Below are 72089 nucleotides of genomic sequence, written 5' to 3'. Positions count from 1 at the left end.
GTTTGGTTTTAGAAAGAAACTACTAATGTTGTTTGGATAGGGACAATCTGTACTTTTCTATAAATATGTCACATTTTCAAACTACAAGAGAGAAACAATAAAAAGATTCAATTTCTGGTCTATTGTTTCAAAGTTCATCCATTTTATAGATTTTTTTTGAAAGAAATGATTCCCTGTGTCAGTTGGGGTTGTGGTGACAACTGGATGGGTCCAGGTTTGTGTGTAAATCAATCTTCAGTTAGTATATAAACTCCAGCAGCTGCCCAATGTACTTGGCTCTCCGTCCTTAACAACTCTTTTTGTGACTGGTGGGTTAAATGATGAACACTCTGGAACCAAACATATCCCAATTCCCCATGCTACTTACTTTTAATAGCAGCCTCACATATAGCTGCACATATTTCCTCTAACCCCTTAGGGATAATAATTTCAGACACTCCTTTAGCATGCCTTCTTAAGTTCCCCTCACATTTGGTCACAAGTGGAGCCACTTGATTGCAAATCTCTTTTCAGGGTTGGAATAGCTTTGATCCCATCCAATTGTTCTCATCTCTAGTCTAATGTCTCCTTTCCTAAACCAGGTTCTTGTGGCTGCCTTCTTTTAATTGCTTTCCTTGCTTCTCATCTCATTTCAAAGTTGAAGAAGTGGTTAGAATGTCATCTCTAGATTCTTTTGGACTAACATTTGGAAGCATTTTTAAACTTCTGTGACAAAATAGGGGAATCACAAAATTCCCATGAGCCAATAAAAGTGAAATAACTATAGAAGGATGGCATATTATATGAAAATAAACAGATAAGGCAGGTGAGAAAAAGAAATTATTTCATGGTTTTTACCCCAATTCAATCTATACACAAGCTATCCAGTAGTTGCCACCAAGGTATCCAAACAAATTTGAACAAAATTTCATTTATCAAAGGAGAATCAGTGAGGAAATGTGACCCTTCATACACTTAGGATGGATTTTGATTTCAAAATCAGTGAATTCAAAATCATTTCAGAATCAGTGAAACAGAGTGCTGGGACCAACCTTAAGGTTACAGTGGCTAAACAGATGATTTTTAGTTCAATGGAAGATTTCCTGGTCCATGTAGCTTGAGGGATGGGGCTATATTGAAAAATGTCAATCATCAAACAAGCATGATAGGCCCACCTTGAGCATGTGGTTTCTAGTAATTACTAAGAACATAGAGAAGCTGTGGGGGAGATTTTCCTAGATCAAATTTGGAAATAGTGGACATCAGTAATTTTTACTTCCTCTACGTTGGGTGGTACTCACATAAGCTAAAACATCTGCTAATATAGAAGCTGAAACCTGTAAAGAAAAGAGAAACAAATAGCTATTTTTCTCCCAACTCAGTTCCATGTGCCTGTAACCACCCCCAGAGTTCTTTGCTAACATAAATCTCAGGTCTGATTTACTTCTTTGTCACCCAGTTAAGTTGAGAAATTAGAATAAAATGAAACACATTTTGGCAATTAACATATTGCATTATGGTTCTTTTTTAAAAAAAATTATTGTCCAAGTGATGTACAGAGGGCTTGCAGTTATATAAGTAAGGTAGTAATTACATTTCTTGTCTAACTTGTTACTCTGTTCCTCATTTTTCTCCCTCTTTCCCTTCCCCAAGTTGTACAGATCATAAATTGAATTTTTATAGTCTATTTAAAGTGATAAGAGTTATCACTTTGATTTGCTTTGTAAGGATCGTCACTTATCAAAGTTAATAAACTACATAATCGACCATTAAAGGTCTTTTGTAGAATATGGCTAAGTGGGCAGTACCAATATGCTGGACTGAATTTTTTTTCTTTTTAGTCACAGGGGTTCTGTCCTATGGACGGCAAGATGACTGACAGTATTCCTGCCACTTCTTGGCATTGTGATATGTCCCCCTGGGATGGAAGATCACTCCCAAATGAGAATCAGTCACAACCCTCCAGTAAACTCCATGAATGTAAGACGTGAGAATAGACAGAGGGAGACCTTTTATGGTCTGAACAAGGAAAATTATCCTCAGTTGGCCAAATAACTCCCTGTTGTATTTAATTAAGTTTAGGCATACAGGTCCCCAGACCCCAAAGTCAATGAGACAGCATCACCTTTCAACTAAAACAATAACAGCTAGAATAGTTGGTTGTCCAACAAAAATGAAATGTCCCTGCCTGCAATCAGTTTTATCACTCCTGCCGATAGAGCCCAACTCTAAGACACACTAAATTTTTTTTGGAGGGGGGGTCCGGTCATGAGGCCTGAACTCTGGGCCTGGGCGCTGCCCTTCAGCTCTTCAGCTCAAGGCTAGCGCTCTACCACTTGAGCCACAGCGCCACTTCCGGCTTTTTTCTTTTTTGCTTATGTGGTGCTGAGGAATTGAACTCAGGGTCTCATGCATGCAAGGCAAGCGCTCTACCACTGAGCTACCTTCCCAGCCCCGACACACTAAATTTTAAAAATCTTCTTCTTTGCAAATTTCTGAGCTCCTTAGAGAGTGGATTTACCCTGGAATGAAGACTGGTAACAGGGTTACTGGGCACAGCAGAATGTACCTTTCATAACCAGAACTCTCTGATTCCTTTTTTTTTTATTTTTTTAATGTTTTTTTATTGTGAAAATACTGTACAGAGGGGTTACAGTTACACGAGCAAGGTAATGAGTACATTTCTTATCAAGTTTTGTTGCCTCCTCCTTTGTTTGCATTATGGTTCTTTACCCCCCAACCCCCATTCAGTAAATTTAGTGGAAGCGTTCAGGTGTCGAATATCTGAATGATAAGTATTTCTCTCCATCACATCTGGGTAGGGCTCTATGATCTCAAACCCTTCTACCTAAAAGAAGACAAAAGAAAAATAGAAAGCCCTTCCCCACTCACTGTCAGATATATAATTGCAAGACAATTTTTCTTTAGAAAACTGATAGGAATTGGTCCATTTCAATAATGGAATCTTGGTGGAATGTACGTTTAAGAAGCAGGACATTTTAAATGCATTCACAGTACATATTCTCCTTTACATAGATTTTTGTGCTACTCTTGATCCTTCCTTGAGGTGTTTTAAATTTAAAGCACTTATTTTCCTAGTCCATATAAAAGGGGTTATTAGTGTATTTGCCTTTCTTGAGTACAACAGAACTTTTACAACTTGCTCTGTGCTAGTGCAGATTTAGTTTGCTATGATATTTTTTAGAGTCTACTACTTTTCTTCTGTTTTCTGTTTCTTCTTTTCTTCTGCTTTATTTTTCCAAGCAAGTTAATAGATTAAAAATACAATTCCTTTATAAACTAAATAGGCTTCAAGCTATATATTTCTAAGTTATTTCATGAACCATAACTATTTCTCAAGGGTCTTTCTCAGATGATTCCCAAGTCTGTCTTATTCCATTAAAGTTTTTAATTTTTCTTTCCCTTAGTGAAGGTTGTTTTGAGGTTGACAAAGCAAGCCCTTTGTTTAGTTGCTAAGAATTAATGAGTATTTTCCATTGTCTCTTTCATGTTTTATTTCATAATTCCTGGGGTTTAAAAGTAGTTATCTCTTTCAAGCTATGAATCCTCAAATTTCTGGACTTACCTTAATCCTGGAATTTTACTAAAAACTTGTTTATTCTTGCCTGAGGTACAATCTTCCTTACAATTACCTGCTATAAGTACAAGTGATAGACACTAACATCTCTCTTTTCAACTATTACCCCTAGAGCAAGTCTCACAGACACCTGGTCTGACTTCCAGATTGTTGAAGGCATTTCTCCACTTTTGAAAGGACTAATTGTTTCACCAGAACAAAACAGGGGTTTCCAACTTTCTAGCTGTCTACAACTTGAATGCTAAACTAAGACTGAGCACTTAGTTTTGTTCTGGTAGTCTACTTCAAACAGGTTAATGCAGGATTTAGAAAAGTGTTGGTGGTTATTAATTCTAAAAATTTATACACCTTAAATTTTTCTCTCTTTTATGTAAAAATCATGTCAATTAGATCTAAACTCTTGAAGGAGGCTTTGCTATACGTTGTCTTTAGTCTTGTGCTTAATATCAACTTCCAGCTTGCAGAAGAAGAAGAAGATCATGTTGATTTATACAAAGGTCTGCAAGTTGAATTGTCCCTTTTGCTATACTTTGTATCATGGTACTATCTACCTGGTTTCATTTCAAGAGAAGCCAGAGAAAGTAATCTGTTCATGGAGAAGAGAAATGAATGGTTTTGATGAACACAACCATCCTTCTTTGCTACAGTGTCTTAACCAGATAGATTTTTTTTTTCATGTCATAAAATGCCTCTATCTAGAAGGCCCAAGCTGGTTTACTAACCCTATGATGACAATGAAAGGACTGTGTTTTGTCTCCATATCCTGCCCTCACTTCACTTTAGAAAATAGTGCCCTCTTCTGAGAACAACTTAGCCAGATCTGAGTTTAATGACCATTGTTACAAAAGTGAGGGAAGTCCGAGGAATAGCTATTTTAACTAGGCCAATTTGTACTGTTTTTACAACCAGTTCAGTGAATAAGGGGAAAAAAAAGTAGATGTTGGGTAATCCTTCTGCCTTGTAGGAGAATAAGATTTAGTATTCTACAAGAAAGACCTTCCTTGATGCATACCTCCCTTTCTATCAGAAAGTAGCATAGCACTTGAAGTGTTTTTTCTTCTAAAACTTGTAAGAAATATTTGAAATAAATAAGTGCCTTACACAATGCCTAGAACAAAGTAACAAAAGAATCTATGGACTTATCTGTCTGTCTGCATTTGAAATAGCTAAATAAATAAACAAATGCACTGGTTTGCTTACATGAATGGAGGGTTCAGAAGGAAATGACTTTCTTACAACCTTAACTAACAAATGCATCGGCAGATTGAAATTGTTAAATTTTAATTTAACAATTGATCATTTCCCCTAATCTTTATTTGTAGGTAGTTTATGCCTTTATGGGCCTTAACAGTTTGCATTCAAGTGTTATTCCTAGAGGAAAAAAATAAAGAAACCTACAAAAAGAAGTCCCTCAAGAAGAAACAGGGAATAATAATCTGCCTTTAGAAGATAGGAGCTGTTTCATGTTCGTTTTCTTTTGTGTTGTTTTAGAAACCAGTAAAGTGCAAAGCTAAGTTTGGCTTTTTTTTGGCTGAAATAGATTGTGCCCACATTGATTATTAATATGCTTAGAAAACTGATTGTTAAAAGTAGTAGATGCATGACTACATGTCCACAAGTCACTCTCTTATACTTGCTCTGTCTGGTGATTATGTCAGCAAGGAAACGACACATGGGATACACAGGCTGTGTGCCACTGTTGCTGGTGCTGCCACTGCCAAAATGACGAGGCCAGGGCCACTTCCCTGAGTTCCTTCGGAAGCCACAAAGGACTTCCTGTGATGTCAGGCAGCCTACAATAGCTCAAATGGTTGCCCCAAAATTCTTGTCTCTGACATAAGCTGCCATTATCAAGCAATAATTATTTCTTCTTTTGAGGAGTCAGCTTGCCAATCACCCTGATGTGCTTTCAGTTTGTTTCAATGGTACTCGTTTCCTTTTGCATTTCTACGGGGGAGAGTCTTTGACAGATGAAGTGAAGTTACTTTCAGTGCCAGTCAATGCCTTGTTGGATGTCTGTCTGGCTATCCCTTTGCAAAACAGCTCAGTCCCTGGAGCAACAGAGTGAGAATAAAAATATCTTGACAAGCTCATCTCTCTTGTTGAGTTCCCTGGGCACTGGACACTAGTGTGCTCTGGATCCAGGATTGTGCTGGGAAAGCAGCGGGCGGATGGCCGTGGAATGTGCTGCTGGGGATGGAATGGCCTGGAGGTGGGGAATTTCAGCCAAGTTCTGGTACTGAAGGAGGTTTAGGCAAATTCTTTTCAGGTTTGTACATACAAATAGGTTTTCCCTAAAGTTAAAAACATCGTGAAATTTCTTGTAAGAAAACAGGAAAGCATTTTGACTTAGCTTATCAGGAAACATATAACTTATTCCAGGTGATTTCTTCTTGGAGACTCCTATTTTAAAAATATAACAGGAAAAAAATTAAGACTGATTTTTGCCACTTTAGCACAAGGTAGTAGAGACATTGTTTTGAGAACTGACCTTACTATGGGTTCTCTTGAATGCAAAAAGAAACACACATATGTACATCTAATATATATACATATATATGCATATACATTTATGCATCTATACATATGTATGTGGTATATATGTGTGCATATAACATATATATGTATATATAGTTTTTTTCATAGAAACTGGTATATCTCTGTTAAACGTTGTATTTATATTCTCATCCTTCTGTATATTCTCATCCTCCACAGATATAATTTAAAACTCTCTGTGCAGTTTTTCAAATGCTGATATAGCTGATATAGGCAGTGTTCACCCTCCAGAGGATTGGGTAGCTCTCATATTTCCTGAGTTTTTGAAGAAAGTAAAATGAAAATTGTAGGTGATGTGCATTTCAGCATACCTCCTATTAATTAGGCCTTTTTGCTTTGTGTTGTTTCTTATTAAAAGACAATATGATGTTATAAACCTGCTACTTGATCATGTTTTCCAGCTTCCTGAGAAAATTACCATGAAAAAAATGGAACCTGTACTCATACAATTGATGACACTGCCCACTGTTTTTATCTATGCAATTATGAAGACCAGTGGATCTTTATTTTTCCAATGTCTCTTTCATCTGCTCATTTCTTTCCATTCCTGTTACCATATTCTTGGTACAATTAATCTCTTACCTAAAGTGTCACAATAACCTCCTTTTAGCTGACCTGTGTGCACACTTAGTTCCTTCCACACATTCTCTGCCTTCCAGACCTTGTGGCCTTCTCCAAATAAATGTAAATCAAGGTTGTCATTTCCATGCCTGAATTCTCAGTGGCTTTGTCTAAAAACATGGAACAGAATTCTTTACATAATATAATTGTCCTTCAGGCTTTTATCTCTTCACAGAATTTTAGTGTCTTTCTTCAAGGTGCTCTGCTATTTCATGCCTCTGAATCTTGTTACTTGTTATTCTAGTTTTCAAATTTTCTTTCTCCTGTTATGCCCTGAGCTGAGTTCCACATATACTTTAGAAAAACATTCACGTACCTTTTCCTTAAGTTTGCCTTGCCAACTTAACTGGGTTAAAACTGCAATTATATGTCCTTTTCTGTCCATTCAGATAACACAGTTGTTGATAGTTCTCATCACAGCTGTAATTAGATAGCTGCTTGTCTTTTTATATGAGTAAAATCTGTCATTATCAAGTGAATGTATACTTGACAAGGGCTGAGACTGTCTTGGTCTTCCTTACCTTGTGTCCTGCACTGGAACATACATCCTTGAACACAACTTAACCAGTCAGTCTGTGTGGATGGAATAAACTTTGAAGAGAGTTAAAGTAGAATGTATCTGGCTGAGTCACCTAGATACAATCAGAATAGATTGGAGAACAGAATCCTACAGCAAATAGCTTGGAAAGCAAACCTTATTTTAAAAAATAGACTTCTTGAAATCAAACCAATGGGACTTGACCTCAAAAACAAAAAGCGACTATCAGGTTATAAAAATCTCTAGGCCTTTGTGCTGTTATGCAGGTATTCTGCAACTAACTGGCAATCCAATCTTTTGGATGAGTCCACAAACTTACTCTGATACCTTATTTTTTTTTAAAAAATCTTGCTTGGTACACAGGACCCATCTGCCCTGGCCTCGGTAACCAGAGCTTGTTATTCCAGCCGATGGTTCCTAATTGGAACATTCCAGCAATGAGTGTCAGTTTGGGGGACTGTGTAACGTGTCTGCTGGAGCTGAGTTTGTTTACACTTTGCTAGTGTCATCATTTACAAACTTCAAAAAACACATTGACAAATTCCCTAGCTGTTTTGGCAGTGCTTCCATCAATCACCCAACTAATAGCACCAACATTTCTCCTGGGCTATTATAGTCACTTCAATCGCTGCTGCTGCTGCGTCGTGAGAAGATAAATCAGAAGAGGTTCTTTCAGATGGTCTCAAGTACAACACCATTTTTTATTAAGCAGTGCTTCCCCTCCTTACGCTGCCCTTCCTCCAACCCCTCAGAAACAATTCTTAATGCTTTGCGCCATCTTCGATACCATTTGGATCTATGGCTTTCCTTTGAGATCCCTACACAACGTCCTTGGGTAACGGGCCCATTTATTATTTTGGGAATTTGCGTGTCCTCTTCAGTTACTCCATGCAGGCTTCTCAAATCAATAAGTGTATTATGTTTCTGCCGACAACAGGTGCCTGGCTTCCCAGGCCCAACACACCCTCTGAGAGCAGCTCACATGTCTAATGACCAAAGCACGAAAACCTGAAACCATTCTGCCTTTCAACCAGGTTCTTTGTGCTATACCGTCAGACAGCAGCTGTATCCTAAGACACAGTGGCTAGAGTATCCTTGCTCTTGCACTTCATGGATTTCCTCTATTGCCAAAGCCTCATGCACTTCGCTGCAAGGAATAGATACTGCAAAACAAATGCAACATCATCTATGCAGACACTATTTGTAGCAGCAGTTCCTGAAATTTTCTCATTTACAGCTTGCCTTTCTTTTTTCTTTCCAAGTGGACTTATCTTAAGGAAGAGCATGATTAAAAAAAAAAATAACAGCTACCATGAAAAATTCTACCTCTTCCAACATCTTCACTATTAAGAACCATGACCACATCTTCTTCCTTCCCTCCACACACATTCAGAATCTGGATGGTGAAAAGAGAGAGCCTGCCAAACTTGGCAGATCAGGTGAGGAGGGCTGGCTGGGGCTCTGCTGCCCAGCTGGAGTGTTTGCTGAGTGTGGTGCCAACTGGAGGGCCAAACAAACCCGAGAATGCATTGCAAGTTGCTGCCTGAGTGATGCCGTTAACTCCATCACTGAGGTCTCTATTCATCCTAAATGATCCATGGTCCTGGACAAAGAGCTAACTGCAGCCCGGTTGCAAATCTTGGCTCTGTACCTGACCAACCTATTAATCAGAATTTCAACTGGGCCTTGGAAGTGATTTTCTTTCATGTGTAAGTCAGAGAGCTGATGGCAGTAGGCCCTCCATGTAAATGATGCCATCAAGTTGATATATGGGGTATTAAAGGTCTGAATCTGTGTTCCCAGGGAGTATTATTTACCCTAAAAAAATAACCCTTCTCCTGGATGTTCAACTGCTTGAGACCGTCTTCATGACGAGCAGTATCTTTGATTGCCTGGTTCTGTCTTGGAGTTAAAATGACCAAATGACAGTCATCATTTTTATGTTTGAAAGGACTTTTCAGCTGACAGAGAAATGCCTTTGATTTCTAGTTTTTTTAAACAGGCACGAGAGCACATGCCTATAATCTCATGCTTAGGAAGCAAAGGTAAGCTGATCAAATTTGAGGCTAGTCTAGGCTACACAGTGAGACCTGTCTCAAAACGGGGGAAAAAAAGAAAGTTGTTTTTTTTTTCAAGTAGTCAGACTTGGAGCTGTTTATAGTTATTCAACAATAATAACTACTTGTATAAGTAAAAGCATTCATAAAGACAACTGGCTGATTACAATTCATTGACCTCATAAGGAAGAAATACTTTTGAACTCTGTTTTAGCTTCAGTAATATGAGAAAGGCTTAAGACACAGAAAGAACCAACATTTGTTCCTTGTGTATATTGATGATTTTATTTATATGAGATCTAAAAGTAGAATAATGAATGTACCTATTCTAATATATTTACAGTAGACTGTTTGGATGGATATTTTAAATAGTAAAATGTCAGGCTTAAATCTTATAATATTCCACTTAAAGGATACAATTCTTGTGACTTAAATGTTTACTTAAAATTTTAAGCTATCAACATCCCTTTTCTGAATAAACTTTTTTTCTACCACTACAAAAACACTCAGCAAATAAACAATGAAATAAAAGCAAACCACAATAATCAATAAAATATGAATTAAATTGATTAAATATGAATGATAGTATTTACTGCTATGACTGAACAGGCTGTTTGGAGTAGAACAATAATCCTGGTTTTGTGCCCTGGAACTTTCTACTGCTAATATGTGACGTGATTACTAGCCTACTTGTGGGCTGATGGTCTTGACAATCTGCCATTTTTTCTTGTCCTTTGGTTTATGATAATTAATGGCAAAATTGTGAGCCTTATTTGATCATGTGACATGCAAAAGTTGATTCTTAAATTCTGGACAAAAATTGGATAAGAAGCCGCATTTTCAATGTTCCAGACAACTTAGAACATGTTCACATTAAAAGAATGATCCTCATAGTGTCTTGTATATCTCATTGTTACAATGGATCATCCTGTATCCTTATTTCAGCATTTTGTTATTTCCCTTCCCCTCCTCAAATTAGGAAAATGTGTATACAAGATGCAGGGCACTGGAATCAAATGCAGTGAAAACAAGGGTTATAACATGGGGGAAGAAAACATACAAAGAAATAAAAAAAATTACATAGTACATTATAAGTACATTAAAAACAACAGCAAGAAAGATTAAATCTCTTGTGTCTCTATCCTGGGTTTCATTTTGCTTAGCATCAGGTTGTAATGTCATATGTACATAGCTTTCAACTTTTTCTGCTTGTCCTAGACATATACTAGTTATTGCAGATAAGGGAAACCATAGGACCTATGTTTCTTTGGGGTCTGGCTTACTTCACTTAATATAATTTTTTCCAAGTCTTTCCATTGCCTAATAAACAGGATGATGTCATTCTTTCTGATGGAGGCATAGAATTCCATTATATATATATATATATATATATATATATATATATATATATATATATAGCTTTAGTATGGCCTTGTTTGTGATTGTTTGGGTAAATGCCTAAAAGTGGGATTGCTGGGTCATAGAACTTTACAACTTTGTGGGTGGGGGGAGGGAGGAGTTGGGGAGGTTGGGAGGAAAGGGATGGTAGGGGAAAAATGAAGGAAAGGGTAACAATGGACTCATTACCTTGCTCATGTACCTGTAACCCCTCTGTACAGTATCTTTACTATAAAAGCATATATTTAAAAATTATTCCCAAGTGAAAACACAGAGTTTAAAAATATTTTAAAGACTTTTTTTTTGTTGATTGTGGAGCCTGAACTCTGGGCCTGGGTGTTGTCCCTCAGCTCTTCAGCTCAAGGCTAGTGCTCTACCACTTGAGCCATAGCACCACTTCCGGATTTTTTTTTTCTGCTTATGTGGTGCTGAGGAATCGAACCCAGGGCCTCATGCATGCAAGGCAAGCACTCCTACCACTGAGCTACCTTCCCAGCCCTAAAGACTTTTTTAATTTGGAAAACATATCATGCTGATACACATTGGTTTGAAAAAATATTAAATATCTAAGAATACTGCATTGTTCACTAATTAGCTAACCCAAAGTCAAATTTCACTGAGCTATTCACTGAATCTTCTCATACCACTTTTTGGAACATAAGATTAGGCCCAAATGATATAACGCAATTTAGCACCATATATTAGGTATCTAGTACATACCAGTCATGGAGCAAATAAGAGAACAGATCAGAAAAGAAAGAATTTTAAAAAACTAGTATAAAGTCAAGTAATTAATAATGAAAACCATCCAAGTCAAATATCTCTGGAAATTTTGATGCTTGATTATAAAGTTTAATATTGTCCCATATAGAATAATTTTGATAATATCATATATTTCATTTTTATGGACATGACACTATTGGTTTCAGCCAATAGCTTTTTAGGAATTTCCTTTGAAATAACTTGAGGAAAAAGCCTATACATTTTTAAAAGCAGTAAGCATTCCTTTTTCTATGACTGGACAGTAATTTTAAATTTTCATGTCATGATCCATTTGTATAAATTTAGCTTGACATGGCGGCAGCCATCTTGAGTTGTAACTGCCATGATTTCTCCAGAGTAATACCAATCAGTTTCTTCTGCAAAGTTTCTCAGGAAGCTATACAGAGACAAAACCATTAGAGAGGTATGTGCAGGTTTACAACCAGACCCTGGTGCCAGGAATGTGGTTGTCTCTTTGATATTAGCTTAAGATAAACCAGGTGCATTTTTTCCAGGATGAAGTCATTTGTGTCCTAACTCATATATATGCACCCCTCTTTTAACTAAAATTGTGGAGAACCAACATATCCTTGCAATTGTCCAAGAATACATTTCTGTCAGTAAATCTTTAATAAATTTTACTCTGTGCAGCATACATCTATCTGCCTTTCTGACAACATATTGGGACTGGTCCTCACATGTTAAGGCTGGTTCTTCCAGAATTCTGTTTCCCTTTATTAGTATTAATAAATTTTAGCACTGTCTTTTTTTGGGTTCCGTGATCTGTTTTATCTCTTATTCACTATAAAATGTGTATGGGTAAACTATGTATAAATATGCATGCATTATACTTTTATTAGTGGTGCAGCATTTAAAATTATAAATCGATTGAGCAATAGTGCAAGTGCCAGCTTCTGGGATGATGGTCAAATTATCTACTATGAAAAGCCATGTGTAGCCAGGTGCCAGTGGCTCACACCTGTAAGCTTAGTTACTCAGGAGCTAGGATCATAGTTTAAAGCCAGCCGGGGCAGGAAAGTTCATGAGACTGTCATCTCCAATTAGCTAAAAAAAAAATCTGGAAGATGAGCTGTGGCTCAAGTGGTAAAGTGCTAGCCTTAAGCAAAAAAAGCTCAAGCACAGTGCCCAGGCCCTGAGTTCAAGCTCCAAGGCCAGTACAAAAATTAATAAGTCTTTTGACCCACTGTAATAATGAGATATACAAAACACTATGTTGAAAACAAATTTTACAACTTTTGTAGGGGTGGGGAGGAGGGAGGAGTTGGAGAGGTTGGGAAAGAAGGGATGGTAGGAAAATAAACGGCGGGAGTAACAATGCTCAATAGGAAATGTACTCATTACCTTACTTATGTAACTGTAACCCCTCTGTACAGTATCTTTACAATAAAACATATATATTAAAAAAAAAAGAAGAAAAGTTTTTCTTCCTACAGTAACACCATAGAAATGCTAATAAGCAGAGAGAATTTAAAGTATAACTGCCAGAATTCTTTCACAGTCTGAGATCTCCAAATGGGTAACATATGATAGGAAATAAATTCAGTTAGGAATCATGAAAATATCAATACTGCCCAAAGCTATCTACAAATTCAATGCAATACCCATCAATATCCCAATAACATTCTTTAATAAATAGATGAAGCAATCCAAACTTTTATATGGAATAATAAAAGACCCCAAATAGCAAAAACAATCCTTAGCAAGAAAAACAGTGCTGGAAGAATATTAATACCAAACTTCAAAATCTATTATAAAGCTGTAGTTATAAAAACAGCTTGGTACTGGAATATGAACAGGCCTGAGAACTAATGGAATAAAACTGAAGATCCAGACATGATCCCACAGACCTATTATTACCTAATCTTTGGTAAGGGAGCCAAAATTATCACATGGAAGAAAGATAGCCTCTTCAACAAATGGTGCTGGAAAAAAAATGGCTATATACATGTAGAAAACGGAAGGTAGATTCTTATGTATAGCCCTGCACCAGAATCAACTCCAAAGGGATCAAAGACCTTGAGGTAAGAGCAGATGCCCTGAAAATATTACAGGAATGCATATAGGATTCTCTAGGGTTCTTTGGCACAGGTCATAATTCCTAAATAAAGATCCAGAAACACAACAAATTAAAGAAAGGCTGGATAAATGGGATTACATTAAACTGTAGAGCTTCTGCCTGGCAAAGGACATAGCTAGCAAGATATATAGAAAGATCTTCACTAGCTATACAACAAACAAGGGCCTCATATAAAAAATATACCTAGAGCTAAAAAAATTAAGCCCCCTAAACAAATCCTCAAAGAAACAACCACCCCATTTTTTTTTTTTTTTGGTCCAGTCGTGGGGCCTGAACTCTGGGCCTGGGCGCTGTCCCTCAGCTCTTCAGCTCAAGGCTAGCGCTCTACAACTTGAGCCACAGCGCCACTTCCAGCTTTTTTCTTTTTGCTTATGTGGTGCTGAGGAATTGAACCCAGGGCCTCGAGCATGCAAGGCAAGCGCTCTACCACTGAGCCACCTTCCCAGCCCCTCAACCACCCCATTAATAAGTAAGCTAAAGAATTAAAGAAACTTTTCTTGAGAAGAAATAAGAATGGGCAATATACATATGAAGAAAGGCTCAAAATCTCTGGCCATAAAGGAAAACACAAATCAAAACCACACCTCACTCAAGTTAGAATGGCCATTATCAAGAAAACAAATAATAACAGATGCTGGAGGAGATGTGGCCAAAAGGGAATGCTCTGTTGGTGGGAATGTAAACTTGTTCATCTCCTCTGGAAAGCAGTATGGAGGTTACTTAAAAGACTAAACATACAGCTTCCGTATGGTCCAGGAATCCCACTCTTGGGCATTTACACAGATGATCACAAACAAGGCCATGATAAGGCTACCAGAACATATATAATCATTGAAGCATTATTTACCATAGCTAAGATATGGAACCAATCCAGATGCCCCTCAGTAGATGAATGTATCAAAAAAAAAAAAGGTAGGGTATATACACAGTGGAATTCTATACTTCCATCAGAAACAATGACTTCTCTCCATTTGTAAGGAAATGGAAAGAGTTGGAAAAAATCATATTAAGTGAAGTAAACTAGACCCAAAGAAACATAGGCTCCATGTTTCTCTCACTTGTAATAATTAGTATAAGTATAGAATAATCCTAGCAAAGGATCACAATAGCTTAATAGCTATGTATGTATGACTATATAAAATGACGCTAATCAAAATAAACTCCAAGATATGGAAACAAGAGGGTTTTATTTGTTTGTTTTTCTTTAATGTACTGTGTGAAGTTATTTCTTTTTTCTTTCATTCTTTTCCTTTGTTTTATCTCTTGTTATCACTGTTTTTTTTCCATATATTTTTATTGTAAAAATACTGTGCAGAGAGGTTGCAGTTACACAAGTAGGGTAATGAGTCCATTTCCTATTGAGCATTGTTACCTCTCCCTGTGTTTTCTCCCTACCCTCCCTTCCCTCTCTACCTCCCCAATTGTTTTGATTTTGGTACCCTGTGCCTTGCATATGCATTTATCTGATTTGGGGAAGGGAAGGAGAATAACAAAATGGTGAGACAAAGGACAAAAGGTGAACTAACGCAACAGTGATATTTACGAGACAATAGGTTGGAAATGAACTGTACAACTTAGGGGGATGGGAGTGGGAAGGAGGGATGGTTGGAGAAAAATGAGGGGATAACAATATCCAACAAGAAATGTACCCATTACTTGTGTAACTGTAACCTCTCTGTACAACACCTTTACAGTAAAGTAAGATAAAAATTAAAAAATTCAGTTAGGATAGGCTAGCTTAACCTGGCTCACATTGCATGTGTAACACCACTGACAGAGGACTCTATCATTGAACTCATGTAGGGACCAAGATTATGGACCCTACCTTGACACATGTAATTGTCAAGGCAAGAAATATGGGGGTTGTGGTTCCTGAAGTCCAGCTTTTAAAACCTGTACAAGAAAATGACAAGTTATTTTTATATTCTATCACTTAGGCTCGCCTAAATTTAATGGGCACAGGTAAATATGGTTCATAGATGAGAAAAAAATGAAACTGGAATAATTGTGAACAGCACAACTAAATTAGAGACTAACAGTATAATCCACACAAAGAAGTTGAACTTTAGCAAGAGAGACTCATCAGACACACACCAAAAAAACAATAAAAAACAGCTAGGCAGACAAAGAACTGCCCTCTCCACTGAAAAAAAGTATTCAACTAATCATCCAAAATGCATAAATACATAGACAAAATAGGATAAGCAATCATAAAATAGGAAAAGAGGAAACTGAGATGCTCAAGAGAGAAAAAGGAAAAAGATAAAGCGAAAAGAATGAGCAAAAAACCAAATCATACTGGTAGATCTGAAGCATCATTCAGAATGCATCTTAGAGAGATAAACAGATGGAAGAGAGGAGGTAAACAGATGGGAGATAATCAAGAGCAGTAAAAAATCACAGAGGCTGTAATGAAATGGTCCAATAGAAGTTTAATAGGAATTATAAGACATAAGAACAAAGTGAATCAGACACATAGGCAAGAAATCATGGGAGAAATCATGGCTGAAAATGTCAATAGTTGAGAGATATGAAGACTTGGGTTTGTTTTTTTAATACGAAGAATATCTACTCAGGATAAATAAATCCTCATCTAGTTCTGTCTCAGTAAAATTGCAGAATGTGACATGCAAAGAAAATAATGAAAGCAAGCAGCGAAAAGACAACAGAATGAACATAGAGATTTTATCAATTCTACTGGATATTCCAACGTAATTTCAGGTGTTCAAACCTCCTATTCTGGGCCACTGACAAAAACATACTATGACAATTTCATGTACTGCAACGAGGACTTTAAGAAATTATAACAACAGCAGAGCAAACAAGTAGCTCCAGAAAATGTAATATTTTGTTTGTTGTTGTTGCAGTACTATGGTATGAGTTCAGAATTTTTTCTTCCACAGCAACTGCCCTACCACTTGTACCATACCTCCATGCTTCCATCCTGGTTATTTTTGAGATATAGCTTTTAATTTAGGTTTGCCCAGCCTGGAGGATGAGCCTCCTATTTTATGCTTCTTTCTGTAGTTGGGCTGGCTGATGTGTCCTTTTTCCTCTTGAGATGGGAGTCTTGATAATTTTTTTGCCTAGACTGGTCTCAAACTGCCATCCTTCTTTTTTTTTTGGGGGGGGGGGGGTTTGGTCGTGGGGCCTGAACTCTGGGCCTGGGCGCTGTCCCTCAGCTCTTCAGCTCAAGGCTAGCGCTCTACCACTTGAGCCACAGTGCCACTTCCGGCTTTTTTCTTTTTGCTTATGTGGTGCTGAGGAATCGAATCCAGGGCCTCAGGCATGCAAGACAAGCACTCTACCACTGAGCCACCTTCCCAGCCCCTCAAACTGCCATCCTTCTAAGCTCTACCTTCTGCCTAGTTAGGATTACAGCTGTGAGCCACTGGTGCCCTGCTGATGATACTTTCATGAAGTGAAAAAAAACCCATAAAAGTATTGTTTTATAACATCTTATGTCTTGAGATTCCTATAACTTAAAATTTAAGTTTTATGTAAAAAATTAATGGCACATTCTTAATTGTCTTCTGGAGGCAAGACAATAATTATTAGCAACGCTGATAATTTTCCAGGTTAAGCAACACTTGCAAGTCAGAAATGCTGGCAGGGGTGGGAGGAGGGGTGAGGAACTCAGGCACTCTATTTATGAAAAATATTTTATTATCTTTTAGTAGTTTTAGAAAGCAGTTTATGCATCTTGATTAGTGTCTGTCACTCCTTCAACGTTCTCACCCTCTTCAACCCACCCCTTCCCTTACTTTTCTTCATTTTGTGGTATATGAATTCTTGACTGCATTCTCCCTCCCTTGCCCTATTCTTCCGTCTATCCCTTTGCCTTTGCCCAGCCCTCTCCCCTGCCTTGCATGTTCTCATTATCCTGGTGGTGATTTTGTTGGGCTTTGACTTTGTCTTTCTAAAAGATTATATTATTTGGGCTCTCCATAGAATCTATACTTCAGTTAATTCATTAGTAATTACTTGCATACCGCCCAACGAGTTTAGGTGCTGTACTCCTTGATTTGTATTTTTTTAAATCAAGGTTTATTACAAGGCAAATATTTGGATTTTATGTTGGCAAATTATACCATATTGAAATGGAGTATTATTAAAACAGAAATTATCTGTCAGTTCCAAACACAGTTGCCTCAAAGCGTAACACTGGGTTTGCTACACTTCATCTTTTTTGTAGCAGTCATATTTGAATACAGATATTCTTTTAGGAAGGCAATATGCTTCTCCAAACATTGTGCAGATACTTTTTTTATTTTTAAAAAAGAGATGGTTTGGTTAAGAATATGCTTATCCAGACTTGTTCATATTAGTGGGAACTTCTGAGATGGTAAGTTCAATACTTAAGATAGAAACGCATAAACTGTCGAGATTGTTTTGTAAATAATGAAGTCTAAGCCAAGAGAGTGATACAACTGTCTTGGAGGTATTTGCCACAGATCACACAATTGCTTATACAGAATTGATTGGCAAACTATTAGAAATAAAGGAATCTCTGGATATTTTCTGAGATAATATGTTTAGGAAAAAAACACCTTTTTTCCACATTATCAATATAATGTGGACATTATCTGTTGTGGTATTGAACTCAGGGCCTTGAAATTGCCAGGCAAGCATTCTACTGCTCAAGCTACAGTTCTAGCTTTTTTGGTTTAGTTGCTTTTCAGGTAGAGTCTGGCTTTTTTTTTCCTGGGCTGCCTGCTTATGCCTTCTGCATGGCTGGCATCACAGATGGGATCCACCATCGGCAATTTTTATACCTTTTTCCCCAGGCTGGCTTCAAACTACCATCTTCACCTCCAAGTTGTTTAGATTACAGGCATAAACTATCACATTTGGAATACAGCAACTTTGAAGAACAAGACCATGCTACTAACATTATTTACCAAGTATTCTTAGCATCAACATGATTATTACTTCTCACATTAAGAGGCAGAGCCTGTTTCTCCCTCTTTTAGTCTAGGCTGCTTATCTCTACCAGGACTAGACCATGTTTAAATGTGTTCTATCTTTCAAGATTCTAACTCTCAAACCTGAGTCTGATGCCATAATGTTATGATAAAGTCAAGCGCTGACTGAAATGTGGAGACATGAAAACTCCTACATATCATTGCTGGGGTTAAAAAAATGGCATGATGTCTCAGGAAAAATTATATTCATATGTATGTGTGTGTATATATATATATATATATATATATATATATGTATATATTGCAGTGGTAGCTCTTGTACTAAGGCCTGGCACTGAGAATTTTTGCTCAAGGCAAGTGTTCTACCACTTCAAGCCATAGTACCACTTCTGGGTTTCTGGTCATTAACTGGAGATAGCGCTCTCACAGACTTTTCTGCCTTGGCTGGCTTTGAACCAGGATTCTCAGGTCCTCCTGAGTAGGTAAGATTACAGATGTGAGCCACCAGTGCCCAGCAAAATAATTTATTTTATGAAGATGACAGTGAGTATATCCCACTGGTTAGTGTGTCTGCAGGCATATCATTACAATAAGGAGACTGCCATTGAGGAAAACTTATGAATAGTCAGGACAGTGTAGGTGTTCCATTCATTTTCCTTATAATGCCACAAAACTTCTGCTTAAATTAAGCAGATTGTGTATCCTATTTGGCTTGTAAAGATCAATATAGATTTTTGTGATGATTTGCTTTTAGAATGTGATTTATACAAAACTAAGGCTAGAAATACATGTAGCAGACCACATAATGACTTAGTCAAAACTGACAATAATAACTTGAGGCCAGTTGAGAACTTCTTGGATTCCATTGAACTATGTAATGTACATGAAGAATTAATTTTTTTTTTTATGTTTTCTTTTTTTTTATTGTGAGAATACCGTACAGAGGAGATACAATTACATGGGCAAGATAAGGAGTACATTTCTTTTTTTTTTAATTTTTTTATTTTTTTAAAAATTTTATTTTATTTTATTTGAGAACATACTGTACAGAGGGGTTACAATTACATGGGCAGGATAATGCATACATTTCTTACCAAGCATTGCAGCCTCCTCCTTTGTTTACCCTTCACCTCCCTTCCCAGCCTCCCCCCCTCCCCCCCACCCAGTCATACCCCCCTCCCCCCCCCCCACACCGACATTGTAAAGCTGATTTCGACATGACAACTTGTACTTCTCATTGTTGCAACAGGTCCACCTGAATCCTTAAACGACTTGTTTGTCCCCATCTCCTCCACATGTTATACTAACATCAAATATAGTGAAAGCGGGGGTTACACTGTGGGGGAGGGACATACAAAGCAACAAAGAAATAACCTTATAAATGCATTAGAAACACATGCATGAAAGAAACAAAAACATTGAAATACATATTAAAGGGTTCGTTTTCCTAACATCACATTATCTGACCTTTTCCGCTTGACTCATACCTATACTAGATATTGCAAATAAGGAAAACCATGGGACCTATGTCTCTTTGGGCCTGGCTTACTTCACTTAATATAATTTTTTCCAAGCCTTTCCATTTCCTAACAAATGAGGAAATGTCATTCTTTCTGATGGAGGCATAGAATTCCATTGTGTATATATACCACATTTTTTTGATCCATTCATCTACTGAGGGGCATCTGGGTTGGTTCCATATCTTAGCTATGGTAAATAATGCTGCAATAAACATAGTTGTGCTGGTAGCTTTAGTGTGGTCTTTTTTGTAAACATTAGGGTAAATGCCCAAAAGTGGGATTGCTGGGTCATAGGGGAGTTTAAAATTTTTTGTTTTTGAAATCTCTTTTAAGTTTTGATTTATTGCTTTTTCCATGCGTGCTTATCAAAACTGAGTGCTATCAGTGCATGAATGAAGCAGAATTGCTGAATATAATCTACAGCTTAGAGAAATTATTATTATTATTATTTTTTTGGCCGGTTGTGGGGTCTGAACTCTGGGCCTGGACACTGTCCCTCAGCTCTTCAGCTCAAAGCTAATGCTCTACCACTTGAGCCATAGTACCACTTCCGGTTTATTTTTCTTTTTTGCTTATGTGGTGCTGAGGAATCGAACCCATGGCCTCATGCATGCAAGGCAAGCGCTCTACCACTGAGCCACCTTCCCAGCCCGAGAAATTATTATATATTAAATACTATAAGATTAGCAGACAGATAAGAATATTTAGTCTTTGTAAAATAGATACATGATTTGTACCATTTTCCTGTAGTAATGTTCTCAACTATAAGAAGCCTGTGAATTTTTAATATTTAAAGTAATCTAAAACTGCGCACCAGTACCTCAGGCCTGCAATCCTAGGTATTCAGGAGGCTGAGATATGAACATCTTGGTTTTAAGCCAATGAAGGTTAGAGACTTTTACTTCCATTTACCTAGCAAAATGCTGGAAGTGAAAGTATGACTCAAGTGGTAGAGTACCAGCCTGGAATGAAAAAGCTAAGCAAGTGTTTGAGGCCCTGAGTTCAAGCCTTAGTACTGGTAGACATAAAAATATGAGATATATATGATATCAAAATGAAGAAATTATTTTACTAAATGATTTGAAAATCAGGGAATTAGCCTAAGTTCAATTATGTCTGCAGTGGTTCTGTTTTTCTTAGTAATCATCTGCATCACCTTTTTTTTATTATACTTTATCAAATACAGTTTATATGTATTACCTTTGTTACCTCTTTGTTGTTTGTTGGCTTATACAGGCTTCTATTATTTACAACAAAAGTGTTCCTAGTGACACATGTGACATCTGGCTATTGTGTTCACAATTGGACATGAAGTTGTGGGTTTCAGTACTCAGATCTCATTGAAAACTATAAAGGTGAACTACAATGAATATGTACACTTAGTTTTGTGAGGCCATTTTACCGTGTTTCCCTAGTTAATGCTGAGGCCTGAACCACTTATTTATTTATTTATTTTACACAGAAGCCACTGTTTGAGAGGCAAGTAAGGCAATAACATAGGGAAAGTAACTGCTTTTCACAAAGTACTCACATTTGCTCCTGGTCTTTAGATGCCGATTACAAAAGTTCACTAAAGCTTTATTAACTTGTTTACCTTGGAAATATTTGAATTTGGTAATTTCAAGATCAACTCAGTAGAGTTTTAAGGAGACAAGGAATGAAAAAAATCTTCTTGGCTATCCAGGCAAATGGGAATATTTTTATTTAGCCATTTGGAGCCCTCATATCCTAACTCAACTTTAATAGTAGAGTAGGACATTATAACATATGTATTAGAGCCTTATACAAATCAGGTAAGTGGAATATAAGAATTTATAGTTGGTTCTCAATAGCTTGCAAAACTTAACTTTTGCCTATTGTAATGCTAGTTTAATACACTTATCATCATTCTCTGAAGGAAATTCTAAATTAAGTACCTTTACTGAGAATTGCAGTTCCTATCTGTCCCGCACTGCTCAGGGAATGATCATGAACTTATCCCACCCTCCTCTCAAGTCAACTCCATGTATTGCCTTAGTTGACCTTAGCAGGTAAGGCAATCTAGAATATGCCAGTGGGTAGATGCATATTTACTGCCCTAAAACGGTTCCCAACACACTCTTGGCTATTATAGTGCATAATAAGCTAAACCTTCCCCCTCTACCCCCATAATTTATTTATCTTCTATGCATAGGTTTCTATAGGAATTCTTCAGAACCCCTTAGTTGGGGTCCTTGTCTGTCTTTCTAGTACTTTCTTCCTAAATAAGTCTTGTTGCTTCAGGGAATATGGAATATATTTCAATACAAATGACTTGACTTCTTCTGGCAGCAAGACGGTCCTTCCTACCTGAGTATGCATTCACCTTTATCAGAAGCTAATGTCCACTGCTAACCATGAGGTGTACCCTGCAGATATTTTTCCTACTCAAAGTCATTGCTGGAGGGTTGGATTGCTTATGATTTGAAAAGCTGCATATGATATATAGCTATCAGTTTGAACCTTAGCTTCGGCCTTTTTATACTGCTACTCTCTCTGTTGATCCGTTGTTGTTGTCAGTGGGTTTGATTTCTACTGCTTCTTATTCCAAGACCATGCTATAAGTCTGTCATATCCAGGCTTTGAAGTTAGTAAAAGGTAAATTTGGAAAAAATGCTTGAGAAATTCAGTACTCCTTTGATAATTCGTACTTTACTTACAAAATACAAAAGTAAAATTGAAATCTGTCCTCTGTTCTTGAGACTAACACAGTTAAATCAAAGAAGCTGACTCTTAGCTCTCCAAGTATGTAATACTTGTACTTCATAGTATATATTTATTGAAAAAAAAGACAAAGGAAAAGATTAGCCCTCTGGAGCTATGTAATTTTTGTTTTGGTTCCAAAAATGGCAAGTAGTATTGATTGATGTCATCATGTCTTAAAGAAAAATCCTTCCCTAAACAAATGTTTAAATAGGGATACAGGTGGACCCATTACAACAATGAGATGTACAAGTCATTATGTTGAAAAACGAACTTTACAACTTTGGCGAGGAGGGCGGTGGAGGAGGATAGGTGGGAGATGGGAAGGGGAAACAAAGGATGAGGCTACAATGCTTGATAAGAAATGTACTCATTACCTTGCCCATGTAATTGTAACCCCTCTGTACAGTATTTTCACAATAACAATTTAAAAAAACCCTTCCCTAGCTGGGCACCAGTGGCTTACGCCTGTAATCCTAGCTACTCTGGAGGCTGAGATCTGAGGATCACGGTTCAAAGCCAGCCAGGGCAGGAAAGTCCGTGAGACCCTTATCTCCAATAAACCACTATAAAACTGGAAGTGGTGCTGTGGCTCAAGTGGTAGAGCACTTGCCTTGAACTGAAGAGCACAGGGACAGCGCCCATCCCCAGAGTTCAAGCCCCTTGACCGACCAAAACAAACAAATAAACAAACAAAATCCTTCCCTAGATTTGGAAGTATAACGGTGCTTAGCTCCAAACTTTGATCTTTCTTAGAAACATTTTCTTGACTTTTCAAAACTATGTTCCAATTTGTGGAAGATGTAAATCATTATATCTCACTATTGGTTGGCCCTCCAATTTTGTTGAGGTATTTGACCTTGGAGCAATTAACCAAAACAATTCTAAGACCCTGATTTCTTTTCCTCATGAATAATTGACTATAGGAACATAATTGTTTATCAAAGCACAAAGAGACAAAGGGTTTGTTGTGTTATCTAGGAACTTAAGAATTCTTTGTCTTAGCCAATGGTGCAACTCCTTTGAACAACTAACTTACAATACAGCAAAATGAACCAGGAGAATATGTTGTGGGGGGAGTGGAGACTGGCATGAATGCAGAAAGGAAGAATGGGTGAATGTCCTCATAATATTTAATGTATATATGAGAAAATGGAATTGGTAACTTGTGGTGATGGGTGAGGTTGGGGGAATAATGATAAGGATGACATTGATTAAAATGCATTGTCCTTGTAAACAGACCTGTTGAATTTGTACAACTACCTAAACAAAATTTCAAAAAGAAAGGAATTATTTGGCTTAACTTTCACAATCCATACTAATCATAATCTGTTTCTGACATTAAAAACCAAACAACCACTTCTCGCTTGGTGCTGGTAGTTCCCACTCACAATTCTAACTATTCAGAAGGCTGAGATCTGAAGATCATGGTTCAAAGCCAGCACAGCCAGCAAAGTCCATGAGACTTTTATCTCCAGTTAAGCACCAAAAAGCCAAAAGTGGAGCTGTGGCTCAAAGTGGCAGCATGCTAGCCTTGTGTGAAAAAGCTCAAGGACAGTGCCCAGGCCCCGAGTTCAAGCCTTGGGACTAGCACACATACCCAAATATGAAATCTGAAATTTGAAAAAAATAAATTGTCTAGGGAATTTTAAACATCTTAGTGGAAGGTAGGAAATGTAAGCACAGGTGAGACCCTCTGGTTCTAATCAATCTTATTGACCTTCTTGGATTTCAACATACAGCAAGGGTCCAAACAGTTAGCTGACTGTGTTGATTAGAAGGAGCCCAGTGCAGGAGGCCTGGTCTAGATTCTTGCTCTGAGGCTCAGTCTTTTGAGCACAGAGATTACAGGTCTTCGCCATCATGCCTGGCTTATTTTCCTTAAATGGATTGCTATGCCAGTATGAATTCATTCAGCTGTAAACAATATCAAGGCAGTTTACAGTAGATTGACAGAATTGGGGTTTATGTTTATTCTGTAACAAGATGTCTGGAAATAGATGGCTATTGGCTTTGATTTAGTGCTTTAATTTGAAAAAGCTAGAATTGGTTAATTTTTTCTTATAGTTGACACTTTTAGTCATAATAAGGGTCCTGCAACTCCATATCCAGAGAAGTAAGGAAAAAAGAGGAGGAGGATGAAACAGATAGTGCTGTTTGATCTTGAATTATATCCTTTATAAAAGAATAAGTATAAGTAGTCCTCAGAACACAGGACGATCATCATGATTTAATATCAATTTATTACTATCCAGCACATAGCTGGAAAATCCACAAAACCTTGCCTCTCAGCTAGAAACAAAGTTTGAATAAATGATAAAGCTAAAAACAATAAGGCATACTGTTTTTTTAAAAAAAGAATCCATTTTCCTGTAAGAAGAGCCCAATACTATCTTGGTTGATAATGCACATTTACTTTGCAAGATAATTTCAGAGGCTACGCTTAAAATGTCTGAAGTACTTTTAGTTGAGATATTCTGTGTCAAACATCTGCTGCTACATTTGCAATTCTGTTACACTTGCAACAGACTTTGCTCTTCATGATAAATTCTGATGGGGCGCCTTCCTGTCATTTCTGCTTAATGAATCTGTGAAAAGAAAGTATATTTGCCTTCACAGATAGACACAGTATTTCTTTCCTTAACTTTCACACACTTTATCAGAATAATGGCTAATATTTAATCAACACTTACCATATGCTGGGTACAGTATTAACTCATTTTACATTCACAATGTGTGGCAGGCATTTTGATGATCATTTTGTAGTTGAGGTAGCTAAGGCACAGAGAGGTTTAGTAGCTAAGTAACTTTCTCAATTTGTATGGACAGTTGAAGATAGAGATGGAATTAAAATCTGGACAGTAGTTCTACTATCCAAGACCTGAACCATCTTCAAACCTTCTAGAAGTATTCTCCCCTTCCCTTCCTTTCCCTTCCCTTCCCTTCCCTTCCCTTCCCTTTCCTTTCCTTTCCTTCTCTTCCCTTCCCTTGCTTTCCCTCACCTTTCCCTTCCCTAACCCTTCCCTTCTCTCATCCTTCCCTTCCTTCACTCTTCCCTTCCCTCTCCTTTCCCTTCCCCTTCCCCTTTTTTTCTTTCCCTTTCCCTTTTACCTTCTTCTCCCTCTTTCCCTCCCTCCCTCCCTCCCTCCCTCCCTCCCTCCCTTCCCTCCCTCCCTCCCTCCCTTCCTTCCTTCCTTCCTTCCTTCCTTCCTTCCTTCCTTCCTTCCTTCCTTCCTTCCTTCCTTCCTTCCTTCCTTCCTCCCTCCCTCCCTCCCTCCCTCCCTCCCTTCCTTCCTTCCTTCCTTCCTTCCTTCCTTCCTTCCTTCCTTCCTTCCGGCTAAGAGGCATACTTTGAATCATGTAGAATGTTGCTTTATTCTGCTAATTAGTCTACAAGCTGCAAGGGTATTTGGTATTCATCTCTAAGAGTCATAATATTTAAGCATCCCCCAAAAATCTGTTTTTTTTTTTACCAAACTTGTAGAAGCAATTGGCTAGAAATGGGAATATTTATGTATTTAATACTTTTTTATTTGATATAATTGTTCACCATGTATCCCATTGTTTAGAACAGCCACATGATTACAGCAAGGAATTTGAACATCTAGCTCCTTTGGGAATGACCAGATACTGTGCTAAATTTTAAGTGTTTTATTATAGGAAGGGAAAAAAGGAAAAGCAGCTGGTTAAAGGTCTTTGCCACAAGACTTACATTATAATTTTCTCTTGTGGATTATATGGACTGTAGAAATATATATACTACTTTCTTCTTCAGAAATTGTATTTTAGATGTTAATTATTTGTTTTCTTAATAAAGTATTGGTTTATTACTCCTTTATTATCATACTCAGTATTAGGCCTTATCTATTACTAGAAGGCACAGTACTGATGCCTGAGTGACATAGAAATACGATTTGGAGGCTGGACATGAGTTTACTTTCTACTACCTTCACATAACCCCGAAGACTGAAGTTTAAGGTATACTACAGCTTTACAAAGAAGCACTTTTTAAAGCATTTCAGAAAACTCAGATCCCATGCAAATTTTACACATTAAAATTGGCCTGAAGTGGCCCTTACCTTCTCAAATCAGAACTTCTTTTGGTTTGTATGGCACATTTGGGGTGCTGAATTCTGAATATAAAAGAATGAAATAAAAATTTAGAAGTCTTAAATGAGCTCACAGATTCTGTAGTTATGAGGTTACAAATGGTATCTATTAGACAATTCAAAATATAGGACTAAAACTAGGTATGAAGGTATGTAACTACATGCCCATAAGTATAAAGGATTAATTCATCTATCTGCTGAGATATCTGTTAACATTTCATTCCCAAATTCTAAATAAATCAATTATAGCAGCTAGTTTCTTATAAAATATTTCCAGTTGTCCTCAGGTACACTGTAAAACTATAAAATGAGAGCTATTCACACCTATATGTAAATGCACTCACATATGTCTCAGAAGTGATGACCAAAACACAAGTGTGTTTCATTAAATTTAGGGCTTGGATTTTGAAAGAATGTAATACATTTTTGGCAAGCTTGTTATGTATTTTTTCCATTTTTAAGGATTTTTTCATCTTATTAGTATTTATTATTTATACAAAGTGGTTCCATTATTGCATTAATATCTGTACATACATAATTTAAAAAATTTTATTGTAAAGATGCTGTACAGAGGGGTTACAGTTACATGAGTAAGGTACATTTCTTGTTGAACATTGTTACCCGCTCCAATCTTGTTTTCCCACTATCCCTTCCCTTCCCCTACTCCCCCCTCCCAGTTGTAAAGTTCATTTAGGGCCACAGTGTCTTGTGAGTATCACTGATGCAATGGGTTTGCCTTTGTACTTCTTTCAGCATTTTGTAATTTCCCTTCCCTTCCTCAAATCAGATAAATGTATATACAAAATGGAGGGTACCAGAATCAAAGACAGAGATTGCCACGGATAAACCAATCAAAAAAGAAAAATGAAATAAAAAAAGAAAAATTAAATAAAAAAAATTGAATAAAATAAGAAGAAAGAACTAGATACAGTACATTGGCAACATCAAGATTGACAACTGAAAAAAAGACCTGTTGTTTCCAAATGAAATCCTGTTGGAGTTCATTTCAATTAGCATCATTTTGTATTGTCATATGTACTAGCTCTTGAGGTATTATGAGTCTCTGCGAGGACTATCCTAGGCATAAATTAATTATTACAAATGAGGGGAACCATAGAGCCTATGTTTCTTTGGGTCTGGCTTACTTCACTTATTATGATTTTTTCCCCCAAAGTCTTTCCATTTCCTTATGAAAGGGGCAATGTCATTTTTTCTGATAGAAGCATAAAATTCAATTGTGTATATATACCACAATTTCTTGATCCATTCATCTACTGAGGGGCATCTGGGTTGGTTCCATATCTTAGCTATGGTAAATAATGCTGCAATGAACATAGTTGTGCTAGTAGCTTTAGTGTGACCTATTTGAGATCATTTGAATAATTCTTGCCAAAGACATGGATGTATTAGAGACTTAAAAGGAATAAGGCCTTTTAAGAAAATATGATGTATTATTAAATGCATACTTTCATTAAACTGTTGTGTTATTTTTTCTTTAAAAATGTGAAAGAAGACATAAAGGTTGTAGGAGAGTATCTTTGCAAAAATAACTGGGGAGAAAGCAGCAATGGAGAAGAAAGTATGCACACTTTGGTTTTAAGTCGACTAGCACTTGAAGTTCAGTTACTTAGTATGAAGTCTTAAATAGTTTTGATATATTCCCTCTGAGGCTCAGTTTCTTTTTGCCTATATATAAGCTTGCAGCTAAACTATTATGTGTTCAATTGTTTTGAGGAAAAAAGAGTGGTACACACATCATATACCTGCTTCTGCTATCAATTTTTCATATAAGAATCCAGTCCAGATTTTAGTAGCTTAAAGAAACAGCAGCATTTACTTAGGTTTACAGTTTTGAGAATGTTCCCTGGAGATCTCTTTTCCCTATTCCTCCAAGCATCAAAGGGATGGTGGGAATCTTTTCCAGGAGAATGCTTTCACCTACTGGAGGGAAGTGCTGTCTGTCCAGCTGCTGAGGTTCTGATGCAGCTCCTCAACTAGCCTGAGCCTTTGGACAACATAATGACTTTTTTCAAAGATGAGACTTCTAGAAGAGAAGAAAAAGAGAGGCAGGCAGAAGCTGTGTTATCAAGATAGCCTGGAAAGTGATGCATGATCACTTTTGCCTCCCTGTTGTTAGGAAAGCTGATTTCAAGGAGAGAAATAGACCCAACTTCTTGATTAGAGGATCATCAAACTCGTGGACGTGTTTGAAAACCATCGTAATGACACGTTTCAAGTGTTTATGGTTCATCTTAACCCACCCCCCATTTAAGCATTTCTTGCATATTCATTTTTGCTTAGAATAATTTATTCAATCTCTTAAGTTCCTTGCATTATTAGGTATTGAGTACTTACTGGTGAAATAGACAAAGTTTTATGCCATCATGGGAATAAATTCAAATAAAATGATACACATTTATTCATGTATTCCTAAACATTTATATAAAACATCTACTTTGGGAAAGGTCATTTGCTTATGTTTTGAAAAATACAGTTGTAGGGTCATGACTTCTTCTAGACTTGGAGGGGTATGATAGGACCTGCACAGTAACAATTAGACCAAGTAGACCGTGATAGGTATTTTGAATGAAGATCAGGAAGGATTTATGAGTATTTTACATGTCTATATAAGAAAAAACTCTATAATCTTTGTTATTTCCTTTATGGAATATACAAGTGGTCAAAACTGACTCAAGAAGAGGTAGAAAAACTGAATATATCAATAGAGAGAGAAAAATGAAATGCAGTTAATGCTACATACTTAGAACAATGTCAGGCATAAGTAGTTGTAGATGATTGCAATGAATTTATTACAGAAAAAGAATCTTCAAATAATATTGTTTCAGAGTATTGAAAAAGAAAGAAAACATCACAACTCATAAATTTAATGTCTCTCTTACTGAATCTATGAAGAGTAATAATAAAAACCTATAGATTTATTTATGAATAAATAAAAACACTAAATAAAATATAACTCAATCAAATTCAGTAACATCTTAAGAGAATAATACATCATGCTGAAGTAAGTTTTAATGAGCATAAATGCTCAATAAATATTGACCAGAAATGCAAGAATAGTTCAACATTAGAAAAATCTATGAATGTAATTTATTAAAGAGTTAAATGCCATTATTACAAAACCAAGAATTATTGGTAACATTTAAAACTTTTTCTCCTCACCTTAAAAGCTCAGTGCTCTGTCAGAAAAACAAAAACAATTCCAAGTATTTCATGCAGGATTTTAACTTAGGAAACTGGTTATTTTCAAAACTGAAATATACATTATCCTATTTCTTTTCCCAATGAATATTTAAAAACACATTAATTGACTTTAGAAAGCTCACCATCAGATTTCAAGACTATCATGGTTTCCAGGAAATAAGGAAGTTCTTACTAACATCTTACTTTGGACCTGAAGGAGAGTGAGCTTCTGGTATCTGTTGACTGCTGGGTTGAGTTGGTAGACTCAGGAGAAAAGCCAGGGTTTGCTGAGGAACTTCATATCTCCCAAAATTCAAGAATCTACCTACTATTGAGAAAGGGCTAGGAATGGCTCCTTGTTTCCTTTTAATGTTTAGGTATCACAAAAGTACTTCTCATTGGTGGACTTTAACCAGAAACGTGGAGGGAAAGGATTTTAGAAATGTTATTTCAAGGCTTCCAGTCACTATACCATGCAGAAAATTTCAAAAGGAGTTGAAATTATATTCCTATGGAAACAACATTCACAAACTTTACAACAATCCTTATAATGAGTGATGACATAATTAGAATGTACTTGTTGAAATTAGAAACATAAGGAAGATGGCCGCTGGAGTCACTGCCTTTTTAAATGGAAATTTAGGAAATTAGATGAAATAACAAAGAATTAGATGATTATACTCTTAATGCAGAATAGATTCAGTACTATAATATGCTTATTAAACTGAATGAATATTATAAATTATATAATATAATATAAACAATGATGTATGATGAGAAAAGTGAACAATAAAATGGTCACACCTCATGAACAATGGAAGAGTCCATATAAAAATCAAAGAGCTCATCTGGGCTGAGGATCATAGCTTGGTAGATTGCTATCCTAGCATGCACACGGCTTGGGTTCAATCCCTAGCCCCATAGAAAACATAAAAAAAAAGAAAGTATATGTAAAAAGAAGTTTTTTAAATTGATTATAAAAGGACCAAAATCCAAATAAAAAACAAGTGTATAATATAAAATAAATCATAGGAAAAATTTAAAAATGGATAAAGAACATTTGTTGTCAAGAAATTAAAAGTATAAATCAAAAAAGAGACTCATTTTTTATGTTAAGATGAAATATATTGATAATAAGTTTAGTGTTTATCTCTTAGGATTTATTATGTGCAAAGGAACACATATTGTCACACTTGTGATGGTGTTGTTTCTAACATTTTCGAAGAGAAATTTGTGTCTATGAAAGCATATGTATGTAGTCAGTATTTATCCTAGGTCAAATCAATAGGAAATTTACTCATGCAAAAATATGCACATAAAAGGACAATAATTGAACAAGCGTTTCCACCAAATGGAAAATTTCAAAGAATCTATGAGTAGAGTGATATTTAAATTAACAGTGACTAAAGTATATTACAAAATATTATTCAATCATTAAAAAGAATGTGAACCAATTTACACATATTCTGATTGTATATTGTTGATTGAAGGGAATAAGATTCAGAGCAGTCCCTAAAATGTGATTTTCTATATGTTAAAAAACATATATTTGTCCATATATTAGGAAATGATTGGACAAAAAGTGGTATGTGAGCTCTTTTAAACTGTTCAAATTCATTGCCCTTGGGAAGGAGCGTGAGATAGGAGGACAAAATGAGCCTTTCCAGCTGTGTGCTGGTGGTTAACCCCTGTAATCCTAACTACTCAGATAGCTGAGATCTGAGGATCACGGTTCAAAGCTAGCTTAGGCAGGAAAGTCTGAGACTCTGATCTCCAATTAACCACCAGAAAACCAGAAGTGGGGCTGTGGCTCAAAGTTGTAGAGTGCTAGCCTTGAGCTCAGGGACAGAACCCAGACCTGAGTTCAGGCCCCATGACCAAACCAATGAAATAAAAAGAAGTCATTCCTTTTTATTCTTTAAAATTTTGTTTGAAATTTCACAATTAAGAAGGCAATATCTATGTAATTGTTAAAAAGTAGAAACAGTCAATTTCCCCAGTTCTTTCATGCTGTTTTCATTGTATGACTTGTATAGCTTTTAGAAACGTGTTATTTTTATTTTTTTTAACAATTATATATGTTTAAGGTATATACCATGATACTTATTACACAATTATTACTACAGCTATTAAATTAGCATATTTGTTACTTTATATTGTTAACTTTAGAAGACTATTTATGGACAGAACACGAGATCTACAAAATTCAGTTATGTATAATGAATAAGTTGTGAAGATACAATACACAATATAATGTCTATAATTTAAAAATACTGTATTATTCTCAAGCCTGTGAAATTGACCTGACATTTTCATAGAATCTTTTTTTTATTGTGAAAATACTGTACAGAGGAGTTACAATTACATGGGCAAGATAATGAATACATTTCTTATCAAGCATTGTAGCCTCCTCCTTTGTTTCCCCTTCCCATCCCTTTCCATCCTCCCTCCGCCCCCCCCCACCCAACATAGAATCTTTTTATAAAGAAACTCCTTTAAATATAAATATACACATAATAAACACATTAAACCATGTTGTGTTTGATTGAATCCTAAAATAATTTCATATTAATATTTTATGGTTTCTTAATATGTACTTATGAAAGCATTTATTTACATATGTAAAGCTAGTCATTAGAACTAATCACATAAGAATGAAGTAAGAAGACACAACAGAAAATGAAAGATAGAAGCAAGTAGAAAGAATAATCACTGTAGCAATAGTCCTGCAAAAATATGTACTCTTAGTAACATTGTTATTGTTTCCTTGAAAATACAAACTTACACAGAATGTAAGATTTTTCAAGGCAGATATAATAATTTATTTAAATTTAAACTTTCACCTCCTATCTCGCAACTTAATAGAGTCCAATTATGGTTGAATTGAAAGTCCCTTAACAGATCAGATTCAGTAAATATACTACATTTTCACAAAATTGGGGAAAAAGACACAGAAGACAGTATCTTTTTTTTTAATCAATATCAGGTGAATAACCATTGATATTCTCTAGTAACCTACATTGTTCACAAGTTTAATGAAATTACATATGTGAGATTTTGGCCTCAGTGTGATTTTGTGTGTGTGTATGTGTGTGTGTGTGTGTGTGTCTGTGTGTGTGTGAGAGAGAGAGAGTGTGTGTGTATAGGTATGTGTGTCTGTGTTGATGGAAAAGGACTTAAGGAGTCTCAGTGTGAAAAATAGGAAGACAAAATACCTGGAGATATTTAAGAAGAATAAAAGTAGGCACTTACACATGCCAGATTCTGAAACCAATTATAAAGCTAAAATAATTGTAGTAGAGTTGTGCTAGTTCCAAATTAGATGGAAAAATTTAAATGAACAAAACTGACAGCCAAGAAATGAACCAATATATAATAAGCATATTGTACCAAATCAGTGGCTAAAGATGAAATAGTTATTAATTGCTAGCAACAATGCAATAAGATAGCTTAAAATTAGTAAAATAAGCTTCAGAATTGAAATTTTAAGTATAAAACATTAATTTTAAGCAACTAGATAAATACCTTTATGAAACTGGACTTTCAAAGGACCTTTAAACATGATAGGCAAATAGGTGAAATCATCTGAAGCTGTATCTCAACTGGTGGAAAACCCTGCCTAGTAAATACAAGGTCTTAAGTTCAAACCTAAGTAACAAGAAGGGGTAGGGAGATAGAGAGAGAGAGAGAGAGAGAGAGAGAGAGAGAGAGAGAGAGAGAGAGAGAGAGAGAAGAGAAAGAGAGAGAGAGAGAGAGAGAAACAACCAAAAATGGGAGCAACATAATTCTCATGCCTCAGTCTCTCCAAGTCTCTCCTCAGTCTCCTATAGGACCAAAATGCTACTCCATAAAAGCGACAAAAATATTAAAAAAAAACAAATAGAAAACTGAAAAATGCATTTATCTCATAAGATGAAAATAATTATTCTTAATGAAAGACCAGCTATTCAATGTCAGTTATAACAAATCAGTAGGAGAACAAATATATAACCACTCAGATATTAAACCAAAGATATGAATATTAAAATCATGAATGAAGAAATAAAAATGGCTAATAAGCATTAAAGAACATTGTCTACTGGTTGTTAGAAATGAAGGAAACCATACAATTAATGCTTTATTACTTATTTGTATTTTTTATTTTTTCAAAGAAGTATCGAGGTGTCTTAAAAAGATGAAAATTTTGGCAAATGCAGAAGACAAGGAGAAACAGCAACAACTAAACAAATACAAATTCAAATAAAATAAAATAATTATTCTTTTTAGTTTAGGTGGCTTTTTTTGTTGTTGTTGTTGGTCATCGCCTCTTGGCCTGGGTGCTATCCCTCATCTCTTCAGCTCAAGGTGAGCACTCTACCACTTGAGCACAGCACCACTTCCAGTTTTCTAGTGGTTTACTGGAGATAAGAGTCTCACGGATTTTCCTGCCTGGGCTGGCTTTGAACCGTGATCCTCAGATCTCAGCTTCTTGAGTAGCTAGGATTACAGGCATGAGCCACTTGCACTCGGCAGTTTCGGTGTCTTGAAGAAGACTAACAGACATTTTCTAATAGGAAACATTAAAATATATGTATATGTGGAGTTTTATTTTTTTACTAGTTTACATTATTTATGCATAGGTAGATTTCACTGCTATATTTCCATACCTATTTATAATAGATTCCAACTAATCTTACCCCTTTTATCTCTGTGTTTTCTAATTCATATGATTTCTTTGTGAAATCCAAGATCTGCAGTTGGCAAGCAGGAGACTCAGGAGAGCCAATGATAAGAGTTCCAGTCTAGTTCAAAAGACTTGAGAACCAGAAGAATTGATGGTATAAATTCTATTTTAGGTTCAAGCCCAAAAGACAAGAGAGAACCAATGTCCTCAGGGGAAAACAGGCAAGAGAAAGAACTCTTTTTTACTTAATCTTTTATTCTTTGCAGATCTTCAACAGATTATAGAAAGCCCATCCACACTGGCAACGACAATTTGCTTTACTTAACAAGGTTAGATGTTAATCTCATCCTGAAACAGCTCCTTCGACCCAGAAATAATGTCTAGTGAATTATCTGCTAGTTGAAGTTGAACTGAAGTTGACATACAAATATTTTTTCTTGCTTGCTATTGTTTCTAATGTATTTATAGTGTACCATGTGATGTTTTTTTTCTTTGTATGTTACTCTCCCACGGTATAAACCCTGTTTTCACAGTATTTGATGTTGGCGCCCTGCATCATGTATATATTCTTCTCTAATTCATGGAGGGAAGGGAAAAAACAAAAGCTTAAATACGAATACAGGTTAACCCATTGTAACAATGATATGTACAAGACATTATGTTGAAAATGAACTTTATAACTTTGGTGGGGGGTAGTATAGTTGTGGAGGTGGGAGGGAAGGGATGGTACAGGAAAAACAAAGTAGGAGGCAACAATGCTCGATAGGAAATGTTCTCATTACCTTGCTCATGTAACTGTAACCCCTCTGTACAGTATTTTTACAATAAAAAACATACAAAAATAAACTATCAAACTAGTCAGTTGTACATTTGTGTGGCTATATGATATACAACATGATTATGGACTTTCAGTTTTTCAGAGAAATCTTTAAACTAGCCCAAGTTGCAAGAGGTAAGATACATACATAGTGAGCAGCTGTCTATTATAGTGAATGTATTGTTACAATATTCCTAAAAGTAAACTCGGTAAGTTAAAAAAGGAAATTCTAGAAGCTTTATGAGTTCATCTGTAACAGCCTCTTTGAAATTTATGTATAAAAGTAAAATATTACTTCGTTGGCTTTGAGGGATGAAGCTCATCTTCAACTTACATTAGCCTTCAACTTATGTCTTGAAAGCAGCACTGTGCCCAAACTTGGTGTTCTAAAATTTTGATAGTGGTTAGTTGAATACTCAAAATTTGGTTATGTTCAAATCATTTAAATAGGGATACAGGTGGACCCATTGCAACAATGAGATGTACAAATCGTTATGTCAAAAACGAACTTTACAACTTTGGTGGGGAAGATTGGGGGGGGGGATGGGAAGAGGAAACAAAGGAGGAGGCTACAATGTTAATAAGAAATGTACTCATTATCTTGCCCATGTTATTGTAACCCCTCTGTACAGTATTTTCACAATAAAAAAAAGAAGAAAAAAATTTGGTTATGTTTTCCATTTGCAAATTTGAATTATTTGAAAGATATTGTTAGAGCTTTAATCTTGTAAGAACAAAACTTTTAATGAATGTTCTCACAGTTATTAAAGATATGATGCCTACACTTTTACAAACCTGGTAAAAATTTGCACATGATAACTGCGTGCTTGTCTGCCTTCCTTCCTTCCTTTCTTTCTTCCTTTCTTTCTTCCTTCCTTTCTTTCTTTTTCTTTCTTTCTTTCTTTCTTTCTTTCTTTCTTTCTTTCTTTCTTTCTTTCTTTCTTTCTTTCTCTTTCTTTCTCTCTTTCTTTCTCTCTTTCTTTCTCTCTTTCTTTCTCTTTCTTTCTCTTTCTTTCTCTCTCTCTCTTTTTTTCCTTTTTTCTTTCTCTCATTCTCTCCCTCCCTCCCTCCCTCCCTCCCTCTCTCTCTCGCTCTCTCTCTCTCTCTTTCTCTCTTCCTTTCTTCCTTTCTGTCATGGGGCTTGTATTCTGGGCCTGGGCACTGTTCTTGAGCTCTTCAGCTCAAGGTAAGTGCTCTACCACATGAGCCACAGCACTACTTCCAGACTATGTGTTTTCTTAATTATGGAATGGTGTTTAATCTCAGTCATTTATAACTTAGCTCCACCATTCAAGTCTTACCTGTTATACCTCTTTTTGTCTCTTCCTGGTGATGGGGAATTTAGTGCCTTTAGTTGTGTTTGAATCTTTTTAATCCTCCTCCTTTTTTTTGAGTCCGGTTGTGGGGCCTGAACTCTGGGCCTGGGCACTGTCCCTCAGCTCTTCAGCTCAAGGCTAGCGCTCTACCACTTGAGCCACTTCCGGCTTTTTTCTTTTTGCTTATGTGGTGCCGAGGAATCGAACTCAAGGCCTCAGGCATGCAAGGCAAACGCTCTACCACTGACCCACCTTCCCAGCCCCTAATCCTCCTCCTTTTAAAGCATGAATTAGAATCAATTTTGATAGGATTCAAGTGGCAAGTTATTAATTTCAGATATTGCCTCCATTACTGTGATTTGTAACACTGCTGGTGACTTGTTTCATAAACTCACTGTCAGAAAGCATTTGGGGTCTGGACGTATGATGCTGCTTATCTGAGTTTGTTTCACTTAGTACGATTGTGTTAGTCAGCTTCCTGTTACTATCACAAATACTGGGATAATCAACTTATAAAGGGAAAACTTTTATTTTGGCTCATGACTTTAGAGGTGTCAGTCCATTATCAAGTGTCCCCTTTGCTCTGGATCTATCATAAGGCAACAAAATATGTTCTGGACAAAAAGAAAACAAAACTGCTTACTTCATGGCTGGAAAGTGGAAATTGGAGGCCTAAGCCCACAATCGCTCAATGGCATGCCTTCCAATAATACCAACTAGGGACCAAGTGTTTTACCAAAGGCCCTTTGGAGGTTGTTCCACATCCAAATTGTGGCATGATTTCATCTTTACATCATTAGGACTCATTATTATGTCCTGTTCGCCTTTTTACTCCAGAAAACATCCAGAGTATACACAAAACTCTATAACATTGCTAGGTTTTAAACATCAACACTATAGACAATATTACAAATTATATGCTTGTTTGAGTAATATTTAAGATCCAATTTCCCCAATCTTGTCCGCAAAAATATTTTTGTTACCTAGTGAGTATTTAAATTTTTGAGCATTTAAAATGTTTTATGCTATTGTTTTCTTGTAAGTGGCCCCAAGCTAAGTTTTGATTACTTGTTTTTAAAATATTTTTATTATAAAGATACTGTACAGAGGGGTTACAGTTACACAAATAAGGTAATGAGTACATTTCCTATCAAGCATTGTATTACCCTCCCTTTGTTTTTCCCCTACTATTCATTCTCTCCCACCTCCCAAACTTCTCCCTTCCATCCCCCCCACCCCCCTGCAAGTTGTAAAGTTCGTTTTCAACATTGAGACTTGTAAGTCTCATTGTTATAATGGGTCAACCCGTATCCTTGTTTCAGCATTTTGTTATTTCCCTTTTCCTCCTCAAATTAGAAAAATATACATTAGCCAATAGGTGCTGGTAAACTGACTGCCGGAAGAAGAGATGGGAGAAGCCTGTTTTGTAATGTGCTGATACAAAAAATCTTTTCCATTGAGGTTAATGTCAGCTATCAGAAGTTTATTAACAGCATCACAAATACTTGGATCTTAACTGATCAGCACATCAGAGAGAGAGGAGGGGGAGAGGAGAGGATACAGGTATATTTTCATATTTTCGCCTTGCTGTTTGAGAGTTATTCTATGTTTGGATAACAGAGGTTAGTATTCTGAACAGGAATTGAAGTTGTTTCTTAGCACAGAGTACTCATTAACTCAAAACACCTAAGATGAAGATGTGTGAAAATGGGTAGAAAGAGACTTAGGTTTTTTGTTCTCAAGAAAACTGAGATTTTTGATCCTGTAAGATGGTTGTACATATTTCTAGATGACAGCCTATGGTTGAGATTTCTAACCTTAGGGCTGGATGTTGGGTGTTGATAGAAATAAAGTTAGAGTAAATGTTCACTGATGTTAGTTCTTTTCTTTTAATAAATTTTTTAGTGTGAAAATACTGTACAGAGGGGTTACAAGCACCTGAGCAAGGTAATGAGTACATTTCTTATCAAGCATTGTTGTCTCCTCCTTTGTTTTTCCCCTACCATCTCTTCCCTCCCATCTCCACAACTACATTCTCCCCGCCCCCGCCTAAATTATAAAGTTCATTTTTCGACATAGAGTCTTGTACATCTCATTGTTGCAATGGGTCAACCTGTATCCCTATTTAAATAATTTGTTTTTTCCCTTCCCCTACCCAAATTATACCAACATCAAATACAGTGAAAACAGGGGTTATACTGTAGAGGAGGGACATACAAAGCAACAAAAAAATCATGTGATACCTTATAAATATGTTAGAAACAATAGCAAGAAAAAAACCACTTGAGTCCTTATCTTGGGGTTCATTTCTCTTAACATTATCTTATCTGAGCTTTTATGCTTGTCTCAGATATATACTCTATATTGTAAATAAGGGAAACCATGGGACCTATGTTTCTTTGCTCCTGGCTTACTTCACTTAATATAATTTTTTCCCAAGTCTTTTTTTTTTTTTTTTGCTTATGTGGTGTTGACGAATCGAACCCAGGGCCTCAGGCATGCAAGGCAAGCACTCTACCACTGAGCCACCTTCCCAGCCCTCCAAGTCTTTTTTTTTTTATTGTGAACATACTGTACAGAGGGGTTACAATTACATGGGCAAGATAATGAGTACATTTCTTATCAAGCATTGTAGCCTCCTCCTTTCATGGATCATATGCAACAGGGCTACTCACAAGACAATGTGTTGGAAATGAACTGTACTCCTTGGGAGGATTGGGGTGGAGGGAAAGTGGGAGAGAAATGAGGGAGGGGGTAACAAGTTGGACAAAAATATACTTATGTATGTAACTGTAATTCTCTGTATATCACCTTGACAGTAAAATAAAATTTAAAAATTGTATGAGGCTCACTTGAAAGGCTAAGGATAAAGCAAAAATTAATAATGCTTCTATTTATTGGCATCTCTTGATTTTCAGTAACAACAATCACACTACATTATGTGAGCTAACAATAAGTGCTTATGATGATAGACAGTCTACTAACCTTTCTTGTTACTTCATATAATTATTACAACTCTATGAAAGAGGTGCATTAGTACTATTTTATTGTGTGTTTGTGTGCACAGTGTTGAGGCTTGAACTCAGGGCCTCACTTTCACTTTTTCTGTTCTCAGCTGGCACTCTTCCACTTGAGCCATGCGTCCACTGTCTTTTTTCCTTGTTAATTGAAGATGACAGTGCCATGGATTTGTCTGCCTAAGCTGACTTTACACCTCAATGCTCAGATTTCAGTCTCCTGAGTAGCTAGTATGGAAAAAATATGATAAAGCAATGAACAGTATTTAGCAGATATCTATATTACGGTTAGAATAATGAGGTTTAAGCTGTCTGCTAAATTTTAGATACATGGAGTACTCTTTCAGTTTGAAGGTACTGCCTAGTAGCCAAGGTAATGTCGTGTGACATTACCCTTATAGTAATGCACAATAATTACTTAGCAGTATGCATAAAATCCTTTTCCAGGCATTATACTTGCCATCAGGTATTCTGGAATTATTTCCTGTAAACCTCTGTGTCTATCTCAAATGAAAAATGAATGTGAGCAGGGAGACCCACAGATAAAGAGATTTTTTTTTTAAAGGCTGAGAGCAGTGGAGCGAAAAATCTGAGCTGCCAGTTCCATTTATAAAGGTGAATTAATGAACATAATAGTCTTCATGGTTTCCTTTGGTGAGCAACACTTTCCATGCAAGAATTGCTAGTAGTTTCATGCCTTATGCCATTGTAGACTATTGGACAGTTTGTGAGTCTGTATTTCTGCTCATGAATAAACATTTGAATATATTCAGGTATTTACATAAACGATTTACAGTTTATATTGATGTGATATAGAAAAAAATGGAGCATAAATCAGATTTTTTAACCTAGCAGAAATGATCTCTTTTTTATTATGTAAAAGTTTTGGTTGATTTAAGTGTTTTTTAATCAGTTGCCATTTTCCAGGAATCAAACCAACATGTAAACTGAGTGATGTTTGTGTGTGTGTGTGTGTGTGTGTGTGACTAAGTTGCTTTTAAAGAATCAGAGCCCTGGAAAAGGAAAAGCTGACACAGTAAGTAAAGTGTATTACTGGTCAGAATCTGAATTAAGGACAAAGAGTAAAATGTATTTAAATAATTTCTTACTACTCTTGGAAGGAGGTAGTACAGTTTTCAAGAAAAGTCACATTTTCTCAGAGAATTTATGTTCAAAAGAATATATCAGCTGACTATGTAGGAGGATCATTGAACAATATAGCATTTTCATTTACAGCTTTACAAGAGGTGTATAGGTGGTTTCACATAAATGTCTTATGTGTGTGTGTATATATATACATACATACATATATATATATATATATATATATATATATATCTACGTATACACATATGTCTACTTTCAGTAACAAGCCAAAGACTTAAATAAGTGAAGATTATTTTATTAGGAGTAGGTTCAGCTAATGAAGCTCAGAAATGAAATAATTTATGAAAACATTGTAAACAGTAAGAGTAAGCTTACAATCTATGTTGATTTATGTGTGTTATGTCAGGAGAGCAAGATCTACAAAGATGACAAAGGAGTATTTTTCTTGATCTCTATAAGAACACCTAAGTTAACATCTATTTGAAAGCATTCTTTACGAGTATGTAAAGGAACTATTTTCAATAGGAAAGTAAACATGCAAACAAATAATTACAATGTGGCATAAAATGATAAAGAATTAAAAAGTTCTGAAAATGAGTTCTGAAAGTGAGATGGTGAATAACTAGTTTAGGTATCACAGCTGAAGAGAAGGCACAAGAATAATGGTGTTTGTGATGATGGAGACTATGGTTACAATGTAAATGTAAACCAACAAAAAGCCATCTCTTAATTTAGAGAAGATGAATAGGTTCACAAGCAATTCTTCTAAACCAATTTAATGTGGCATTGAGGTATAGATCCCCATCTCAATATTATAGTCTAATCCTTTGAATAAGATGTAAACTTCAAAAATAATATATAGGAGCCAAGAGTATTGTGAATCTTGAGAGAGAAAAGAAGTCGCTATTGTGGCTAGCTTTTGCAGGCAGGCAGAAGAGTAGTGAGCCACTTACTGTTTTATGCAGTCACAATCTCATGTGTATACTCTTCCCACTTCAGGGCCAACCTGAAGCACTCAGCCAATAATCTCAAGTAGTTTTCAGGGAGACTTGGGAGTTTTATAGATAACCAGGCCACTGTCTTTGAACAAATATGTCCATGAGCTTACATGAAAACAAAGCATACCTCTAATAAGAACAAGGTAAATTTTGTGAGCTTTGATTTCCTACACAAGGCTTTTCTTCATGAAAGATCATCTCTTTATGGATCACTTCTGGGCTTAGAAGCAATAGACACACATTTCTGGATCCATTTACTTGAGAAGTTAGAGTAGAGAAGCCAGAGGTCACACTCATTTGGCCTCATTTATTTTCGAGACTTAAAAACCTATCAATTGCTTATTCTATATTCAAACTACTGAAGAAATAAAATGCTTTCCACTTTTAGGTTTTTAAAAATGTGTTTCAGTAAATTATCTCAATTTCTACTGATGGAACAACATGTGTTTCTGAGTTGTAATTATGTATGATTTTTGTCAATTTCCATGCTTTATGCAGTATTGTGCCCTAAATATCTTATGCAAGTGTAATATGAGTGATTAATTAATAAATGGTTTTATAATAGCATGAACCCACTTTGCTTGCCTCTCTGCTGTGACAGTAGAAAGGCCTCTTAATTGTGGATTTTAACAATGGTTTCCAAGCTACAATCTGGGGACCTAACCTGGCCTAAATCTGATTTTTATAAAGTTCCTCAAGTTTTATTGGAACACAGATATTTTCATTCTGTCTCATAGTTTCCATGGCAGTTTACATGTCATAAGATCAAATTTGAGTGAGCCTAAAATATTTACAAACTGGTCCTTTACAATGCAACTTTTCCAAGCTCTAGGTGGAAAGACTGTGATTCAGGAAATGGATTTCAACCTTTCTTTGCCATTTCTAAACTTGAGAGAGATTGAATTTGTCATTAATAGATTTGATAAAAGTGTCAAATGGTTCGTGTTGAGAAGATCGAGCTTTGAAGATTGTGGGTTTGGCTTGCAACCTGGTTTAAACAACCCCATTCTACTTATACTACCTTAGGTAAGTTACTCATCCTTACCAAGCCTCTACTTCTTGGTGACACATATACAATCTTTGTCTCCTACTTGGGGAAAATATTTATTTTTAATAGCGCTTAAGCAATATTATAATTATTGCAGTTAAAGTGTCATAGCTTATCAAAACAACAACTTCTTTTAGAATCACCTCAGTTCAAATTGATGATTTTCAATCATTTCCTAAGAGGTCTTTGGTTATATCAAAGCTGGCTTTATGAATGTTTTTCCTTTTGAATAATTACACTTTAAACCGATAGTGTCTCATGTTACTATGGGAGCAGTTAGAGGAAGTACTTCCAATTTAAACTAAGAATCCATGAAAATAACAAAAAATTTTAAACAAAATAAGGAAAGCATTGCATCTGAAACTAGCCATATAAAGACAAATAAAACCTTGATCTTAAAAAGTTCTAGTCTAGGGGTGTAGTTGTAGGGCAGGCTACTTACTTAGCTGGAGCAAGGCTTTGGGATCAATTACTAAGCCTCCTTTACACTGCCCCCATCCCTGCAAAGAGGTTATAAATTGGGAAGCAGAAGCTGGAGTGTAGACAAATGATTAACACATAACAAATTGCATGGTGGTACAAAGAAAATGTTAAAATTCTTGGAGCAGAATGTACTCAGAATATGATATATCAGATATAATTGGAAAAAATCAAAGGAAGAGTTTTTTTTTAAAGTAAAGGGTTTACAGAAGTTTATAGAAATTCGAGATGAACCAAGGGGAGAAGAAAAAGGAGAGCCTTCTGTGGAAAGGGGATATTAGAAAACAAAGAAAAATAGAGTAGCACAGGGGTCTCCTGATAAAAAAAGACTGCTGTTTGACTAGGGTCTAAATGTGCATATAATAGCAGTGAGAGACAACGCAGAAGATGTACTTGGGAATTATCAGGCTAGAACATAATGTAATTATCTGGGTGAGTTCTCCAAAGGGCTTGAATTGCACAGCCATGCTGGAAATGAATAAGAAGGAACCATTTTAAAGTTAACACAGTTTTCTCCGAGTGCTTACAGGCAGCATATATTATCTCGTTCATCGAGTCCTCCTGACCTTCCTGTGCAGGTATTATCTCCAATGAACAGAAGAGAAAGGGAAGAATTGTAAGGCTGCAAATAGGTGGTGAGGGGAAGCGCTGACTCAGACTTGGTCCAATATCTCTGTATTATGTTGCAGTTGCTGTAACATAAGGATGTTAGATGAGGAAAGTAGAAGAAGGAAGATTCAAGAATAATTCTGTGCTTTCTGATCTGAGTATTCTGAGCATTTAGAATTCTAAAGAGAAACTGGTTTTGGAGAAGAGAATCTGTTTGATTTGGATTTCGTGGCATTTGAAGACATGTGTTTTCCAGTGGGATGTGTTTAAGAAGAAAGTTGGCAATAGAGTTGAGGGGTTCAGATGTTCTACCCTGAACCTTTCTCCTGATCTGCAAATCAAGTAAACATCCTTCATATCCTCCCTTTCCCCTTACTCAGCTGTCAGTTGTTTAATTATTTTCTTCCTGACAGGCCATAGAACTTTAAGATGAAGAGGAAGAGCTGGGCACAGGTGGTTCATGCTTGTAATTCTAGTTAGTCAGAAGGCTAGGATTTGAGGATTGTGGGTAAAGGCCAGCCCAGGAAGGAAAGGCTGTGAGACTTATCTCCAGTTAAACAACCAAAATCTGGAAGTTAGCCTTGAGCAAAATATCCCAAGAACAGTACTCAGGCCCTGAGTTCAAGCCCCAAGATCAGCAAAAAATTTAAAAAAAGGAAAAAGGATAGAATGTCACTGCATGTAGCAAGCCAAAGTGCTCTCTTATTCACATTTTATAGTTGGAAGAATATGTCTTGAGTTTATGTGAAATCATTTATATTTTTTTGAGGGGGAAATACCTTGAGCATGAGATTGAGGGATGGGAGCCAAGCATAGAATCCCGCTTTATTGATTCTACTAGAGATCTCTTTTTTTATTTTTTTTTAACTAGACATACTAAAAGTACCTTTGAGTGCCTATAGGAATAGCAAGGAAAGTAACATTTAAGCAGTGACAACTACATCTGGCAGTGCATGCTTGCAGTCTCAGCTACTTTGAAGCTGAGGTTAGAGGATTGCTTGAGGATACAAACTCAAGACTAGCTTGGCAACATGACAAGATTTGGTTTTAACGCAAACAAACGAATAACAGCAAAAACCGAAAACAGTGATAATATTGGAAAATTTAGAGAAGTTTTCATTTAAAATGGAAATTGACTACATAGTAGAAAGCTTCTTGATTATAATACAAAGGATAACAGCATGAGAGTACCCAGTGTTTCACTAAGCAAGTCTTAGGCAAAGTTCTTATTCCATGGAGGAGAATCTAATACACCCTAGAACTTCTAGGGTATAAGCATGGCTCTAAGAAAAGCTAGCTGAGTAATTATCTATAAGTTAATTAAGTGTAAAGTAAGGACAGTATAGTCAATTTCCCTGAGTTGCTAATGTTATATTATAACAAAGACTGAAGTATACTTAGCAAAAGTTCAACAAAAAGAATTCTTCCCCTTCCCCTTTTTTGACATTTCGTTGCATTTGTTTACTCTTCTAGTCTCTTTTCTTTCTGTGTGCTTTGTTTTTGCTGCTCATACCTATGCCAAATCTGCCAAACATGAACTAATAGTGAAAGTGACAAGATACAGCCTTTCACCAGCACAGCATTTCATCTGCCTCAAAGGGTCAAAAACGTTATATAACAAAATCCTGCTTTTGAACCTATGTCTTCATTAAATAAAAGGAAAATCCTAATGTAATCCTATGGCATTGACATAGGAGAAAATTACTATAATTATGCAAATTAAAATAAGTCAACAAGTTTCAGAACACAATGCACGATAAGTAATGTTTTTCAAAATAACAGTCACTGAGCCTGGTCATTTGCACTTAATAATAGGCTCAGGAGGGAGCCTAGTGTCTGGGGAGAAACAGCTGTGGTAATAGATGTATTATGGCTTTGATAGGTTCTTGCTGGTAATTTTATTTCTCTATTTGCTTTAGAGTATAGAATGCTCCCAGAGTGCCCTGCTATTGAAATTCCCATCATTCCCAGAGCTTTAATTAAGTGATTGGATCTGACAACTTGAATTGAGGCAGCCCACCACTATGTCAGTTTATGCTAGGATGATATTATCATGGCCCTGGAAAATATGGGCTCAGGCTTTAATTTATGTCTTGAGCTGTCTCACTGTGAAGCATGAGGAACACATGCCTCCATGTGCTTTTAAAAGGCATTGAACATGGCATGTATCACACTGGTATGATCTTCATAATACCCAGAAGATTCAATCAATAGCTCATACAAAGTAGTATTTTTGCAGTACAACAGAGAGCATGCAAGCTTTGAAATGAGACCTATGTTTAAGCCTCAGATCTACTAGACATTGACAAGATTCCCTTGGTAAGTGATCTAACCTTTAAGACACTAAATTTCTCTTTAAAATGAGAATAATTTCAGCTAGCATGAGTAATACAAATGCTACAAGATAAATAAATCTTGAGCTTAGCAAGTGTATAATAGGAATTTAATAACAAATATTTCCTTTTACTTGAACCTAATTTAAAATAATTTACTGCTTGTAGATATGTTCTTCCATTTCTTTTCATCACTGAATCCTTGAGATATAGTTTCCATTTCTTGGTTTGAGGACAAATTTGTCTACAAGAGCCTGAGATTGGCTAGGCTTGCAATCATCTTCATTTGGTTTTGGAAATAAATACAACACCATTTGCTGCAATTGGGCATTGTGGCTTTCTTCTCATCACTCCATCCTTCCCATATATAGCTTATTGGATAACAGGTGCCAATGATTTATGCCAGCAGAACTGGAAGAAAATCCAGTAACATGAAATCTGATGGCAAAAGCTGATCATGTACGTGGTTTGTGGTTTTTCTGTCCCCCTGATGAAACATCTCCATGCAGTCTGGTTCTACTTCCTGGGTAACAGGAACATACCCATCTCTCAATAAGTAACAGAACTTGCTTTAGTTCAAACCAAACCTATGACCAAAGTTTGGCATATGAAATGTCTCATTAGAGCAGCTGCTACTCATTGCACAAAGGCTAAAAAACCCTGGAATCATTTCTGTAATGTCTTTTATTTTCTATGAAAGCATGGGCCATTGTTATGAATTTCATGATTATTAAAGGAAAATAATATAGAACAAATGTCAATATACTGTGTCAATGAAAACATCCTTCCACTAAAAAGAAAAATAGGAAAGTAGATACTCGCTCAGGCCTAGTTGTGCTATATGCTTGAAAAAAGCAGGCAAAGTAGTTTCTTATAAGTCCAGTTTTACTGGGCTTTGTGCTTTCTCCAGTGCTTTTTTATTTGTGTGGATCGAGGTGTACTAACTCTACAGAATAGAGCCAACCTGGCCAAATCTGTGACATAGAGAAACTAGATTCTCTCAGGGTAATAACCTCATATTGTAGCTTTTCTTATCTTTACCTACATGCACACTTTGAATCTGGCCTTGAGATTCCCTTCATAGCAGAACTCAGACACTATTTTTCTCCTCCTATAAAAGTCTGATCTTTGTCATTTTGAACACTAGTGGCTGCCAATCTTTTGCTAGAGATGTGTTTTAGCAGGAACAATTCCCGGAACATACTTTCTACGGATGGATCTCAAATAACAGGTATATAAGAATCAACTATTCAGTGTTAGGAATCTTTTTTCAACATTATTCAAATCACATCACATGAGATAATAAAATACCATAGAAAAATGGAGACAGGAGTTACAAATTTGTTTTACGAACTTGCACTTAAGTAGCATTCTTTTGAACTGTGATGACTGTTCAGATTAAAAGCTTGTCAAAAAAGTTCCCAAAGTGCATAATATATTAGCTTATAGCAGAGTAAGGTTCATAGTGAGAAATTTGGACAAAGTATAAAAATTGATCTGTGTGAAGAATTTGGAAAACAACTGATGCAACTGAGGGACCACATTACTGAGAAATGAGCTGATTAGATAGATAGATTATATGTATATATGTATATGAATGTATGTATGTATATACATATATATGATATATGTGTATAATGCATATGCATTACGCATATATACGTATGTATATACATATATATGTATACACATAGATATACATACACATATGCATATATGGAAATATATGCACATATACATATACATATGTACATATATACATTATATATTATGTGTATATACATAATATACATATATTTGATAGAATTGATGATAGATAATAAATAGAATATAATTTGTGGGATGGAAATGAAACTCAGTGACTACCGTTTGCTACACAAATACTCTGACACTGAGCTAGTCACCTAGTCCCTGAGCTGAATTTTTGAGCTGTTTTCCTCTCAGACATATTTGCCAATTCTTTCAGTAGAAGAAATCTTAAAATATTGTAGATAGCTGTAGCTAAGAGTCAGATTAGCCAGCAGAACTTCTCATGACTTCAAACATTAAGAGAAACAAAAATTGAAACTCAAGGGTATGATGACTCTCAGGAGTTGAGGAGACCAGATTTTAGGTTGAGTAGAGACACAGAGAAACAATCTCAACCTTTCCAGTTTCTCCCTTAAATTTTTTATGGAATTCTTAAGGAGAACAGAGTCAAAGGTTAAGAAGCAAACCATAAGCTTCACTTTGAAAAGCAGAGTGGGACTCTGAAAGGGATATACTAGAGAAATGAACCAGAGTTAGATGAAAGTTTCTAAAATCTGTAACCCAGCCATGACTTGCAGCATTCCTTACTTAAATTATAATGTTGTACACCCAGCTTCTAATTAGCATCTCAAATGCGTACAGGTTTTTTATCCTGTATGGAGAGAGTTAGTTGCTTCGACTTTTAGCCAGGCAAGAAATTTTAAGTAGTAAGATGATTTTTTTATTCGACATAAAGATGAATCCCTAGATTTCCAGAGTGTTAAAGCTTAACCTACACCCTGCATTTGCCTTTTATTGTTGGACAATGACATTAGGCTGAAGGTGATAGTATAAGCTTGTTGTCTTGAGTTTTACAATTAAATATAAATTATCTCTTTATGTCTATGTAAACATATTTTCTTTTCTCCAACCTCATTTTCTTTCTTTTTTGGGGGGGGGGGGTCCGGTCGTGGGGCCTGAACTCTGGGCCTGGGTGCTGTTCCTCAGCTCTTTAGCTCAAGGCTAGCATTCTACCACTTGAGTCACAGCATCACTTCCGGCTTTTTCCTTTTTGCTTATGTGGTGCTGAGGAATCGAACCCAGGGCCTCATGCATGCAAGGCAAGCGCTCTACCACTGAGCTACCTTCCCAGCCCCTCCAATCTCATTTTCAATACAAAATGAAAAGATACTTTAAATGTGGAGTCTACAAACAATAAAGATTAACATCAACCTATTTGTGTTTTAGTTTCTCCTTCTGTACTATGTTTTCCTCTAATATATTCAAACCATAGCAATAACTGTAAAATCTATGAGACTATAGGAAAGGATGGCTTTACAGGACTTGGAGACTGCCAGGAAGTTGAAGATCAGCTTTTATTATTTGATTATGGAGTAGAGCATATGGGGGGCCTATTTTGCATGAAATTTGTTACAGCAGAGTGAATAATCAAGGGTCAAATCTGAGTGACTGGATTTTGAAGTAGATGAGGCTATTGGAACCAGGAATTTAATGTGAGCATTGGGAAAAGGTCACAAAGCTGACCATTTGGATAACTGTAAAACTAGAAACCAACCACTTAAGACACAGGTCAAACAGATCAGTGAGACACATGGGCTTCACATAGACGTAGGGTCTGAATGGAATCACTGTGTTCCTTGTATACACCGATTATTCAGATAGTCTATTATGCCATTGCAATTTGGAAATAAAATGAACATGTATTTTTAAATTAGCATATTAAAACAACCAGACAACATGGCTCTTGCATATAATCGTAGCTACTCAAGAGTCTGAGATTTAGAGGTTTGGGGTTCAAAGCTAGCCCTCCCTAGCAGAAAAGTCTGTGAGACTCATTTCTTCTTTTAAATTATTTATTGTAAAGATGCTGTACAGAGGGGTTACAGCTACATGAATAAGGTAATGAATATATTTCTTGTTGAACATTGTTACCCCCTCCCTTGTATTTTTCCTACTATCCCTTCCCTCCCCCACCTTCCCCACTCCTCCCAGGCCCAAAGTTGTAAAGTTCATTTCCAACATAGTGTGTAAGACTCATTTCCAAAAGTAAAAAGGCAAAAACAGGACTGGAGCCATGGCTCAAATGGTAAAGTGACAACAAAGTAACCAATGAGTGAGCATGAGACCTGAGTTCAAATCCAGTAAGCATAAAAATTTGAATTAGGGCTGGGAAGGTGGCTCAGTGGTAGAGCGCTTGCCTTGCATGCATGAGGCCCTGGGTTTGATTCTTCAGCACTACATATGCAAAAAAGAAAAAAGCCGGAAGTGGTGCTGTGGCTCAAGAGAGGTAGAGTGTTAGCCTTGACCTGAAGAGCTGAGGGACAGCACCCAGGCCCAGAGTTCAGGCCCCATGACCGGACCAAAAAAAAAATCTTAATTACAAGATATATAGGGACTGGGAAGGTGGCTCAGTGGTAGAGTGCTTCCCTTGCATGCATGAGGCCCTGTGTTTGATTCCTCAGCATTGCATCACATAAGCAGAAAATAGCCAGTGGCTCTCTGGCTCAAGTGGTAGAGTGCTAGCCTTGAGCTGAAGAGCTGAGGGACAGCGCCCAGGCCCAGAGTTCAGACCCCATGAACGGCCAAAAAAATAAATAAATAAAAATATAAAACAAGATATATAAAAGATAATATAGAAATCACCTTAGTCAAAACGAACCCTCAAATATGTATTTTAATGTTTTTGTTTCTTTCATGCATGTGTTTCTAACGCATTTATAAGATTATTTCTTTGTTGCTTTGTATGTCCCTCCCCCACAGTGTAACCCCCGCTTTCACTATATTTGATGTCAGTATAACATGTGGAGGAGACGGGGACAAACAAGTCGTTTAAGGATTCAGGTGGACCTGTTGCAACAATGAGAATTACAAAATGTCATGTCAAAACCAGCTTTACAATGTCGGTGGGGGGGGGGAGGGGGGGTATGATTGGGTGGGGGGGGGGGAGGCTGGGAAGGGAGGTGAAGGGTAAACAAAGGAGGAGGCTGCAATGCTTGGTAAGAAATGTATGCATTTTCCTGCCCATGTAATTGTAACCCCTCTGTACAGTATGTTCTCAAATAAAATAAAATAAAATTAAAAAAAAAAAAAAAAAAAAGAAATCACCTTAGTCAACACATTGGCTGAGGAATTTCCTTGAGATATTGGAATGCAATACAAGAATCTAGTGAAATATTCTGTTCAGGAGCAACTTGGTCTGGGACAAGATATATATGTGAATTGTACAGAAGTATGGACATATTTTTTACAAACGATAGCATTTAAGGATGAAACAAGTCATTGTGTATCATTTGGGAAATTTTAAGAAGTCTTAAGGTAACATCTCTTCTCCCAATATACTAGGAATAAGAGAATGTGAAAAAAGGCATAAGGTATATAGTTATATTAAACCAGGTTTAGAGATGAACTCTTCTAAATTCTTAATTTAGTCCCTGTGCATTTTGTAAATGAAGTAAGCAAGTGTTAATGGTATTTTTAATAGAATTGATCCAGAGGCATTATAAGCCAAATGGGATACTTTAGGCATGAGTCATAGACATTTAAAAGGCACAGGTACTGGTCATTTATTTTCTTGAGCCATGATGTCCATGTGAATGTGAATGGCATTGGAGAATAACAATCTGTAAACCCTTTTATTTGGTATCCTTCTTTTTATTTTCAGTATGTGTGTATGTGTTTATGAAGAATAACAATTATGACCTTAGAAATGAGCTTTTCCTGACGATGACCAGTCTTGTGGGTTTCAGTATCCAGGGATTTATGTTATTTCTACTACTGTCTGGCACATGCATAGCCCTCCTTTGAGTTACCTTTGCAGGCCTAATGAATGAAAAAATGGAAGACTGACTGAATACCCAAGACTTAGGCAAGGCAAATAGGACCAAACAGGGCTTGAAATTTTGAAGAAAGCAAGGATTCAAAAATCTCACCACTTATAAAGATGGCTAGGAAACCTTTGAGGTAGAAAACAGGTTTCCTTACATTCTCCTAGACTAAGCACATAAATAGCACACACAAGGACAGGACGGAAACTAATAGTGGGGAGAGTTGGTCAGCACACTGAGGACAAAATTTTAACCCAAGACACTTTTTCTTTTTCTTTTTCTTTTTTTATTGTGAAAAAACTGTACAGAGGGGTTACAATTACATGGGCAAGATAATGAGTACATTTCTTATCATCCCTTCCAAGCCTTCCCCCCACTCAATCCTCCCCCCACCCCCCCACCAAAGTTGTAAAGTTTGTTTTCGACATGACAACTTGTACTTCTCATTGTTGTAACAGGTCCACCTGTATCCTTATTTAAACGACTTGTTTTTCCCCTTCCTCTCCACAAATTATACCAACATCAAATACAGTGAAAGCAGGGGTTATACTGTGGGGGAGGGACATACAAAGCAACAAATAAATAATCATATAAATGCGTTAGAAACAATCGCATGAAAGAAAAAAAAACATTTGAATACATATTTTAGGGTTCATTTTCCTAACATCACCTTATCTGATCTTTTCTGCTTGACTCATACATATACTAACTATTGCAAATGAGGGAAACCCATGGGACCTATGTTTCTTTGGGCTTGGCTACTTCACTTAATATAATTTTTTCCAAGTCTTTCCATTTCCTAACAAATGGGGCAATGTCATTCTTTCTGGTTGAGGCATAGGATTCCATTGTGTATATATACCACATTTTCTTGATCCATTCATCTACTGAGGGGCATCTGGGTTGGTTCCATAGCTTAGCTGTAGTAAATAATGCTGCAATAAACATAGTCATGCTGGTAGCTTTAGTGTGGTCTTGTTTGTAAACATTTGGGTAAATGTCGAAAAGTGGGATTGCTGGGTCATAGGGGAGCTCTATGTGGATTCTTTTGAGGAACCTCCATACTACTTTCCAAAGTGGTTGAACAAGTTTACACTCCCACTAACAATGAAGTAAGGTTCCCTTCTGTCCACATCCCCTCCAGAATCTGTTGTTATTAGAGTTCTTGATTTTTGCCATTCTAACTGGGGTGAGGTGGTATCTTAATGTTGTTTTGATTTGCATTTCTTTTATGGCTAGGGAGGTTGAGCATTTCTTCATGTCCTAGACACTTTTTCTTGCTGCATTTTTTTCTTTTTAAAGTTTAAAATAAATCTGAAAAGTTATAGGTAGACTAGAAAGATTTTTATTTGTCTATGCCATTTGAGTGTAACATGCTGTGCTCAGGCCCCACCAGCTCTGAATACTTCAACACACATTTCCTACTTCAAGAACACTTCCTCATACAAGCATACTATCATCATGAAAATCAAGGTGCTAGCATTCATACATCACTACTGTATAATTTTATAATTATATAGCTTTTTCAGTCAGGTTTCAGAGCAAAAAGATATGATTCTGAATCACAAACTGCATTTAATTGTCATACATTTTTTTGTCCTCTTCAGTCTGAATCAATTACTTCATCTTTCCTTGATTTTTCATGACCTTGAGGCTTTTCAAGTTACAGGCTAGTTATTTTGTAGGCTGTCTCTGAATTTGGACTCATCTCCTGATTCTTCATGAATATATATATATATATATGTCTTTGGCAGGAAAATCACAGAAGGGATGCTGTGTTTTCACTGTATTGAATCAAGGGCATACAGTTTTGGTCTGTCATGTTACTGATGCTATTATATACCTTGACCATTTGATAAAAATGATGTCTGCCAGTCTTCTCCAATGAAATATTACTTTTTCCTTCAGTGTAATTGTTAGGATTTTATGGAAAGATACTTCAGAACTGTATAAATATCCAATGCCTCATAAACATTGTCATCTACTGACCTTTCCCCCAACAAACATTCAACTAATTCATTTATTTATATTAGCAAAATTATTGTGTTCAACTGGATATAATTTATTGTTATCATTTCTTTCCTCATGCATTTTTATTGTTATTATAAAGGTGATGTCCAGAGGAGTTATCGTTACATAAGTCAGATAAAGAGTACATTTCTCTTTGAACAATGTCACCTCTTCCTTACTCTCTCCCAGTTTTTCCCTCCCATCCCCACCCATAAGTTGTATACTGCATTTTCAATAGTGAGTACAATTGCTGCATTTGTTTACCCTTTGTCCTACCCCCTTACGCTTCCAAGGACAGATAAACAAACAAACAAGACAAAGGGAAAAGGAAACACAAACAGCAACAAAGGAAAAAACCCTCTTGTTTCCATTTCCTGGAGTTTTATTTGATAGTGTTATTTTATATGATCAGATGAATGTAAATATTGAGCCTTTGTGTTCCTCTCCTAAGTATACTGATGTTTGAATTGTCCTTCCTGGTGGGGATTTTCCTATTTATGCTTGTTACTGTACCAAGTCTTTATTTGAGAAGTCATCCCTGGCTTCCAAAACACTGGCAGGAATTGAAGAAGGAAATTAGAGAAGGGAAAGATGTCAGTAATGTGTGTTGCGAGGAAGTTACCTAGAGCTGGGGAATTCCTGGGAAACAGTGTAGAATGGAGCACAGTTTCATCTTCACATAGGATTAAGGAAGCTGGTGTATTCATCTACCAATTCCTTACTCATAAATGGTTGAAGAGGGGCATTAATTCTCTGCTATTCAGTCTGAGCTACATTTGAGTTAACCTTGCTTCTGTGTTCATCATCATTCTTGCACAGGTGGAGTTTCGGGTATTCCCCTCAGTTCTCAGCCTTCATCCTGAGTAAAAAGAGGATGTGGGCAGAGCATTAACAGTGTCTGGCACATTTTTCTCACTTCTCACCTGCTGCTAGATTCAGATTTGGATTAGTACAATCTTATTTTAGTGCTTTATATATCTTGCTCTTCTTCCTTACTGCTGGATTGCTATCAGCGCTAACATTTTTCATATTTTTCCCCTTTAATAAAGTATCTCTATATTTCTACCGTATTTGCTTCCACTGTTGCACCTTTAAGTTTCACATGTCACTGCAGTTGGATCTCATAGGATTTCCCTTTCTAATCACTACTTTGAATTTTTTTTTTTGGTCGGTTGTAGGTCTTGAACTCCTGGCCTGGGCACTGTCCCTCAGCTCTTCAGCTCAAGGCTAGTGCTCTACTACTTGAGCCACAGTGCCACTTCTGGTTTTCTGGTGGTTATTTGGAGATAAGAGTCTCATGTACTTTCCTTCCCAGGGTCCAATGGCTTTGGATCACAATCCTCAGATCTCAGCCTCCAAGTAGCTAGGATTACAGGCTTGAGCCACCGGCACCTGGATGAATTTTTCTTTATGAAACTCGGATCCCCAAACTAATGATCACCTCTCCACCCTCATCCTACTCACTCTTACATCATAATTAAAGATATGCAAGAACTTTTTTCTTTTCTTGATTGGAGTAAGGATGTATTTTTCTACCTCCCCTGTAGCTCGTTTTCTGGTGCTGTGAGTGATTGGGCAAAGATCATCCCACATATACAATTCCCTAACTTACTTAACTCAGTTCTCTTGACCCCTTTACTGAGCTCCAAACACACAGAACTGTCTACTTGTCACTTCCACTTGTATGTTTACTTAGTAAGAATCTTTACATGACCACAATTCAAACAAGACTATTTTTTCTTAAAAACCTCTTCATTTTCCATTCGATTTTGGAATATGTATATTTCTCTAACTGCTCCAACAAAATCGTAAGAAGCAGACATAATTTCCTCTTCCCTCTCCCCCACATTGGACCTCCTCAGTAAGTTCTCTTATCTCCATCTCAAGCAGAAATTCATACCCATATTCATCACTACCACCCCAATACAAACCACTATCCTCTCTCTTTAATCTATGTGCAGTAGCTTCCCAACAGCGATGTCTCTATTCCTGTATCCTTATAATACATTCTGTACACAGCAAATGCGGTATTTTAAAATCATACATTAAATTACGTTGCTTCCCTCTTAAACTCCTCTGATGTTTCCCCAGAACACTTAACAACAGTAACACAACAGAAACAACAGCAACAGCTGTCTCCTCCCTACCCTGCTGACTCACTTCCCACCTCTTCCCTTTCAGTTCTTCCTGTACTAACCACATTTGTCTTCCTTTTTCAGTGGTTCGTTTTTGTTTTTCTGTGACAGTCCTAGGGCTTGAACTCAGTGCCTGGTTGCTGTCCTTGCTCGTTGTTGTACAAAGCTAGAACTCTACGACTTCAGCCACAGCTTCACTTCTGGCTTTTTGGTGGTTAATTGGAGATAAAAGCCATGTGGACCTTCTTATTCTGACTGGCTTTGAACCACACTCCTTAGATCTCAGCTTCCTGATATCTCAGCTAGAATTAGGCGTAAGACCCCAGCTTTTAGTGGGTCTTAACAAGGGCAGTGCCAATCTCTGGAAGCATTTTTGAACTCTGGGTGTACATCTTCAATTATTGGGACATTTTCTAACATTAACTAGTGGTGTGTATGTATGTGTGTCGGGAGGAGGCATCAGGGATTCCTGTTATCCTACTTTGTACAGGTCAGCCTCATGGAAGGATGTAGAGTTTCTGCATCCCCTATGATGTTCAAGTGTCTGGCCAGATGTTCATGTAGGTGAAAAATCTTATAATTATTTGGACCTAAAGCCTCATCCCATTTAATCTATAATCCCAAAGTACTTTTTCATAGTTTCAATACACACTGAAATTTCTAGGAATGCAACCGCATAGTAAATTGAGGAAAGATCATAATTTGTTTTGTTAGAAACTCTATCAAGAGTTACTCACAGTTTTAGAAAATTACATCACCAATGGCAACGCCATTTGTGGTATTTGAGTTGCCAATGCAGCACACCTGTACCTGACTCCATTTGTAGTTGTCATATTCAGTGGATTCTAAGTATAGACACAAACATCTGACTGCTTCATATGGCTCCTTGTTATGATACCTGAGCAATTTTCATATGGAAATGCATATCATTTTACTTCAAATTATTTTTCATTCTTTCTGTTTTATATGAAGCTTGACATCTTACATTAATATTGTTGTAACTCATCTATATAAATATCTTACATATTAGACTAATTTAATTTTTATAGCAATGAAGGAATTTTATAAATTATTTTCATAAAAAGAAGACTCTGAGCCTGACTGGGTTGAGAAGGATGCTCTAATACTTCAAGTTTGGTCTTATCCTTTTTGGGCCACCAGCCAGTCGCATCCACCGTAGTTCTTAACAATGAACAAATTCTGTGTGTGTGTGTGTGCATGTGTGTGTGTGTGTGTGTGTGTGTGTAGAAAAAAATGACACATCAGCTTCTGAGAAAAGTCGAGTATCTGTTTAGGATTAATGTAATAGAGCTGTACTTTAGACAGAGACAGGGAGCTATTTACAAAAACCTTGTACCCTTCCTCTCCGTAACATTCCTCAGCATCCTTTGCCATCAGATGTGGCCAAGTGACTGGAGGAACAGTACAATTTCATTTTCACCATTTGTTGTTTTGGGAAATTTTTGACTTTATATAACTATTAACTTCTGGGAATCAGACTGTTTAAAGTGCAATGTGTGTTGACATTTCTCCCCTTCCTAATTATTTTTCTCTGGGTTGTGTGGAAAGGATTTGAAAAGATTGTAGGTGTGTGGGTGTGTTACAGCAATAGCGTTCATCATCTCAGAAAGGAGAACAGCAGAGAAGCCGGAGCACCATGTTTCTTTTATTGCTTGGATTTTAAGTCTTAACATTAGACCACACTCACAGTTTTGTGAAAAGAAAGATTTGCTTCCTTTTTCCTCTTTCTTACATGCAGTCTTTCTTAAAAGTTTGAATAGCTTTTTCTTTGGTCAGATAGAATTTCCTTACATTTAATTTGTATCTCTCAAAGGTTTTAGCACTGAGTTTCTAGTAAGTCGCTATTTCCAGTGTTGAGGATTTTTGCCTTTTGGGGAGGGCTATTCCCAGATATGTCTTAGAGATTTTGAAAATGTCTACATTGGAAGCAAATGATACAGAATTATTTTTATATCAAGATCACTGTATTTCGTTAACACACTAGACTAGATAGTAGCACATACAGTGTCACAGGGTGATGCTGACTCATGGAGGAACGCTCATGGAAAATGCAGGAGGATGCAAGTCCTTCACTGCTGGTAAAGCTGCCACTGGTGAATATGGTTACAGGGGATGAAGAGGCACGCTAAAACTTGGAGAATGTGATTTTCAGTGGACTCCAGGTTCCCATAATCATGACCCACTGTCGATGAGACCACCTGACTGGAGTAAAAAAAGAAGACATGGGAATTTTGTCATTTTCTTAGGGATTGTTTTTGTTCCTCCTGTCTTTTTTTTTGCAGGTCAGGATATTTTAGGTACCCATTTATCTGCCAGATACATGTAGCTTTTCAATATATCCATGAAATTATATTGTAAGCAGGTAAAAGGCAGTTTCCTAGTGTTAATTACTAATTTCTCGGGACAAATTGTACCTCTGGTAGGCACAGGATTTGAATGGTATAGTTAGTTCCTCCAAAGTTAAGCACTTCATTGTTGTAAGCTTTTTTCTATCTTCTAGCTAAGTTGCATAGCACCTGTTTTGTACTGGCGTTATGATTGATTTTCTGTTCCACAAACTAGCTACTAATGTCACTGTTTGCCTAGTAGAATCAGAGCAACACTCTGACATCTTATTAGTGGGTAATTGGTAGGCAGAACTCTGTGTAACTTATTTTAAGTAATGCCACCTATCAGAAAACATAACTGGTGCTTGAAGCACCACAAAATAATATTATTAGATACAACTTGATTAAGTGTACGAAAAAGTCACAAGTCAAATACAGCAAAGCAATGCTTAGAACAGCTTAGTTCATTATTAATATCACATGGGTAATTTTCCAGGCAAAATCAGGGGCATTTGAAAACATACTTCCTCCCAATCTAATCAAATTTAAGAATGTATTTTATTGCTGCTGATAAGAGTGTTTAGGTCAAAGGAAATAGACAACTACATAGAAAACCAACAGGAAAACTCAGTGCTTCAAAATGCATGAGGTACATTTACTAGAAGGTCCTGTTTTCAAGATAAATTATATTTTAGGAAAGAATCAGTGTAATTATTAAAGACTAGATGAAATACCTCTTCTGTGAATTATTCATCAATGTCATTGGGCAGCAATGGCCAACTCTTTTTCCACATTAATATATTTATACTATAAAAGTCTTGACATTTAGCTACTAGCAGTAGTAGTAGTTGTTGTTGTTGTTGCTGTAGTAGCAGCAGCAGCAGATATTTGGTAGGCCTGTCCCTTATTAAATCTATGTGTTCTCAGTTCTCATTTCAATGGCAGACATACTGTAATTGTTCATTCTTCATTATTACTGTTAAAATAATTTCTTGCATGCATTAAACCATTTCCAGAAAAAGTTGAGTATAGTTTTACTTACATCAGATGTGTAGTAGACAAATCCTTCAGAAATAGAAAAAATTGTGACTTTTCTGTGACAGTAATGATTTTAGATATTATTGGTAGAAGAAATGGAGTCTAAGAATATTTCACCAGTTTTAGAATGCCACGTACTAAAGATCAGATTTTATAATACCATGGAAGTGCTAAAGAAAAATGTGGATAACATAAACATTCAGTGATCATGACAGCAAAATATTATTTTATTTTAGATTTGATTATTTTATGTTAACACATGGGAAATTAAGGAACGATCCTTTTGTTCCCTCCTTCTCTTCTGGTGTTTTCCATTGGCGAAAGCCAACCATGGAACAGGGAAAATAGACCCTAAGGCTATTGAATGTGGAGTCAGTATGTGTATTTGCTTGTTTTAGCTTGCCAGTTCTCAGCCCAGAAGAAAGAATTTATTTTGTTCCTAGTATTATTTGTTGAATAAATGGGTCAATAAAGAAAAAAAATATAATCTGCCCATGTTTTCCTTATCAGTGCATTTTTAGGCATAGAGCCAGTTTCTGCTGAAAGTGAGGTACAACTCCTATAGTTTCACCCATAACCCTTTTTTTTTTCCTCGAAGACTTACAATTAGGAAATGTGAATTCTCTTGGCACAGGTCTCTACTATGATGCATTCCTTTTGACTCCAGCTGCCTGGTGCTTCAGTTTAAAAGTTCTTTCAAGTGCTTCTCCAGCACTTTGTCCACTGCACTGCCTTAGCACTTTTCACATGTAATTGCATTTACAAAAGAAAGCCAATTGCAATTTCTCATTCATGAAATCACACATATGTGAATTTTCTTTGATGTACTTTTCTACAATCATGAAAATCTTACTTTTGATTAGATGCACACCTGTTGGGGATAATTTGAAAAAGAGGGAGTCAGGAGTTGGGAATTTGAAAGAGCAAAAAAGAGGTAAGCAGGTGGTAGAACAGGAGAGAGAATTTTAATATGCAGCTCTGGGAGAAATTAAGAGAGCTAGGCAAAGTTAGCATTGCCTCCCATTGGCTGGAATGAAGAGAGGTACATGTGTTCTCATACAAAATTGCTATTAGCAAAGCTAGAGTTATGTCAGTGGGTAGGATGTAGGCCTGAGAAGTGTCTGTCAGGTATGCCTACTTGCTTAAACAAATCACTTAGGAATTGCTGCAAACTAGTTTGTGTATGTATTTGGGGTTACCATGTGACACGAGAAAGAGGAGTCAATGAGTCATTCAACCATCTAGAATTTAAACTTTAATGTGAATTGCATTATATATGGTAGGACAAAGGTATATTAGATGCCATAAAGCAAACAAGCATACAATTTTGTTGCTGCAAATACAGAGAAGAGACTTTTATTGTTATGGTATCTTTATCATTTAATTTTCAAGAAGGAATTGTATTTATAATAACTTTCATAATTTTATTTACAGCCTCAACTTTTATTGCTTTATTTACAACCTCCCCAGCCCAGTCTTATCTTTCCTCTAAAGACTTATTTATTTACATTTTGGGAATGTAAATTCTCATGGCATAGGGATTTTTTGGAGCCTAATCTTTTCATTGGAGAGGGAATAATAGGCTTATGAAGGAATATACTAATTATATGAGTCACAGAGATGCAAAATATTACTTTATTTATCTTTCTAAAACTAGACTTAATTTTAATCCATTTTGCAGTCTGAAACAGAAATTTTCACTTAGTTATTTACAGTTTTTGTGGTTTCCCAATGATTTTGAATTTAAATCTAGCTCAATTCAAGATTTTCTTTCTTCTGACTCTTCTTAAGATGATGTTTTCTGTAGGCACATGTAGAATTTTTGGAGAGAGAGTAATTTACATATTGATCTCCCCTTTGCTGCCTTCAACAGTCAGATCATAATTCTATCATAGGTTTTGGTTGTCTGTCTGCTGAAATTTAAGGAAACTGTAATCTACAGAAGGACTTCCATTCAGACCGGCATTGTAGTATCTACACTCTCGCAACTTAATTTTTTAATGGCCATCAAAATTCTCCCTGCTTATTGGAGCTGTATTTTTCCTAGGAAATTCTTTGTCACATGAGAAATATTTGAAAACATCTGATTCTGACTAGACCCTTGAGACTTCAAACAAACCCGTGGTATATTCATCCATCCATCCACCCACCCATCCATTCATTAATCCAATGCATGTTTATTGAAGGTTAGGTACAGGCACTAAAAATAAAAGTTTTCTTCCTTGGAGGAATTTTACTTTCTAGTGGGATGTAAGAATAAAAATAATTTACTGCTTCCTCACAAATCTTAAACAAATTTACTAATCAGTATACTCTAAACATACTGTCTATATTAATAAAGCTTTGTTTCTCTGTGAAACTCATGTCTAGATTAATGACTATTAAATGGAAAAATATCAGCAGGCAGTTTTTTCCCACAAATTCTTTTGCCTCAAGAATCCTTACCTGTCTGTCTCATAATCTTTATTCAATCATAACCAGCCCTCCTCCACATCCTAACCATAGTTTCCAAATTGAATGAACTATCTTAAGCCAAACTCCCAATTCCCAATGAAATCCAATATAACCTCTTCAATAGACCACTAAAAACCCAACAGAGTAGTGTCCTCCCTTACATAGTAAGGAATAAAGTCAGCGTTGCTCTAACAACAGGTTGTGCTGATGGTATTTAAGGAGCTGAAATTTACTATAGTGTAATAATAATTTAGTGGCCAGCAGTTTCTAAGAATAGTTAGTATATGTAATTAGATCCATTAATTTGAAAGATTATTTTGAATATATGTTTATGTCTTATCAAAAGTCAAGGCTTTCTTTGCTAATTTATGATATGGGTTAGGAACCTAGTATAAGTTGCTTCTCAATGGATATTAAAAATGTGATAATGCTGGTGGCTTACACCTGTAATCCTAGATATTCAGAAGGCTAGGACCTGAGGATCATGGTTCAAGGCCAGCCTGGGCAGGAAAGTCCTTGAGACTCTTATCTTCAATAAACTACTCAGAAAAGCCAGATGTTAGCTGTGGGTTAAGTGGCAGAGTGCTAGCCTTGAGCCAAAGAAGCTCAAGGACAGTGCCAAGGCCCAGAGTTTAAGACATAGGAACAGCAAAAAATAAAAATAAAAATAAAAAATCTTTGTCAATCACTGTGTTAAGATTTGTAGGTATGATATGAATTCAGCCTCATGTATTACATTTACTCCCTCCCAACAATACTAGGTATTGAGTGCTCCTTACTGTGTTTGATCTAGTCACCTGTTCTGTGATTAAGTTCTTAAACTATATGATACAAAATGAACTCTTGTATTTTTTGTTAAGGCTTTAGCTAAGTCTTGTCTTTTTTTTATCAGCTAGACTACTCAGGTGAAGTGAGCTGAGCCAACCTGTGTTGGCTAGAGTTCTTTAATTATAGGCAACAGAATCTGACCTAACAAGTTTACTTGGAAAGATATTTATGATAGTTCACACAATTATTGGGAGAGTTAAAAGTACAGACTCTAGGCAGAGTTTCTGGGAACAATGCCCGGAACCACACAGAAAACTGGCTCACTAAGAAAGCTGCTGCTGCCATTGGCCTCAGAACCCCAGGGCCTCTGCCATGATCAGAAAGATGTTACACTGGGCCAGTACCACCACAACTGCTGGCCTCAGAAAACCAGCTCCCTTCAATACATCCTCCCCATGTTACACTATTTAAGAACAGTTTTCAAAGTGTGGTCTCGGTGGTAACTTGTGAAAAACACAAATTATTAGGTCCCAATCCAGATACATGGATTCAGACATTCTTAGCAAGGCCTGATGATTTATGTTTATATACAGACCAAAGTCTGAAAACTGCTGCTCTATGAATTTGTTCTCTTTATTCCCCTAAGCAGATCATGCGTATGTATTTACTTGGTTGCCTAAGAAGGTCTATTCCTTTTTGTTGTTGTTGGTGTTGGTGGTGGTGGTGGTCATGGGGATTGAACTCTGGGCCTGGGCACTGTCCTTCAGCTCTTCAGCTCAAGGCAAGCACTCTACTACTTGAGCTACAGCGCCACTTCCATATATGTATTTACTTGAGAGACACAGAACACATGAGGAGTCCAGTGACTAAAAAAACTGGGAAAAAGAGTCTAGAAGAGTACATCTCAGAGTTTGAGTGCACCTGAATTTCCAGGAGACCTTTATAAAATGAATCCTGATTGTTAGGCTTAGAGAGTCATCTTGTGATTTGAACGTTGAATGCCTTCCAGCAAATTAGTTGACAGTTGAGTTTTGACATAGGAGTAATTCTTGGAAGATTTAATTGACTCCATGATCCTCTTCTAACTTCCAGGCGTAAGGAGATAGAGTGGAATCAATTTAATCATTTCTTTCCCTTCTGTTTTCTCACTGCCCACTGAAGAGGATGTGCATAAATTCTAATGGAAGAAAGTAACGTTGAGGTGAGGGTCTTTTTTTCTTGGTTTCTTGTGTGTTTGCCAAATGGTGGCTACTTCTTCTTTTTTTTGGGGGGGGGGGTCCAGTCGTGGGGCCTTAACTCTGGGCCTGGATGCTGTTCCTCAGCTCTTCAGCTCAAGGCTAGCGCTCTACCACTTGAGCCACAGCGCCACTTCCAGCTTTTTTTCTTTTTGCTTATATGGTGCTGGGGAATCGAACCCAGGGCCTCAGGTATGCAAGGCAAGCGCTCTACCACTGAGCCACCTTCTCAGCCCCTGGTGGCTACTTCTATAAGCAAAATATCACAGTCTGTGTGGAGTGGCTCATCCCAAGCCCCTTTTTCTGTCTATAGATTTTTTTCCTTACTTCTACAGGACTGAGATGATAATGTGATCCATTACTTCTATGTTTTTTTTTATGCCTTTTCCACTTTATTCTGAAACTAAGCCTTTGCTCTGGTTTGGAGAAGTATTCTCCTCAAAAGGATAGTGTGTTGAAGGCTTGGTTTCTAGTCAGTAGCACTTTGGGGAAGTGATCAAGATCATGAGGACTCTGACCTAAGCAATATTTTAGTCCATTGATGAATTCATAATTTGCTGACATTATTAGGAAGTGGTAGTAACTAGGAGGAAATAGACTATTTGAGGCATGACTTTGAAGAGTATCTTGTGTTCAGTCCTCCTTCCTCCCACCCATTCCTTGCTCTGCTTCCTGGACACCATGAGGTGAACTATCTCATGCTCCTAGGATCACAATATTTTAGCTCACCTGCCAAGCAATGGAGCCAGCTAATGTTGAACTGGAACTATGAGCCAAAATAAATATTTCCTCCCACAAATTGATAATGTCTCAGGTCAATGGGAAATTAACACATTGCTTTATTAAAGTCTCTGGATCATGAATTTGAGAGGAATATCCAAATCCTATCACAGTCTCAAGTGATTCATGGGTGAGATTTGACAGCCTCCTTTCTAAAATGACTAAGGTTTAAATTCTACTAACTTTCCTGTGGCTCTAGAGTAAGTAACTTTTACTTTAGAAGTATTCCATATAAGATAAGCCATACTGAAGACACCTTTACACACACTTAAGCATTTTATGAAGCATGAACTGAACTTGTGTTTAACTATCATTTGGTAAATTGAAACAAGTGTAAGCCTGTAACACCAAGAGTACAGTCAATACACACCATTACCATGTACTGTGTACGAAATGGATTCACATACCCACTAAATGGTGGTTCTTTTTGTGCCAGTATTTGGGCTTAAACTTTGGGCTTAGGAACTATTCCTTAGCTTTTATGCTCAAGGTTAGCACTTTACAATTTGAGCTCCATTTCTGGCTTTTTGGTGGTTAATTGGAGACTTTCTTGCTCCAGCTGTCTTTCAGCCATGATCTTCAGATCTCAGCCTGCTGAGTAGCTAGGCATGAGCCAACACCAATTTTTTTTACTAAACAGTGTCTATCCACCCAGGGGTTTTTAACTGTCTATCAATACATTTCATGTTCATTTTTCAATTGCCAAAGGAGGTAACACTCTATATTTATTATTTTCATTGAATCCTATTTCTTGATTTTATTTTTAATTCTAAAATTTAAATTTTATTAAAAAATATGTTGCAATTATTGCTGGTGGCTTTTGCTTGTAATCTTTTTCTTTTTTTTTTGGTCCAGTTGTAGGGCTTGAACTCTGGGCCTGGGCGCTGTCCCTCAGCTCTTCAGCTCAAGGCTAGCGCTCTACCACTTGAGCCAAAATGCCACTTCTGGCTTTTTTCTTTTTTGTTTATGTGGTGCTGAGGAATCGAACCCAGGACTTCATGCATGCAAGGTAAGCGCTCTACCACTGAGCCACCTTCCCAGCTCCTTCCTCTAATCTTAACTACTCGGGAGATTGAGATCTGAGAAGATTCTAAGCCAGCTAAGACAGAAAAGTCCCGAGACTCATTCCCCAGATTAATTACCAAAAGGTCAGAAGCAGAGCTATATATCTAGCTATATATCTAATGGTAGGGCAAATCTCTGTTGAACAAATCAATTAAATTCATTTTATTTTTTATTGAATGTGCCTGATATTAATATCAACGATATGAATGCTTTCCAAACTACATATGATGTATTCACAAAAAATTTCAGTATTATTATATGCTTTTGTGTTGGGTGCCAGAATTCAAATTAGAAGGATTTATGTTTTTAATCTGAAAATAAGTTTATGAATTCATCATTTGCATGTATTTCCTTTATATGAATAATAAAGAAGATCACATTAAAATGAATAAACAGATATTGGCTCTATGAGGAGAAAATAGAAAGGTACAGTTTTTTGGCTTGGGAAATGTGAAACAATACTGTATCAATTGTGACAGCAACAGCCCTATATGGTGAGTCCACAGAGCACAGTTCATTCAGTTCATTTGTTTACTGACTCACTTTTATTCGTTGCTTGGGTGAGAAGATAGTTTTAGGACCCCTATGTACTGGGTATATTATCAGGTAGCTGGTATCCATCAGTTAGGAGAACAGCTATAGGTCTTCTTTCATTTAGTGTCCAGGCAGAGGAAACTCCTTTAGACTTGAAACAATACTTTCCATGCAGCCGCCAGCCTTAAAAAACAACAGCCCTTCTTTTGTCTGAACTTCAGACTAATTGATCTGAACTTCAGCCTCCTGCTGAGGCTTACAGAAGTAGGGTCTAGCAATCTTTTCATGGCTATGAAAGATGAAAGAAAAATGAGGTTTAATTTAGAGGCAAAGCTTGATTCTAAGAAGCAATTGTACACACCTGTTTTGACAAACATTGGTGAGCTAGTAGGAAAACTGAAATGATTTTTGATAAGGAGATTAAAAACAAAAGATGTTAAATTAATTAAAAATAGTGAGATTTTCATCCCAGAATTACATATGAACTGAATGAATTTAAATGGGAGTCTGAAAGAAAAGGGTACAACTGGCCTAGCCAGTTTGATAGTGATATAGATTCAGAATATAATGACATAAAGGAGTCCAATACAGTGAAATGCCATGTGTTCTTTATTATTGATGTTTGTTCTTCAAATGGCAGAGCTTAATTTCTTTCCCATTGAGTGTGGATTAATGAGGTACATGTAATGAAGTGCAAGTGATGGTTTTCAGCATCTAATACTAGGTCATTAAAGAACATTGACTTCCTCCTCCCTTTAGTTCTTGGATCTTCTATACTGAGAAAAGTCACATGCTATGTGTGAGCACATTTAAGCAGCCTTGTGAGAGGTCCACATATTGAGGTATAAAAGCTTCTCTGCAATTCACTAGCAATATACTGAAATCTCCGACAGACATTGGGCAATTGAGCTGTAGTTGGAAAACATTTGAAGGCCCCAGTGAAGCCTTCAGATTAGGGAAGCTCTAGCTGTCATCTAGACTGAACCTTCAAGTCTCGGATCCAGAACCTCCCAACTTCCCCTGCTTCTCCAGCTAAGATATTCTTGGCTTCCTGACACAGAGAGTGTGCACACTTGGTGTTCTAAGCTGCAACAGTTTAGGGTCATTTTAGATAACCAAACGGGCCGAACAACACACCTATGGCTTTATATTTGTGCAGTATGACTGTCTACATGAAGAAACTGAAAAAGAAACCAAACCAACAACCTTCTCTGTCCTAGTAAATCAAAAGGATATTGAAGATTTAATTAAAAAAAAAAGAGCACATCTAGGAACAAATGTTGGCATTCTGTGGAGTCAAATGTAGGTCTCCACAAGATTCAAAGTTTCCTTTTCGTATGATTGGAAGGAAGGGAAATGAGACATGGCATGGGGGGAACTTGCCCCCAAGTTCCCCTCCATCAAATGATCCCTAGATGAGGACATGTCTGACTCCTAGCATGTCCCCTATCTTTAGTCCTTATGCACTATCTCTTCCAAAGCATTCAAGAGGAGGAGTTAAACTGAAAAAGGTAAAGAAAAGCTAAAAGAAAGCAGAATACAAAGAACAGAATCAGGGGAATAGGGATGAGGAAAGAGTAAAAAACTTAAAGGGAGAATGAGAATGAATGGAAATAATGTTGGAACAGAGAAAGAGAGTACTATATGGAGAATCAAAGAAAGGGTAACATTGGAAAAGGAGGTGGGTGGCAGACAGGACACTCCAAAGGCCCTTGGGAGGAGGAGGCAACCTGAGCAGAAGCTTGCATGTCAGAGCCTAGCACGCACGCTGTGTTAGGTAAGTCCCCTGGCAGTGGCTGGCATTTGGCTCCCACTTTTGTCAGTATGATGGCAACCATCACTAGTTACTCCCTCCATTGCTGGGACATCTTTAGAGACCCAGCACTTTCTATAACTTTGTCTTCAATAAAATGATACCCAGCATTTCTATGACTTTGTCTTCAATAAACTGATTTTATGATTGCCTTGCCCCCCCTTGTGACATGTTTCCAAATGTGTAGATCACAAGTGACTTAAAAAGCACTTAATGGTACAGATTTCAGGGCCTCATCTGGGACTTCTACTGAATAACTCATCTTAAGATTCTGAAAATGTGGCAATCATTTTTGCTGTCCATGAGTATTTCCATGAAAAATACCTTGGTACAAAATTCTCATACTTCTACCAAACCAAGTCTCTTGTCTTTTTTTTCTCATATCTTACTAGCATCAAGTAGATGTACAAGAGCATGTCATTTTGACATGTCTATATGTGCATAAAATGTACCTGGAAATTTTATGCACACATAAAAGGAGATCTGGGGACAAATATTTGCATCCTGTGGAAGTTAATGCAGGTCTTGATTGAAATGAGTCTTGACAAGCCCCAGTGTTTTATTTTCACATATGTACATGAAGTATTTTTACCCTACTTACTCTCTTTCCCCCTCTCTGTTCACCAATACTTCTTCCAAATTTTACAGTTTCACATTTCTGTTATTCATTTTTTAAAAGATTTGGTAACTGTTTAAAGAGGTTTCTTGTTTTAATTCATCTTTTTTACTATAGTGGACCACCATAGACTGAGTATATTATACCTATGGTATATTTTATTGGCTAATAAACAAAAATTAAGGAGCCGAATTTCACAAGGGCCTTCTTGCTATATCATAACAGGGCAGAAGAGCAAGTGAGCATTGAAAGGCAAAAGAGTTCTATAATAATATAACAATAAAACAAATAATCACCTACTGTGATGATGATAACACATTGATTCACTCAGAATGGCCAAGTCTAATTACCACTTAAAGCACTTCCTAATACTGTTATAATAATAAATAAATTTCACCTTATCTTTTAGAGGGAACATTTATACCCCAATATGCTTTAATCCTATTTACTAACAAAAAGGATATTTTGAAACCAGTGTTTCTTAAACGATGTATGATAAAAGATCCATGACCTTTTATTTGTCACCTGAAAGCTATCAAAAGCAGTGAATATATAATATGTATATACATACTATAAAATTAAATTAATAGAAAAATCAAATAAAAAGAGGTGCAAAACAGATATACTCTGTCCAATTACTGGGAAAGTTCCTAAATACTTACTCTGTAACTACTTTACCTCACTGGAAATTGGGAAAATGCAGGTACAATACTTTGCAATTCCTATTCCTCATTAGATAGTTCTGAGCATTTGTTTTGCATCTAGGAACATTGAAAATTTCAGTTCAATTTTTATAATGAATAAACTTTAAACTCTTCAAGTATCCTGCATAGAGCTAGCAGGAACTTGTAGAGGGAGACCAAAAGACTGGCCCCTGCCTGTTAGCTGCTTGCCCTAAGTCCCTTCTCTAGCTGACAGCAGTTTTCTGTCCCCAAGTCAATCTGTGTTATCTATTCCAAGAGTTCTTCCCTCAGTTATGCTTTTGATCTGCGTGTCATGTAGTTGTATCACATGCTTCCCGATATCCAGTTGCCCACTGTCCCACCCTGATCTACTCATTAGGAAGAATGCTCAAAGGATTGAAGTCAATTAATATGGAAGGGCACATCATTTCTCCAGTGTTCTTCACTTGTGAGATGACACTGGGAATTCTGTAAATTATCAATTAGCATGCTTTCTCCTATAGCCTCGAGATGTGATTTTTTCAATACATTTTTCATGAGCTTTGAGGTTTACAGAGCTATGTTTCTCTACTAAATGTTGGAAAATGGCTTCCCTTATTTGTAATAACTCGTATATGTCAAAGACAAGCAGAAAAGGTCAGATAAGTTGATGTTAGATGAAATGAATCCCAAGATAAGTATTCAAATGTTTTTTCTTTCATGCTATTGTTCCTACCATATTTATAAGATGATTTCTTTGTTGCTTTGTGTGTCCCTCCCCCATGGTATAACCCCTGCTTTCACTGTATTTGATGTTGGTATAATTTGTGGAGGGGAAGGGAAAAAACAAATGGTTTAAATAGGGATACAGGTGGACGCATTGCAACAATGAGATGTACAAGTCGTTATGTTGAAAAACGAACTTTACAACTTTGGCTGGGAGTGGGAGGATTGGGGGGTTACGGGGGTGGGAGATGGGAAGGGATGGGAAGGGGAAACAAAGGAAAAAGCAACAATGCTTGATAAGAAATGAACTCATTACCTTGCTCATGTAATTGTAACCCCTCTATACGGTATTTTCACAATTAAAAAATAAATAAATATTGGAAAAGTAGAATGTATTTATGCCTTATTATCAAAAACATAGACCATCTATTTTCTCCTTTTCATGTTAAAAACTAGGAAAGAAATGTACATATCACCCAATGTGGAAGAAATAGTTGTATTGTCAAAGTTCATAGAATTCACAAACATTATAGACCATGATAATGACAATTTACCTTGTGAAGATTAAAATGTGTTTGTGATATTAACTAAGTATCATTATCTTACAATACTGTGAAAGTTGTGAAATTTATGTAATCACTTAATCTCAATAACAAATTGTTTTAAAAAACTAGGAAAAGATTGTAGAAAATGACCTCACTTTAGTTTGGGCAGCATTTTTTTTAACACATCACAATGCGGAAATAAGATAAAGAAATGAAGAGTCGATTGTGTTAAGCCACCATGTATTCATTCTCTGCACTTTAATAATCATCTCACCCCAGACCACTTTTAGATTCTTTATCTGAAATCTCTCTTCGGTGCTTACTAAATTGTGCAGCCCCAACAAATGAAAAGATATTAAGCTTTTGATTGGTATCTAGCATTCTACAACAAATGGGTGTAGTATTTTCTCCTCAAGCTGATTGCTTTAGTCACCAGTTGCTCAAGTCAAAATCATGGAGTATCTTGAGTTGTTGGGTTTTTCCCCATATCTTGACCTATATCATACATTCACATCTGCAAGGTAGGGTCAGTCACCTGCCTCACACTGTCATTATTTTTACCTAGAGGTATTTTTACCTACAATCAAAGGATGTATTCCCCTTCACTTACTACTATTCACAAAAAACTGTCAGCCAGGCGCCAGTATCTCACACCTATAATCCTAGCTACTCAGGTGGTTGAGATTGAGGATTGTGGGTCAATGCCAGCCTGGGCAGGGACATCATGAGACCCTTATCTCCAATTAATCACAGAAAACCAGAAGTGGCACTGTGGCTTAAGTGGTAGAGTGCTAGCCTTGAGCTGAAGAGCTGAGGGACAGTGCCCAGGCCCAAAGTCCAAGCCCCATGACTGACAAAAACAAAATAAACAAACAAACAAAAACCTTTACAACTATCATATAAATTAATTTTATATTAAAACACCTCAATATATTTTAAGGCACATCTTGGCTTTAGTGACTCAATATTGCCTATGGAATACAATTCACATTCCTTAATATGGCATTCAAGTCTGCTCTATCTCTACAATTGTGTATATTCCTGAAAACAAGACCAGAGGTTTTCCTTTTTTGGGTGGGGGGCAGTCGTGGGGCCTGAACTCTGGGCCTGGGCACTGTCCCTCAGCTCTTCAGCTCAAGGCTAGCACTCTACCACTTGAGCCACAGCGCCACTTCCAGCTTTTTTCTTTTTTGCTTATGTGGGGCTGAGGAATCAAACCCAGGGCCTCAGGCATGCAAGGCAAGTGCTCTACCACTGAGCCACCTTCCTACTCCCCAGAAATTTTCAAAAATAGAAATTTTATGGTGTTATAACTG

This window comes from Dipodomys spectabilis, unplaced genomic scaffold (assembly GCF_019054845.1).
Source record: "Dipodomys spectabilis isolate Male_0828 unplaced genomic scaffold, ASM1905484v1 ptg000081l, whole genome shotgun sequence".
NCBI lineage: Eukaryota > Metazoa > Chordata > Mammalia > Rodentia > Heteromyidae > Dipodomys > Dipodomys spectabilis.
The sequence above is the reverse complement of the archived record's forward strand: the minus strand, read 5'-3'. Positions refer to the sequence as shown.